The 70576-nt window shown below is 42.6% G+C and overlaps 5 protein-coding genes across 11 annotated transcripts in view; 1 reads left to right on the top strand and 4 right to left on the bottom strand.

The window, feature by feature from the left end:
• Positions 1 to 7170, bottom strand: part of LOC121551003 (choline transporter-like protein 2) — a 22202-nt gene extending 15032 nt beyond the window's left edge. Inside the window, exon 1 of one of the 2 annotated variants that reach the window (XM_041863500.2) lies at positions 6998 to 7170. In XM_041863500.2, the coding sequence (XP_041719434.2) occupies positions 6998 to 7031 (34 nt within the window). In that variant the 5' untranslated portion in view covers positions 7032 to 7170. The remainder of the gene's footprint in view (positions 1 to 6997) is intronic. The other variant, XM_041863501.2, reaches the window with a different exon arrangement.
• Positions 7171 to 10945: 3775 nt separating this feature from the next.
• On the top strand, positions 10946 to 24745 carry LOC121551004 (glutaryl-CoA dehydrogenase, mitochondrial). 3 transcript variants are annotated; one of them, XM_041863503.2, is made up of 12 exons: positions 10946 to 11053; positions 11677 to 11796; positions 11953 to 11988; positions 12111 to 12251; positions 12423 to 12485; positions 18869 to 19039; positions 19146 to 19275; positions 21977 to 22193; positions 22310 to 22413; positions 22566 to 22691; positions 22853 to 23013; positions 23298 to 24745. In XM_041863503.2, the coding sequence occupies exons 2-12, from the start codon at positions 11694 to 11696 to the stop codon at positions 23369 to 23371; spliced, it is 1326 nt and encodes a 441-aa protein (XP_041719437.1). In that variant the 5' UTR covers positions 10946 to 11053; positions 11677 to 11693; the 3' UTR covers positions 23372 to 24745. The 3 variants fall into 3 exon arrangements, with proteins under 3 accessions (XP_041719437.1, XP_041719438.1, XP_041719439.1); XM_041863504.2 differs by having other exon boundaries at positions 10950 to 11042; XM_041863505.2 differs by lacking the exon at positions 10946 to 11053 and adding an exon at positions 11163 to 11305.
• Positions 24746 to 25526: 781 nt separating this feature from the next.
• On the bottom strand, positions 25527 to 27087 carry LOC121551126 (synaptonemal complex central element protein 2). Its single transcript, XM_041863680.1, has 5 exons — positions 26978 to 27087; positions 26581 to 26667; positions 26346 to 26434; positions 26054 to 26270; positions 25527 to 25908 (listed from the first exon to the last, which is right to left on the bottom strand). The coding sequence occupies exons 2-5, from the start codon at positions 26662 to 26664 to the stop codon at positions 25714 to 25716; spliced, it is 585 nt and encodes a 194-aa protein (XP_041719614.1). The 5' UTR covers positions 26665 to 26667; positions 26978 to 27087; the 3' UTR covers positions 25527 to 25713.
• A 7368-nt stretch (positions 27088 to 34455) lies between these two features.
• Positions 34456 to 42330, bottom strand: LOC121551005 (phenylalanine--tRNA ligase alpha subunit). 2 transcript variants are annotated; one of them, XM_041863507.2, is made up of 13 exons: positions 42146 to 42330; positions 41185 to 41322; positions 40898 to 40996; positions 40607 to 40725; positions 39325 to 39417; positions 38598 to 38726; positions 38376 to 38491; positions 38074 to 38158; positions 37883 to 37982; positions 37585 to 37747; positions 36830 to 36907; positions 36551 to 36665; positions 34456 to 35166 (listed from the first exon to the last, which is right to left on the bottom strand). In XM_041863507.2, exons 1-13 carry the CDS (start codon positions 42290 to 42292, stop codon positions 35061 to 35063), a joined length of 1488 nt encoding a protein of 495 aa, XP_041719441.1. In that variant the 5' UTR covers positions 42293 to 42330; the 3' UTR covers positions 34456 to 35060. The 2 variants fall into 2 exon arrangements, with proteins under 2 accessions (XP_041719441.1, XP_041719440.1); XM_041863506.2 differs by having other exon boundaries at positions 37585 to 37753; positions 42146 to 42329.
• Positions 42331 to 48509: 6179 nt separating this feature from the next.
• On the bottom strand, positions 48510 to 67808 carry LOC121551006 (interleukin enhancer-binding factor 3 homolog). 3 transcript variants are annotated; one of them, XM_041863509.2, is made up of 19 exons: positions 67744 to 67808; positions 62230 to 62324; positions 61442 to 61662; positions 61106 to 61286; positions 60696 to 60843; positions 58303 to 58394; positions 55926 to 56021; positions 55589 to 55700; positions 55373 to 55470; positions 55170 to 55281; positions 54974 to 55087; positions 54606 to 54811; positions 54296 to 54469; positions 54031 to 54168; positions 53378 to 53518; positions 53129 to 53252; positions 51605 to 51655; positions 49424 to 49825; positions 48510 to 49330 (listed from the first exon to the last, which is right to left on the bottom strand). In XM_041863509.2, exons 2-19 carry the CDS (start codon positions 62230 to 62232, stop codon positions 49200 to 49202), a joined length of 2544 nt encoding a protein of 847 aa, XP_041719443.1. In that variant the 5' UTR covers positions 62233 to 62324; positions 67744 to 67808; the 3' UTR covers positions 48510 to 49199. The 3 variants fall into 3 exon arrangements, with proteins under 3 accessions (XP_041719443.1, XP_041719444.1, XP_041719445.1); XM_041863510.2 differs by having other exon boundaries at positions 62230 to 62321; XM_041863511.2 differs by lacking the exons at positions 48510 to 49330; positions 49424 to 49825 and adding an exon at positions 49972 to 50842.
• Positions 67809 to 70576: the final 2768 nt, after the last annotated feature.

The raw sequence follows: 70576 nt of genomic DNA, 5'->3' as shown, positions 1-70576 counted from the left end.
CCCATGTATTATATAGTATCTCCTGCCATTGTGGCTTTGAGCAAGGCACTCAACCCCCCCACAAAGTAAAATACTGCACTGATAGGCTGCTGTATAAAACACATGTGGTCCGTCAACCCTCCATCTGGAGAGCTACTGGGTGGCAGGCTTTGATCCAACCCTTCTCAAACACACCACTCAGCTTATCAAGGTCCTGTTGAGCAGCTGATTTTTTACAATGTGGTGTGTCGAGCAGGGCTGGAGCAAAAGCCTGCACACCCAGTAGCTCTCCTGGAATCTCCTGGAGGATGGTTGGCCACCCTGCCACATTACAATTACAACCAAATTATTTTTATGTCTTTATAAAATAATTCCCTCAGCAAAATAAATAACAATATAGGGATGAGGTAGTTGGGTGGGCTAATTTCAGATGGGCTGTGTACAGGTGCAGTAATCGGTAAGGTGCTCTGACAACTGATGCTTAAAGTTAGTGAGGGAGATAAGAGTCTCCAGCTTCAGAGATTTTTGCAATTCGTTCCAGTCATTGGCAGCAGAGAACTGGAAGGAATGGCGGCCAAAGGAGGTGTTGGCTTTGGGGATGACTAGTGAGATATACCTGCTGGAGCGCAGACTACGGGTGGGTGCTGCTATGGTGACCAATGAGCTAAGATAAGGCGGGGATTTGCCTAGCAGTGATTTATAGATGGCCTGGAGCCAGTGGGTTTGACGACGAACATGTAGTGAGGACCAGCCAACAAGAGCGTACAGGTCACAGTGGTGGGTAGTGTATGGGGCTTTGGAGACAAAACGGATGGCACTGTGATAGACTACATCCAATTTGCTGAGTAGAGTGTTGGAGGCTATTTTGTAAATGACATCGCCGAAGTCAAGGATCGGTAGGATAGTCAGTTTTACGAGGGCATGTTTGGCAGCATGAGTGAAGGAGTCTTTGTTGCGAAATAGGAAGCCGATTCTAGATTTAACTTTGGATTGGAGATTCTTAATGTGAGTCTGGAAGGAGAGTTTACAGTCTAACCAGACACCTAGGTATTTGTAGTTGTCCACATACTCTAGGTCAGACCCGTCGAGAGTAGTGATTCTAGTCGGGTGGGCGGGTGCCAGCAGCGTTCGATTGAAGAGCATGCATTTAGTTTTACTAGTGTTTAAGAGCAGTTTGGAGGTTTCTTAACACAGTGTCCAAAGAAGGGCCAGATGTATACAAAATGGTGTCGTCTGCGTAGAGGTGGATCTGAGAGTCACCAGCAGCAAGAGCGACATCATTGATATACACAGAGAAAATAGTCGGCCCAAGAATTGAACCCTGTGGCACCCCCATAGAGACTGCCATAGGTCCAGACAACAGGCCCTCCGATTTGACACATTGAACTCTATCTGAGAAGTAGTTGGTGAACCAGGCGAGGCAGTCATTTGAGAAACCAAGGCTATTTAGTCTGCCAATAAGAATGCGGTGGTTGACAGACGTGAATGCCTTGGCCAGGTCGATGAAGACGGCTGCACAGTACTGTCTATTATCGATCGCGGTTATAATATCGTTTAGGACCTTGAGCGTGGCTGAAGTGCACTCATGACCAGCTCGGAAACCGGATTGCATAGCGGAGAAGGTAAGGTGGGATGCTGATGATACAGACAGATTATGGTGAGCTGTGAGCTGTGTTTGGGAAATGGGTATTGATGAGAAGCTTCTGTTGGAATCCCCCCATACTCTTTCCAGGCAGTATTGTTACTTGTTTTGGCCAATGGGGTAGCCTATGTCATTCTGGTAATTGGCCAATTTTCCATTCATTACAAGTTAGTGAGAGAAAGCAAAGGATCCCTCTGTCTTCATTTTCTGTAAAACCCTACTGGCCCCATTATTACAAGCACAGTAGCAGACTGTTTACAAGCTACAAGCACAAAATAGCAAATCAGCAACAGTCTCAATATCTCGATGGGCTATGCACAGGGAGGATATTTCACCCTGCAAGAGTTGGATCTCCACTGAATACATTATAGGGGTATGACATAAATTCCCACATTTCAGTGTCACATTTTCTCTACAACAACTTTAAAGCTTGAGAAAAGATATACAAAAAACTACAGTACATTAGGAACAAGAGCACAACGTGGTATGCTGTTGGGGAAGCAAGGTGAGTGGGAGTGTGCTGTCATAGGCCCAGTCAGCTTTAATCCATTAATGCGTCCTTTCTTAAAGGGGTGCCTATGACCTCAGCTTCACTACATTCACTATCAGGACAAATGTTATTTGCTACATCAGTTGTTGTAATAACTTTATTAGGGTACACTACTGTAGCTAGATGTTTCCCAATAATCTGCACAAAGAAATAGATGTATCACTGTTTCTCTTGTGGAAAGAAAGCTAATTGTATAGTGTACTACACAAGGTCCAAGGCAGTTTTGCTTCTGGTTTTCCTGACCTTCAGGTATTTGCTTTGGAACATTTCTAGAGTTTCCTGAGTCGAGTTTCCTCTCATTAGTATCCGTCTTCCCTAGCCTCTCCTCCTCTCATAGTGAAAACGTCCATAAATAAAGTCAACCTTCCATGACATTCTTTATCTGTCCACCATGCCTGTATTACAGAATATAAAGTACTGTTGCTCATTTATGCAATAGATTATGACTATCATGCTGAATGTGTGTATGCACATATCCGGAGAGAACAGAAATAATGTATTTTGTTTGGGACTGGTGAACAGCACTGCACTTAAACAGTATGCACTTATCCAATGTGCACTTCTCCTGAGTCGACTACCATATACCCCTGAGAAAAGAGAAGCATGATGTCCTATCAACACAGTAGGCTATAGTAGCAGCTTCCCCTCCTCAGTCTGTCTCTCATTACAGTAAGTGCAGTAGTAGAGTGTTGATGGGTGCAGTATTTGTGACCGTTTCCCTCATAGAGAGTTTTCAACACCAAGATTAGACTGACATAACCAACAGTGTTGACTGCAGCAGATAACATAACTACTTCTGAGATTTCGAAACTAGAAATGGAGCCTTGTTGGTGGTTAGGGTAGGGAAGTGTGCCCTCTCTCCAAATATCTCTGCTGGTACAAACAGCATCCTCTTTATGGTCTGGATCAGGGTTGGAATTACAGAGCTGCCAGGTGGTGCTGGGCACACTCATAACAAACCAGGACACCCCCATAAACGTTACAAATATTAATGTTGTTCCAGTCTACTATTTTTTAGCGGATCCCCAAGAGTCAATATGTAATTCCAACCCTGCTCTGGACTATCATGCTAAACAAAACTCTGCTGTAACAATGAATATCTCTGAATATAAGATGCTCCTGAGTCCTAACCATCTCCTCTTGTTCAGTTTCCACTGTCTGAAGCCTGCTTGATAAACAGGCCCATCTTCCTGAGGAGAGAGAGTCACCTCTACGGTCTGTCTCCCTAATTGACTCCAGTGAGAGACTCTCTCAGAGACAACAGACAGCCCTTCACTGAAACAGACGCCCATGTCTTGTCTATGTTGTTTTCTCCATTGTGCTCATAGCAGAGATAGATAGGCCAGAGCCTCAGCACCAACCCATTAGACAACATCAATTAGATTACTTGGCTACGTTTTGATAACATTGACAAAGGAATCACGATTACATTCTCAAAAAGTCTGCTAAATGAATCTAATTTTCCAAAATAGTGCTCTATTTTTGTAACCCTTACTCATTGCTCTGGCTCAGCTACGGAAATCTACAAAACAATGCAGAATTCCAAAGAGTATAGGGTTTTTTCACCTTCCAAACATCCAGAAGTGACAGACCAGACAGGCTGTGGGAGGGCAGCCAAGTCCAACAGCCATGACTAGCAGTCTGAAAGAGGAAGGGCATGGCACACAAATAGACGGGGGTTCCTGATGGTCCCAGCAAGGGTGGTCCTATAACTTCTCTTCTCCTCTCTTCATTTCTCCTTCCCTAGGGGCATGCCACTAGGCACGGACGTCAATTCAACGTCTATTCCATGTTGATTCAACATAATTTCATTTAAATGACATGGAAATAACGTTGATTCAACTAGTGTGTGCCCAGTGGGATGCCTGTTCATTCAATACAGTTGTTGAGTAAAGTGACAATGTGGGAAGTGGTAACACTATGACAGCTGTTGTAATAGAAAACAGCTGGACTGGGCCTCAAATTTAAATGTTCATGAATAGCACAAAACTACATTATTGCTACACTCTTAGAAAAAAAGGTGCCATTTAGAACCTAAAATGGTTATTTGGCTGTCCCCATACTAGAACCCTTTTTGGTCCAAGGTAGAACCCTTTTGGTTCCAGGTAGAACCCTTTGAGTTCCATGTAGAACCCTTTACACAGAGGGTTCTACATGGAACCCAAAATAATTCTACCTGGAACCAGAAAGGGTTCTCCTATGGGGACAGCCAAAGAACCCTTTCGGAACCCTTTTTTCTAAGAGTGTAGCTAGACCTTGCCAGAGCTTGAAATAAAGATCAGAGAGACTCTGGATCAAGTTTCAAACCACTCTCCTAAATATATCTTATAATTACACATAATCTAAGACTGCACAGGGCTGTAGGATGTATCTGATCCTGTCAGTGTTCCTGTTATTGAGGTTTCCTGATATACGTTGGCCTGAAATTACTCCATGATGTAAAATGGGCATGGCTATGTTAGATCGCAGCCTAAATCCCACTGTGTATTTCTGAGGCAGTCCTATTGTACCATGAAAACCTGAATTAGAACCGTATGAATGCATCTACAACATTCGCACATGGGAGTCAGGGTCAAAGGAATGTTGAGCAATGCTGGAGGAGATATTGAAAACAATTTCTTCATAAAAACAAAAACGATACAATCTAAAACCAAGTGAGGGCTGTTCCTTTCTGCACTGTGGTAGCCTGTGTCAAACTCCCCAGAGTTACGTTTTTTGGCCTTCGCCTTCTTATGTGAAACCCTGACAGATTTCCATGAAATGCAGAAAGACTTCATTCGACTGCAAAACACACGCACAAGGAGCTTACAATGAAGAAGAAAAATAAAGGGCCTCTATAAGTCCTCTGTCTACCAATCATCACACTCTTTATAACCACACAAACACATCATTCCTGATTATCATTAAATATGCTTCCTACTGCTCAGATTCCAATACATCTGCACCTCCATCATTGTTTTCATTTAAGAGTACTACACCAAATTTGACAGTCATTTGGGAGAGTCATTTGAGTCACAATATAGTGCTAGAGGTCACTAACCCTACAGCTTTTCACAGAATGTCTTCAACTGTATTTCCTGCCAAGTCATAGCTTACTATACCCACAATGCAGTTTGTTGCTCAACTGTCTTTTCTTCCCATCAAAATCTTGCTCTCTTGTTGACCTGACTGCTTGTTTGTATGAGGGTTATAACACATTCCTAAATCCTGTATAGAGGGAAGAGGCAAACTGTGCTGTATACAAATAGTAGCCTATACTGAAGGTTGTAAAATGAGTATGCATTGTGCCAGGAAGAGTGGGAAAAGTCTCAGATAATGAAAGAGGGTTTTAAATAATAAATGAGTCATCATAAGACAGGCAGGGGAAGAAAAGGCTGTGTGCGGAAGAAAGAAGAAAAACAGCTTTCATATGGCTGGAGAGGGGAGACAGCTAACAAGTCAGCCATCAAACTCGCCTTATCCCTCCTCCATGTTTTTCACAGGGCCCAGCAAACCCCACATAAAACCAAAAAACGAGAGAACCTGTCAGTGTTTCTACATCTTGTGGACAGAGTTGACCCTGGAAACAATATTTTAGCTCACAACAAAGGGTTCCAGATGTTGGTGATGCTGCAGGGAAGTCTCAATTTGGAGTGAATCTCATCATTTCTTTCTTCTACTGGTTTTCACCATGCTATGCTGTACTAGAATTTCAATGCTATAGCTGCAGGTGGCAGTAGCATACCCCGCCATATGACTGGGTGTGCCACTACTAACACATTTTGGAGGTATATATTTTAAGTCCAAATTACAACTGTGGAGTCAGACTCTATCATTTTGACAGAGGTTGGCCTACTCCAGCAGAGATTCTTGCTCTTTTTAGGCAGCATAAATTAACTAAAGTATTATGAGAACATATCTTCAATGAAAACCCTTTCCCTTACATGAACAACAATTGTTTGGATCCATTAACATACCAATACCTTTTATATTGCAGGGAATAGCAGGTTTTTGTTGACAATAGCTGAAACAATACACACCGTATCTTCTCTAAATTCAGATTCAGACCTACCATGAGGCATTTATTTATTAACTAATCTATATTTGGAAAGCTGGTAAGTCATTCTCTAGAGAGCCATACCAGGCTGAGGAATGTAGCAACTGGACATGCAAAGGCTGAGTAGGGACACTAATATTTTCAGTTAATCAGTAGTAAACATGTAGTTTACTATTGTTAGGGTTAAACTGTAAAGTCTAAATCTGAGAATTTAAAGAATTTTAAAAGGTCACAGTCTATTTGAGAATCATATTGTATGATAATTTGAGATAGGCTACCGTATTTTCATTTGCATACAAGTGTGCATTTATTGTATGGAATGTTGTAGGCCCTTATACCACTAATTTCTCAGCAGTCTCATTGTTTGGCACAAGGATGAGACCTGGGCGGGGGCGTGTGAGAGGCAACAACAACATAGGCTAATCAAATGCAATCTGTAGGCTAGCCCAAAACAGAAGCGGACCAAGAGTCCCTATTATGCATGGGAATTATGGCTCAAATGGTGAGAGTCAATTTCCATTCGTCTATTCTCTGAAAAGGAGACAGGCAAAAAGTTGATTGAGTTAGGCTACTTCAACGGGGTAAATCAAATATGTAGTAGCCAAATGCTGAGTTTAATTGTTACATGCATCCAGCACACACCAATAAAATGTTGCACTCCACGATCCAGTCTTCTTGATATATGAAAACGAAACTATATGGGGCTGGTCAGCTTGCTATCCCAGGACAGTGAAAGCGCTGTTAAAGAGATATGGTAGCCTATTAAAAACTAAACAAGCTAACAACTTACCATACTTCGGTTTCTCACCCTCCAGTTCCATCATGAATTAGTGAGTCCACTTGTAAACTAAAATTGTAAGACTACATATATCATAATTTCCAGTCCAAATGGATAGCCTACGGATAAGGTTACTGCGCTGAAGTCCACTCCAAATCTGAACCGAACTCATAATATTTAGTGAGACGTTCCTTGGTTGAAAAAGTTCACCAACGAATGGCAACAAAACTTTGAATGACGGGCAAATGGACGAATCACTGGACGTGGGTGGGAGCACGATGACACACTGCTATTATAACGGTAAATCAACGTGACCATATCACATAGAGTATAGCCTATCTATTTATTTTCATATGCAGATCACAGGGACATGTTTTATACAGTATGAAACAGTGTGTCAAGAACAGAAAATATTTCCTACAATACTAAATAATCTGTGTCAGGACTTTAGTGGAAAAGCCGCTGTGAAAAGGGACTATGAGTACGATAAAGGTTAAGCCTTCTTGCTCAGTAATTTGTTTTATAATTTATCCGATGAATTGAGCTACACAAAAAATTTGTAAGAACTGTGTTGGAGGTGCAGTCAAGCTAAAATATTATTTTCAAAAGAGAGAAGAATGCTGGGATTGGTGCCTATCTATCCAACTCAGATGATTGGCAAACAATTACATTTTCATGACACTTTTGGGGGGCATCACATTGGCACCATATCAACGTGGCTATTGTTCAAACTCAATGTGTGACTGGCCTGGTAAAAATTCAAGAGACTATTGATTATAGATTCTATTCATTCATTCATAATTCAGCCTGGCAGCAGGCTACAACACACCATATCTTTTTTTTCTGTGTCAGCATGGCTGGTACCTTGAAGGTCTTAACTAAATGGGCATCTCACTGCAGGATTTCTTAGGGCCTTTCAACAGCACACTGCTTCTGCCAAGTATCACATAGGATTTAAGTGATTTTTTTCAATTATTAATTTAGTTAATTCTCATAGAGTTATAGACTGTTTTCTAAATGTGGGATGGGGAGGTGCATGTCTGGAATCAACATCTCTTTGCACATTTAATTAACAACAATCAGAAACAAACCTTCAATGAGCTTTGTAGAGTATTATAGCTCTATTATACTCTTATCATATTAGTGCATGTTACATTGTGCTCATTACACAAATGCCAATGTGCTGCACTCTGCTGGCATCTTAGAATAATATGAAAAATAGTCTCCTTTTGTGCTCCGGAGAAAAGGGCAAAGTCATGAAAGTGGTTGCTCAAGTAATCAGACTCTCGTGACTCAATGTTTCAATTGTTATCTACAGGCAACATCCCAAGTCATAGTCAAGTTAATGTATGCTATGATAAATGACAAAAGTTTTTATCAGCTTGATGGTAAAAAATTGAAGTGTGGAAAATGCATGGAGCCACAGGTCCATATGCAGTGGTGTAAAGTACATACAGTGGGAAAAAAAGTATTTAGTCAGCCACCAATTGTGCAAGTTCTCCCACTTAAAAAGATGAGAGAGGCCTGTAATTTTCATCATAGGTACACGACAACTATGACAGACAAAATGAGAAAAGAAAATCCAGAAAATCACATTGTAGGATTTTTTATGAATTTATTTGCAAATTATGGTGGAAAATAAGTATTTGGTCACCTACAAACAAGCAAGATTTCTGGCTCTCACAGACCTGTAACTTCTTCTTTAAGAGGCTCCTCTGTCCTCCACTCGTTACCTGTATTAATGGCACCTGTTTGAACTTGTTATTAGTATAAAAGACACCTGTCCACAACCTCAAACAGTCACACTCCAAACTCTACTATGGCCAAGACCAAAGAGCTGTCAAAGGACACCAGAAACAAAATTGTAGACCTGCACCAGGCTGGGAAGACTGAATATGCAATAGGTAAGCAGCTTGGTTTGAAGAAATCAACTGTGGGAGCAATTATTAGGAAATGGAAGACATACAAGACCACTGATAATCTCCCTCGATCTGGGGCTCCATGCAAGATCTCACCCCGTGGGGTCAAAATGATCACAAGAACGGTGAGCAAAAATCCCAGAACCACACGGGGGGACCTAGTGAATGACCTGCAGAGAGCTGGGACCAAAGTAACAAAGCCTACCATCAGTAACACACTACGCCGCCAGGGACTCAAATCCTGCAGTGCCAGACGTGTCCCCCTGCTTAAGCCAGTACATGTCCAGGCCCGTCTGAAGTTTGCTAGAGTGCGTTTGGATGATCCAGAAGAGGATTGGGAGAATGTCATGTGGTCAGATGAAACCAAAATATAACTTTTTGGTAAAAACTCAACTCGTCGTGTTTGGAGGACAAAGAATGCTGAGTTGCATCCAAAGAACACCATACCTACTGTGAAGCATGGGGGTGGAAACATCATGCTTTGGGGCTGTTTTTCTGCAAAGGGACCAGGACGACTGATCCGTGTAAAGGAAAGAATGAATGGGGCCATGTATCGTGAGATTTTGAGTGAAACCCTCCTTCCATCAGCAAGGGCATTGAAGATGAAACGTGGCTGGGTCTTTCAGCATGACAATGATCCCAAACACACCGCCCGGGCAACGAAGGAGTGGCTTCGTAAGAAGCATTTCAAGGTCCTGGAGTGGCCTAGCCAGTCTCCAGATCTCAACCCCATAGAAAATCTTTGGAGGGAGTTGAAAGTCCGTGTTGCCCAGCGACAGCCCCAAAACATCACTGCTCTAGAGGAGCTCTGCATGGAGGAATGGGCCAAAATACCAGCAACAGTGTGTGAAAACCTTGTGAAGACTTACAGAAAACGTTTGACCTGTGTCATTGCCAACAAAGGGTATATAACAAAGTATTGAGAAACTTTTGTTATTGACCAAATACTTATTTTCCACCATAATTTGCAAATAAATTCATTAAAAATTCTACAATGTGATTTTCTGGATGTTTTTTCTCATTTTGTCTGTCATAGTTGACGTGTACGTATGATGAAAATTACAGGCCTCTCTCATCTTTTTAAGTGGGAGAACTTGCACAATTGGTGGCTGACTAACTACTTTTTTTCCCCACTGTAAGTAAAAATACTTTAAAGGACTACTTAAGTAGTATCTTTACTTGACTTTACTATTCATATTTTTACTTTTACTTCAATACATTCCTAAAGAAAATAATATATTTTTTACTCCATACATTTTCCCTGACACCCAAAAGTACTCTTTAAATTTTGAATGCTTAGCAGGACAGGAAAATTGTCCAATTCACGCACTGATCAAGAGAACATACCTGGTCATCCCTACTGCCTCTGATCTGGGGGACTCACTAAACACAAATGCTTCCTTTGTAAATCATTTCTGAGTGTTTGAGTGTGCCCCTGGCTATCTGCCAATAAAATAAAATAAGAACATTGTGCCATCTGGTTTGCTTAATATAAGGAATTTGAAATTATTTATACTTTTACTTTTGATACTTAAGTATATTTTAGCAATTACATTTACTTTTGATACTTAAGTATATTTAAAACCAAATATTTTTTACTCAAGTAGTATTTTACTGGGTTACTTTCACTTTTACTTGAGTCATTTTCTATTAAGGTATCTTTACATTTACTCAAGTATGAAATTGGGTACTTTTTCCACCACTGTCAATATGTTCTGAAAATAGCTATGAACATGAGGTCAATGCATGAATAAAACCCTCTCATAGCCACGCCTTGAATCTGCACGCCCCCGCTAATAAACCAATCAGAGAATAGTCAAAAAATACGCGACAGCATGGAGAGACACTAGAAAGCAGCCATAGTGAGTGATGAAAAGAGAAACACAAAACTAACAGTAATTTACTTCCCACTATCAGTTCATAGTAATTTACTTCCCACTATCAGTTACATTTGGTTTCAGACATTCCATGAAAATGTTATTTTGTCATTCTAGCCTCCATTTGCCACACTCAAAATGGCGACAGAACCTAATCATTCCTGACCTAATTTACGCAGGCGCTTGTGTTGACGTTTGTCCTCCTTAACTTTGTCAATCTGGGAAGGACTACGGAGCCCTGGGTCACGGATCTCCAGCACTGTAAATTACAGGTCAATCTATGTATTGAAATTAGCCAACATCTTTGGGACATTGATGAAACAGTAAACCTGGGCTCGTGTCCAGTCTGTAAACAAACTCGATACTATGCTTTTACAGCTTGATAGTCGAGCAAGACTGACTATCAAGCTAGCTAATAGTATTAATGTATATGCATGTAGCAACTAGCTAAATAGCTAGCTATCTCTTTTAGCTATCGCAACTAACATTTTAACCTCAACTAACGTGGCCAACACACACACACAGTGAGTTGAGTTAATAGCTGTCATTTCAGTTGCCTGCAGATCGACATTTAGCTAGCTATAAAGAGTTAGCATAGCTACTAGCTAGTGCTAATGTTATCTTGTGTAACAACTTGTCTGCCAACAACCACATCGTTCTTTCAACATTTTCGAAACTAATCATGACTTATTTCACCTCTCAAACTATCCTATACAGCTACATGAGATCAAATTGCTAGTTGCTTTCTCTGGTTGAGCCACCTTCTCTCTCAAATGACATGGTTGTTGAAAGTTATAACCTATCATGTCTTTGAAATGACAACTATTTGGGTTTGTTGCATTGTTTTATGGATTATTTGCTCCTAAATGTTTTCCTCCTTGTTTTTCTCTCATAGAAATCTAGCTACCCATCATGGCACTGAGAAGCGCTGTGTGCCGTCTGCTGGTCAACCCCCAGAGATGTGCCATCATTTTAGCATCAAGATCACAGGGATCAGCAGCACCTGCACAAAAGGGTATAACATTACTCAATAATGACCTTGCCATCATGAGAACACAATGGTAGCAGTTTTACAAAGCCATTATTACAGTCATCATGCCTCTATTTGTCAGGGGAAGTACTCAATCTGTCCTTCAAGTGTATCTTATGAAGACAAACCTTGTTTCCACAGATGCAGAGAAAGCTAGTGAGAAGAAGACTAAAGCACGTATGTCGATATCAACTCCATTTCAGATCAGTCATACATATATTGCCCTTCTATTATTTTGGGGGTCTGATGACTATTCAATTGTGCTTCTCTGCTCTATGATCCCTTTACTGAACCACCAGCCAAGGTTCAGTTTAACTGGCGGGATGGCCTGGAGCTGGAGGGTCAGCTGACTGAGGAAGAGATCATGATCCGAGACTCGTTCCGTGACTACTGTCAGGAAAAACTCATGCCCCGCATTCTGATGGCCAACAGAAACGAAGGTGGGTCTGACTCTTGAGACGCACCATCACCCAGGCAGGGCCCATTGGGCTATTTATGCCAGTAACCTAGGAAGGAACACTTAAGGATCAGTTTTGCCTGTTAATATTATGAATTTTGGCAGTTATGCAAACCGTGTCAACATAACATGCTGCCTGTTTTATCTCTCTTAGTGTTCCATCGGGACATTGTGTCAGAGATGGGGGAGCTGGGTGTCCTGGGCCCAACCATTAAAGGTGAGTCAATACCTTTGCGATCTGGAGGGCGGCCTTGCCGATATCATGGACGTTAATGGTTTGAGAACATTCCAAGATTTGAAAGACATACACATTACCAGGCAAATCCATTTTTCTATATTTACAACTTAGGTCAGCTATGCTGGCCTATGGAGTCCCGTGGGAAACCCAACTACCTAACCATCCAATGATGGGATTTATAAATAAATTATCTGGGCTCCCGAAAGGACTGATCTCTATAATATATAAACAACTTTTGGAAAGCTCATATTCTGAGCTAGCTATTAAAAAAGTTTGGTTCAAAGATCTTGTTGAATCTGAACAACCCTTTAACTGGAACATATGGCATCCCGTAATCCGAACCATCAATTTATACATTTTAAATTTGTTCACAGACTGCATTTAACACCAAGGAAACGTTTTACGATGAAATTGGCCCCAACTCCATATGCTGTGAGAGTGCCCTGCAGTTACAGTGAGGGAAAAAAGTATTTGATCCCCTGCTGATGTTATACATTTGCCCACTGACAAAGAAATGATCAATCTATAATTTTAATGGTAGGTTTATTTGAACAGTGAGAGACAGAATAACAACAACAAAATCCAGAAAAACGCATGTCAAAAATGTTATAAATTGATTTGCATTTTAATGAGGGAAATAAGTATTTGACCCCCTCTCAATCAGAAAGATTTCTGGCTCCCATGTGTCTTTTATACAGGTAACGAGCTGAGACCCCCAAGCCATAAGACTCCTGAACAGCTAATCATGGCTACCCGGACTATTTGCACTGCCCCCCCACCCCATCCTTTTTACGCTGCTGCTACTCATTTACATTTACATTTTACTACTCTGTTAATTATTTATGCATAGTCACTTTAACTCTACCCACATGTACATATTACCTCAACTACCTCAACTAGCCGGTGCCCCCGCACATTGACTCTGCAACGGTACCCCCCTGTATATATAGCCTCCCTAATGTCACTTTATTTTACTTCTGCTCTTTTTTTCTCAACACTTTTTTTGTTGTTGTTTTATTTTTACTTTTTTTTGTTAAAAATAAATGCACTGTTGGTTAAGGGCTGTAAGTAAGCATTTCACTGTAATGTCTGCACCTGTTGTATTCGGCGCATGTGACCAATAACATTTAATTTTATTTTATTTTATTTGATTAGGAGCACACTCTTAAAGGGAGTGCTCCTAATCTCAGCTTGTTACCTGTATAAAAGACACCTGTCCACAGAAGAAATCAATCAATCAGATTCCAAACTCTCCACCATGGCCAAGACCAAAGAGCTCTCCAAGGATGTCAGGGACAAGTTTTGGTGCGATTATTCGCAAATGGAAGAAACACAAAAGAACTGTCACTCTCCCTCAGCCTGGGGCTCCATGCAAGATCTCACCTCGTGGAGTTGCAATGATCATGAGAACAGTGAGGAATCAGCCCAGAACTACACGGGAGGATCTTGTCAATGATCTCAAGGCAGCTGGGACCATAGTCACCAAGAAAACAATTGGTAACACACTACGCCGTGAAGGACTGTAATCCTGCAGCGCCCGCAAGGTCCCCCGGCTCAAGAAAGCACAAATACAGGCCCGTCTGAAGTTTGCCAATGAACATCTGAATGATTCAGAGGAGAACTGGGTGAAAGTGTTGTGGTCAGATGTTTGGAGGAGGAGGAATGCTGCCTATGACCCCAAGAACACCATCCCCACAATCAAACATGGAGGTGGAAACATTATGCTTTGGGGGTGTTTTTCTGCTAAGGGGACAAGACAACTTCACCACATCAAAGGGACGATGGACGGGGCCATGTATCGTAAAATCTTGGGTGAGAACCTCCTTCCCTCAGCCAAGGCATTGAAAATGGGTTGCGGATGAGTATTCCAGCATGACAATGACCCAAAACACACGGCCAAGGCAACAAAGGAGTGGCTCAAGAAGAAGCACATTGAGGTCCTGGAGTGGCCTAGCCAGTCTCCAGACCTTAATCCCATAGAAAATCTGTGGAGGGAGCTGAAGGTTCGAGTTGCCAAACGTCAGGCTCGAAACCTTAATGACTTAGAGAAGATCTGCAAAGAGGAGTGGGACAAAATCCCTCCTGAGATGTGTGCAAACCTGGTGGCCAACTACAAGAAACGTCTGACCTCTGTGATTGCCAACAAGGGTTTTGCCACCAAGTACTAAGTCATGTTTTGCAAAGGGGTCAAATACTTATTTTCCTCATTAAAATGCAAATCAATTTATAACATTTTTGACATGCTTTTTTGGACATGTTGGCGAAATGGGGTTGGGAGGTTGGGGGGTGGACATGTTGGCGGAATGGGGTGGGAGGTTGGGGGGTGGACATGTTGGGGGAATGGGGTGGACATGTTGGGGGAATGGGGTGGTAGGTTGGGGGGTGGACATGTTGGCGGAATGGGGTGGGAGGTTGGGGGGTGGACATGTTGGGGGAATGGGGTGGACATGTTGGGGGAATGGGGTGGTAGGTTGGGGGGTGGACATGTTGGCGGAATGGGGTGGGAGGTTGGGGGGTGGACATGTTGGCGGAATGGGGTGGGAGGTTGGGGGGTGGACATGTTGGCGGAATGGGGTGGGAGGTTGGGGGGTGGACATGTTGGCGGAATGGGGTGGGAGGTTGGGGGTGGAGGCCCCTTCCTTTTTGTTTTATTTTCTTTTCATGTTTATTCTGAATTTATTATTACTTAAACTCAATGTATTTCTTACTGTTTAAAATTTTATTTTGAGTGGCAGCCTACAGGTACATGTTTTATAAACGTATGATTTGAAATGGATAAGGTACCTGTTATTCTATTCCTCCTCTGTTCCTCTGGTGATGTAGAGGTTAACCCAGACCCTGTAGCCCCCAGTATCACTCCTACTCCCCAGGCGTTATCATTTGTTGACTTCTGTAACCGTAAAAGCCTTGGTTTCTTGCATGTTAACATCAGAAGCCTCCTCCCTAAGTTTGAGTTATTCACTGCGTTAGCACACTCCGCCAACCCTGATGTTCTAGCAGTGTTTGGATCCTGGCTTAGGAAGGCCACCAACTACAACATTTTCCGTCTAGATAGAACTGCCAAAGGGGTTGGAGTTGCAATCTACTGTAGAGATAGCCTGCAGAGCTCTATTATACTATCCAGGTCTGTGCCCAAACAGTTTGAGCTTCTACTTCTAAAAATCCACCTTTCCAGAAATAAGTCTCTCACTGTTGCCGCTTGCTACAGATCCCCCTCAGCCCCCAGCTGTGCCCTGGACACCATATGTGAATTGATTGCCCCCCATCTATCCTCAGAGTTCGTACTGCTTGGTGACCTAAACTGGGATATGCTTAACACCCCGGCCATCCTACAATCTAAACTAGATGCCCTCAATCTCACACAAATTATCAAGGAACCTACCAGGTACAACCCTAAATCCGTAAACATGGGCACCCTCATAGATATCATCCTGACTAATTTACCCTCTAAATACACCTCCGCTGTCTTCAACCAGGATCTCAGCGATCACTGCCTCATTGCCTGCTTCCGTAATGGGTCCGCGGTCAAACGACCACCCCTCATCACTGTCAAACACTCCCTAAAACACTTTAGCGAGCAGGCCTTTCTAATTGACCTGGCCCGGGTATCCTGGATGGATATTGACCTCATTCCGTCAGTAGAGGATGCCTGGTTGTTCTTTAAAAGTGCTTTCCTCTCCATCTTAAATAAGCATGCCCCATTCAAAAAATGCAGAACTAAGAACAGATATAGCCCCTGGTTCACCCCAGACTTGACTGCCCTTGACCAGCACAAAAACATCCTGTGGCGTACTGCATTAGCATCGAACAGCCCCCGCGATATGCAACTTTTCAGGGAAGTCAGGAACCAATATACACAATCAGTTAGGAAAGCAAAGGCTAGCTTTTTCAAACAGAAATTTGCATCCTGTAGCACTAACTCCAAAAAGTTTTGGGACACTGTAAAGTCCATGGAGAATAAGAGCACCTCCTTCCAGCTGCCCACTGCACTGAGGCTAGGAAACACTGTCACCACTGATAAATCTACGATAATCGAGAATTTCAACAAGCATTTTGCTACGGCTGGCCATGCTTTCCACCTGGCTACCCCTACCCACGGCCACCAGCTCTGCACCCTCCGCTGCAACTTGCCCATGCCCCCCCAGCTTCTCCTTCACCCAAATTCAGACAGCTGATGTTCTGAAAGAGCTGCAAAATCTGGACCCCTACAAATCAGCTGGGCTAGACAATCTGGACCCTTTCTTTCTAAAATTAGCCGCCAAAATTGTCGCAACCCCTATTACTAGCCTGTTCAACCTCTCTTTCGTATCGTCTGAGATCCCCAGAGATTGGAAAGCTGCCGCGGTCATCCCCCTCTTCAAAGGGGGTGACACTCTAGATTCAAAATGTTACAGACCTATATCCATCCTGCCCTGCCTTTCAAAAGTATTTGAAAGCCAAGTTAACAAACAGATCACCGACCATTTCGAATCCCACCGTACCTTCTCCGCTATGCAATCTGGTTTCCGAGCTGGTCATGGGTGCACCTCAGCCACGCTCAAGGTCCTAAACGATATTATAACCGCGATCGATAAAAGACAGTACTGTGCAGCCGTCTTCATCGACCTGGCCAAGGCTTTTGACTCTGTCAATCACCGCATTCTTATTGGCAGACTAAATAGCCTTGGTTTCTCAAATGACTGCCTCGCCTGGTTCACCAACTACTTCTCAGATAGAGTTCAATGTGTCAAATCGGAGGGCCTGTTGTCTGGACCTCTGGCAGTCTCTATGGGGGTGCCACAGGGTTCAATTCTCTGGCCGACTCTATTCTCTGTGTATATCAATGATGTCGCTCTTGCTGCTGGTGACTCTCAGATCCACCTCTACACAGACGACACCATTTTATATACATATGGCCCTTCATTGGACACTGTGTTAACAACTGTGTTAACAAACCTCCAAACGAGCTTCAATGCCATACAACACTCCTTCCGTAGCCTCCAACTGCTCTTAAACACTAGTAAAACTAAATGCCTGCTCTTCAATCGAACGCTGCTTGCACCTACCCACCCGACTAGAATCACTACTCTCGGCGGGTCTGACTTAGAATATGTGAACAACTACAAATACCTAGGTGTCTGGTTAGACCGTAAACTCTCCTTCCAGACTCACATTAAGCATCTCCAATCCAAAGTTAAATCTAGAATCGGCTTCCTATTTCACAACAAAGCCTGCTTCACTCATGCTGCCAAACATGCCCTCGTAAAACTGACTATCCTACCGATCCTTGACTTCGGTGATGTAATTTACAAAATAGCCTCCAACACTCTACTCAGCAAATTGGATGTAGTCTATCACAGTGCCATCCGTTTTGTCACCAAAGCCCCATATACTACCCACCATTGTGACCTGTACACTCTCGTTGGCTGGCCCTCACTGCATATTCGTCACCAAACCCACTGGCTCCAGGTCATCTATATATCACTGCTAGGCAAATCCCCGCCTTATCTTAGCTCATTGGTCACCATAGCAACACCCAGGTATTGCGCTCCAGCAGGTATATCTCACTGGTCATCCCCAAAGCCAACACCTCCTTTGGCCGCCATTCCTTCCAGTTCTCTGCTGCCAATGACTGGAACGAACTGCAAAAATCTCTGAAGCTGGAGACTCTTATCTCCCTCACTAACTTTAAGCATCAGTTGTCAGAGCAGCTTACCGATCACTGCACCTGTACACAGCCCATCTGTAATTAGCCTACCCAACTACCTCATCCCCATATTGTTATTTATTTTGCTCATTTTCACCCCAGTATTTCTATTTGCACATAATCTCTTGCACATCTATCATTCCATTAATACTAATTGTAATTATTTTGCACTATAGCCTATTTATTGCCTTACCTCCATAACTTGCTACATTTGCACACACTGTATATATATTTTCTGTTGTATTTTTTGACTTTGTTTTGTTTTACCCCATATGTAACTCTGTGTTGTTGTTTTTATCGCACTGCTTTGCTTTATCTTGGCCAGGTCGCAGTTGTAAATGAGAACTTGTTCTCAACTGGCTTACCTGGTTAAATAAAGGTTAAATAAAAAACATTTAAAAAATAAAGCCCCCCAGGGGTTATATCATTCTCTGAAAGCTTTCTAAGAGTGATTTTGTTTTCTGTGAAATGGACTTTGATCATTTTGATCACAGACAGTTAAAGACTATTAGTTTTTCAGAATCAACTATATGTGTGATGCCAGAAGCACTCAAATATAGATAATGTAAATTAGATAACTGGATAGATAATGTAAATTCCCTTTTAATATAGGCCTACTGTTTGTTTGGAGGTTATTGCCTATGATGTGACCTCTCTCCCTCCACACTTTGACCAGGCTATGGCTGTGCTGGGACGAGCTATGTGGCCTACGGTTTGATCGCAAGGGAAGTGGAGAGGGTGGACAGCGGCTACCGCTCTGTCATGAGTGTGCAGTCCTCCCTGGTCATGCACCCTATCTACGCATATGGTACCGAAGAGCAGAAGGAGAAGTGGCTGCCCAGGCTGGGTAAGGAGGAGGGGACATCCACATCCCCTAGGCCTCATCTTAAATTAAGCACAATCCTGTTTATATCTGGGTGTATTTGTCCTGTAATGCGTCCTCTACCTCCCAGCTCGTGGAGAGATCCTGGGCTGTTTTGGGTTGACTGAGCCCAACCACGGCAGTGACCCCGGTGGAATGGAGACCCGGGCCAAGTTCAACCCCTCCAGCCGCACCTTCACCCTCACCGGCTCCAAGACCTGGTGAGTAGGACTGGGAGACTGTACTTCACTACATAGTAGTGATGGGGGAAGAAATCGATACAGTTACATATCGCAATATTATTTTGGACGATATCTTTATATATATATATTTTTTTTTTTGCTAGATAGTGTTAGTCAGCTGTACCTGCACCAAAACTCTGGTATTTCTCATCCTATAGCTTGTTCTCCATCTTCTTTTTAAATAGTGAGCCAACATATTTTTTGCACTTTTATTTCCATGACTGATCAAAACTCATTTTCTCATCCTCTCTCTAGTCTCTGCAGCAGACATATAGTGAGCAATATGTTTGGAATATAAAATCGCAATAAAATCGCAGTATTGAATTACAATACATATAGAATCATGAGAATTGCAATACATATCGTATCGGCACCTAAGTATCGTGGTAATAGCGTAGCGGGAGGTCCCTGGCAATTCACTGCCCTACTACATAGTGAAGGAAACAGTTCATCACCCAATGAGCATGAGGACTTCAGGACTGACTGGACAGTGCTGTGTGTAGCTGGATAGCAGGCATTAGGGGAACCTCAATGTACACTACCGGTCAAAAGTTTTAGAACACCTACTCATTCAACGGTTTTTCTTTATTTTTACTATTTTCTACATTGTAGAATAATATTGAAGACATCAAAACAATGAAATGACACATATGGAATCATGTAGTAACCAAAAGTGTGTTAAACAAATCAAAATATATTTTATATTTGAGATTCTTCAAATAGCCACCCGTTGCCTTGATGACAGCTTTGCACACTCTTGGCATTCTCTCAACCAGCTTCACCTGGAATGCTTTTCCAACAGTCTTGAAGGAGTTCCCACATATACTGAGCACTTGTTGGCTGCTTTTCCTTCACTCTGCGGTCCGACTCATCCCAAACCATCTCAATTTGGTTGAGGTCAGGGGATTGTGGAGGCCAGGTCATCTGATGCAGCACTCCATCACTCTCCTTCTTGGTAAAATAGCCCTTACACAGCCTGGAGGTGTGTTGGGTCATTGTCCTGTTGAAAAACAAATGATAGTCCCACTAAGCCCAAACCAGATGGGATGGCGTATCGCTGCAGAATGCTGTGGTAGCCATGCTGGTTAAGTGTGCCTTGAATTCTAAATAAATCACAGACAGTGTCACCAGCGAAGCACCTCCACACCATAACACCTCCTCCTCCATGCTTTACGGTGGGAAATACACATGCAGATATCATCCGTTCACCCACACCGCGTCTCAAAAAGACACGGCGGCTGGAACCAAAAATCCAGTTTCATCATAGCGCTTGATGGTTTTTGCGACTGCACTTGAAGAAACGTTCAAAGTTCTTGATATTGTCCGTATTGACTGACCTTCATGTCTTAAAGTAATGATGGACTGTCGTTTCTCTTTGCATATTTGAGCTGTTCTTGCCATAATATGGACTTGTTTTTTTACCAGATAGGGCTATCTTCTGTATACCCCCCCACCCACCTTGTCACAACACAACTGATTGATTCAAATGCATTAAGAAGGAAAGAAATTCCACAAATTAACTTTTAAGAAAGCACACCTGTTAATTGAAATGCATTCCAGGTGACTACCTCATGAAGCTGGTTGAGAGAATGCCAAGAATGTGCAAAGCTGTCATCAAGGCAAAGGGTGGCTATTTGAAGAATATAAAATATAAAATATATTTTGATTTGTTTAACACTTTTTTTGGTTACTACATGATTCCATATGTGTTATTTCATAATTTTGATGTATTCACTATTATTCTACAATGTAGAAAATAGTACAAATAAAGAAAAACCCTTGAATGAGTAGGTGTCCTAAAACTTTTGACCGGTAGTGTATGTACTGTGATGTAGTCAGTGTTTTGGTTTTGAGTTTGAGCCCATGCGAAGAACTTTAGAATTGCTTCCTATAAATAGCCAATGGATCATATAACAGAACAAACAGCTACAGACCACATACATTGATGAATGCTACCTTTGTCTCAACACCTTGGAATGCATTCCTCTGCTGATTGAAAAGGCAACCTATTCATGAAATGTCAAGAATAGGCTACTTCCAAAAATTCTGAAGAATAGGAATATATGCTTTCTATTATACATACATTTTCATTAGAGTTTTTGTATTCATTAGAGCATTTTTTTATGTGTCTTGTTCAAATAATGAACCCAAGATCAAGCGGTTTGGCTCTTGTCTAAATTGTAAACAACATTTCACAGGGTGGTGCTGTTCACAAATATATTAATGCTAGGTGCATGAATATTAGGTTCCCCTCAGTTGCCATTTACTCAGGTTTCACAGAGTGTTATGATTCTGAACTGAGAGACGTCAGCAGTGACTGAGCACTGAACTGGACTTTGGTTGTATTCTTAACCATTGAGTGCATTGGCCCTCACATTGCGTAAGCTTAACACTGAATAAATAAATAAATGTTAATTGGTAACTTGGGCCTGTAGTTCAGGTTTTATATATTTGATGTAACACTGTTTTCTCTGGGGGAATGCAGCTTCCACAACTTCAACCAAATGCTTAGTTTGACATTGAGTACGTGGTTCTGCTCAATTCTACCATCATGTCTTGTGAAACTTTTGGGAAACTGTCCTCATATAGCCCTAGAAACCAGGCTCACTATGTAGCAGACTGATAAAATGGCTCCTCCTTAAATTGCAATGCCTTCCCTCATCTCCTTCACCTTCGTCAGGATCACCAACTCCCCTGTGGCGGACATCGCTGTGGTATGGGCCAAGTGTGACGATGGGAAGGTGCGTGGCTTCATCCTGGAGCGCGGTATGAAGGGCTTCACCACACCCAAGATCGAGGGCAAGTTCTCCCTGAGGGCATCTGCTACCGGCATGATCATCATGGACGAGGTGGAGGTTCCTGAGGAGAACCTGCTGCCCAAAGTCTCTGGCCTGGGGGTGAGTAGAGGCCAGGATACCACTGTCATGTACTGACTTTTATGTGGATGGCCAGACCTCCTTATGTTGTTTAATCCTGTTGGTATAAATGTTTTGTCTGTTCTCTTTGGCTCTAGGGTCCCTTTGGTTGCCTTAACAATGCCCGGTATGGCATCGCCTGGGGTTCACTAGGTGCTGCAGAGTTCTGCTTCCACACGGCCCGTCAGTACACACTAGACAGGTGAGGATTCTGCAGCTACTATTGGTATGATATGTTGTTTTTGATGAGATGGACCGAGCAAAAGTCTGTAGCTCTTCAATCTTATTTTGTCTTCTCAGCTTTTCTGAGTGAACTTAAGATATTCTGCTACTCATGATATTTGTTCATCTCAGAATCCAGTTTGGAGTGCCCCTGGCCAGAAACCAGCTGATGCAGAAAAAGATGGCCGACATGTTGACAGAGATCACCATTGGCCTGCAGGCCTGTCTACAGCTGGGGAGACTCATCGACGCCAAGAAGTAAGCGGGAACTGGAAATGATGTGACATAATCGTCTTGTAGTGTGACAATCCATTTTTTAACAAAGAACCACACACCATAGGGGAACTACAATTTCTGGTTGTGACTAGAACCTGAGGAGGAGACTTATCTCATATTTGTCGTCTTCTCTCCTCCCTCAGGGCAGCCCCTGAGATGATCTCTATGCTGAAGAGGAACAGCTGTGGGAAGTCCCTGGACATTGCCCGGCAGGCCAGAGACATGCTGGGAGGAAACGGCATCTCTGACGAGTACCACATCATCCGCCATGTTATGAACCTAGAGGCCGTCAACACATACGAAGGTGAGGAGAAAGAAGGCCATAACCAGGTCTAAGATGATATGGATGTGGAAGCAAAACTTTTTTTATCATGGTATATTTCCTCACCAGTAGAGGTCAGTAAATGTAATTTACAATAAATAAATAAATAAATAAGTAAATAAATAGGGCTGCTTGGTCATATGGGGAAACAATTTAATTTTCCAAGATTTTTTCAAAGGAAAAAAACTGTATTTTATATATTTACTCACCTTTAGCATCAGCACTGTTCCACATGGTTCCTTATACTGTTTTTTTGTGTGTTCCAGGTACCCATGACATCCATGCCCTGATTCTGGGAAAAGCCATCACTGGACTACAGTCTTTCACTGTTAATAACTAACAGCCTGCTGCTAGTGCTCAAACAGACCACTAACAGAAACCTCAAGTAAATCTGTTCCTTAAGCAAAGGACAAGTAGTTCTACACTGCTTTGATGGCTTGTCATCTACAGTAACGCTAATGTTTCCTGTCTCTTGAGAATATGTACATTGGGTGCCGGTTTCCCGGACACAGATTAAGCTTAGTCCTAGACTAAAAAGCATGCTCAATGGAGAATCTCGATTGAAATAGCTTTTTAGACCAGAATTAGGCTTAATCTGTGTCCGGCAAAACAGTATTTTATGCGAAAGACCAGGTCGGGTTTTAAAGCCAAGTCTATCATTGGTCTCATGGACAATTCATGAGTGTAATTATTTCAACTTATAAAAACAAAGCTATTTTTCTACTCTGTCATAAAACCCTAGTGCTTACTGGTTTGTTTGCACAATTTCGAACTACAATGTGTTTGTAATAGTTTACTATATGGTGGAAGTTAAGATGGTTCAGAATGAATAGCTTGTTTCCTCACAGAAATTGTAGTAAAATGGTTGTCGGACAAACATTTTAAAATGAGGTCAAGGTCAGTATGTCCTGAGTTTTTAGAACTGTGATGGTACTAATGACCAATTATTGGTCATTGAATGCCAAATAATGTATACTGCATTTACTGTTAGAGTTTAAAAAAAGAGTTAAATCAATTGATGAAGTCTCAAATTTAAGTAAATAAGTTAAATTAAAGCAGTTTAAATAATCATGCCATTGCTTTTTTAGTAATTGGAAAGTTGTATTTGTGACTTACCATTTAGGCAGATCAGAGAGATTTTTATTTTGGGGTACAGGACAATGAATGCGGTTTGCACTTTATTAAGTTTGTTCTCCTCAGAACTCAACCAGATATAAATGTTATGCATGGTTTTAATTGCATTGTCAAAGGTCAAGGTTAATTCAAGCTTTTCATAAATAATGCTTATTGCAGTACTTTCATGGTTGTTGCAATTTCCTTTTGCTAGCAAAGTAATAATGCTCACTATTATCTAATGCTAAATTAGGTCTCTTGTTTATAAATTAAAATACTTGTAATCAACAGGTGGTCCATTTAATCCAGGGTGGTTGGGGGATTTTTGGATTACTCATCCCTCATTTCATTGTGGTCTTTTGAACGTTCCTTTTTTAAGTAACATGGAGTGTTATAAAGTGAATCAAAAAAGAAGATGGTGGGGGGTTATTCCACAGTGTCTTTTGGGTCCCTTTTACATTTTAAATAGAAATTGTGAACCAATTTTGAATTTTAAAAGCCTGTTACATGAAATGAAGTGCCCTTTAATATAGACCGCATGGAGAATTCAGTAAATCGGATTTGTATTATGAATAAAGACTTGATAAATAGCCTAAATTCAGCATGTCCCTCTGTGCACTCTCTGTGACTTCTGGAAGATTTTAACCCACTTAACCCGAAAATGTCTCCCAAGTTTTCACCATCATTGTAAAGCCCTAGTTATTTTGTTGCTTTGACAAAGTCATTCCCGAAGATTATTATTTATTTTATGTGATTAGTGATTAATTTATATTTGTACATTTTACAGTCAACCCTGTTATGTGAACTGAACTCGTTTTATATATTTTTTCTAAACATTGGACATCCAATAGTCAAATAGTGTAAAAGCAGGTGAGTAGGTTCTACTCTTTTTGGACATTTTCTGGTGTTTTGTGATGGAAAACTGAGTGGGTCGAGCATAACACGTCAACCGTGTTACCTACCATGGATAGACAGGCTAGAAATGTTTTAACAATTTTAATTTGTTGGGTGAAGCTTGCATTCATTTTCCACTCTGTTGCACACAACAAGCTTCCATTCCACGTCACAAGGGAATTTATGGCTGATCCACCCTGTTACTTTATTTGGCACTTAATATGCACTTACTATAGTATTTTTATTTATTTGAAAAACTTTTTTTTATTAAGTTCTCTGTGCTCTTTATGACAATGTTAAACTTTTTTTTAAATACCAAGTACTACTTCTCCAAGGGCACCAAATTGGTGAAACGACCCATAGGCATTAAGGTGAATGTTTTGGATTCTAAACTGGGCACAAGCGAATTTTCTGGCCCATTAAATATGATGTTCTATAATGCTATTTGGTCACATGGTAATAGGTATGAACAAAAATATCCACACTAGTTATGTAATAAATAATTTATAAACAAAAGCTTCTTCCAACACCTGCTCAGTTTACAACCACTGTTTTATGTTCTATTTGACATATACCACAGTCAAACAAACACAAGGCATTGCTTTAATTATGCTAGACCTCCCAGAAGTGGGGATGCTATAAGGCAGTTAAAATAAATTAATGGCTGGGTAGATGTCAGTGCTCAGCTGTCTGCTGCAGGCTGTTGTTGATGGCTGATAAGGTCTGACTGGCTCCCTGCAGCTCCATACTGAGCTGACTGCTCCTCTCCAGCACCTCAGACAGCTCCTGCAGATTGGCCTCCATCCCATGGCCATGCTCCTCATAGCTGCTGAACATCTGCTCCTTCACCTGCTGGCACACCTCACTCACCTGGGGAGGGACACAAACACGCAAATACACATTAGTCACAGTCACACTCCTCCACATAAACATTAGACTCAATCTCAATGCATTCTTTTTTAACTACAGAAAATTATGACCATGTGCTTTTTACTCAACAGTAGAACAGTGATACCTTATTAATTAACTTGTTCTCGAAGGTGGTCATGATTTCCTGGTCCATGGCTCTGCTCTGGTTGATTCTCTCTATCAGATCCTGGGCCTTCTTGCCTATCTCCTCTATCGTTGAACTGAGAACATTTGTTGTCTCCTCACCTGGGAGCTCGCTGGAAGTACTGTTGTGTACATCACCTCTATCGGAGATGTTTGAAATGTTGATGCCGGAGTCCTCACTTCCATGAAAAAAAAAAGTTAAATACTGAACAGAACACATAATGAATAATACTTCAAACCCAGTAACTCCATACCTTTGCTGTCCATGGCTATTGTCCAGTGTCACAAACGAAAATGTCTCACCAGGGATGTCCTGGTCTGGCCCATGTCCTTTATCAGGGTCCTAAGGATACAGGGAGAAATGTCAATCAAACCATAATATTTTCTGAAAGCATACAGTTGTCAACAATAAGTAGCAAAGGATTCACAGGTGCAAGATATCAGTCATTCAGAGTTGAGCTGGACAGTCTCATATTTTCATTCATTTACCATGGGTGATGAGGGATGATGATGACCGGGTTTTGGTGTAGACTGAGAGGTAGGGGCTGGCTTTCCAAAGAAGAGCTGGGACATTTTCTATGAGCAAAATGGTGCATAGGAAAAATAAAAGCAACCGATATGGAAGTTAGCTAATTCTGTAACAACTCAACCAAAACCACTTTCTCTAACCTTCTCTGACTCAACTAACGTTAAATTAGGCTATGCTAGCCAGCTAGCCTAGCTAGGCATAAAGCTAACCTCAATCTGATCTGATCATGACAAAACCAAATAGGTATCCAGTTTCCACAGAGTTGTGTCAAGGGTAACTCGTGGTGGTAACCAAAATATTAGGAATATTTAGCGAAACTCCATTGGAAACAATAAAATACTGTTGCTGGCTACTTACCCCAAAAAATAACTATTATTCAGTTGCACTGTCTCATTAAAGTTTTCGTCAGAACTGTCTGGCCAACTCGAAAAATGCGCGCGAAAATGCGCTCTGGAGGACAAGTGCTGTGAACTGGTCAGCTGTTCAACTAGTGTCAATGTCGACTCAAAACAATACTGCATCAAGCACCCGCACGCATTCTGAATGATTGAATGCATATTCTTTCAAATAATTCTCAAACAAACAAATGTATCATCAAACATATGACATATTAAAATGAATTGTAAACTGTGAGGCTGGGGTCCGGTTAAGACAGTGGGGGAAAACATTTAGAGAGAGCACGAGAGCACTAGAGATGGGGTATTTTCAGGATGAACTTTGTGTGATCAAACAAACTTTAAAGTGCATCCAATCTGAGCTCAGACATTGTGAAAAGGTTTTGATATCTGGGGATTAGGCCTACTAAGGTAATGCCAGTGGGATTTAAACAGAAGTTTAAAAAAATACAGAAAAAGAGAGGGGGAGACAGGAAGAAGTTAAAACAAAGTCAAACCAAGGGCTGAATTTCATGTAAGGCAGTTCCTAAAATAGACAAAACACCTAGCACCAGAAGGGTGAACAGTATGATGCAGAGGAGATGGTGTGACAGACTGAGGAAGCTTTAGGGTCTTCAGTCTGAGACCTGAACTGAGACCTGAACTCCCGAAGTGTTATGCACTCTAGGGGCGTTTTCCCCCCTTCCCGACAGTCAATAGAACTATCATGCTTCACATGAGCAGTGGCCTAATCTTTGACGCAGTGTCTGGGTCAAACTGATATATAAGTGGTGTTGTATTGCAATAATTCCATAGCAAACACTGGGAAAAGGGTATTTGGCAGGGTCATCTGCACAGTGATTTGTCCTGGCAGGGGCTCAGAGGTAATTTAACCCATGCAGTGTCATTTCAGTTCCATTCTCAGTAAAGCAGATGCTGAAAAATGATTTTTGCCAGTGCTACAGACAGCTATGTCGGTCCGCTAATGCAGGACTAGTAAAGGCCCAGTGCACTACTTTTATGCTGCAGCACCATCAGCACCCATACTTCCCTTGGCTTTGGGCACGCATGAACGAAAGCAGGTGGCACGTGTATTCACACACACACACACACGTGTACATGAAGCATACACAATGTGAGAAGTCTTCGTTCTGTTGCAATATGTAGATATATTGAACCAACAGAACAAAACGTCCTCAAAGTTCAGGAGATAATCTCTGGAGGTTTTCCAGTGGCTCTAGCAGTTTAAATCCATCAGGAAATGAGGGACATGGGGTGGGCAGATAAAGGCTTGTCTCATAAAGGGAATAAAACCTCTAATCTTTTCAGATTCTGCTTCTTTGCATGTCTACTGCTGCTTTGAAATGGGGAATTATGAAACAGATAAATCCCTATACATGCCCAAGCCTGCTCTCTACATAAGGAAATAGAAGTCAGTCACTGAACATGAACCAACATAGCTCCTATTTTGGTAGAAATTATTAGTTTTAACACGGAGCCAAATAATACTATATTTATTTGATAGGGACAGCCTACATTGAGGCCATGAACTATGTGCTTATTTCCAGTTAGGATTTGGCTCATGAGGATGAGTTTCAAAATCTGTTTACCTTTAGCACTGCTAGTGCAACTAGCAGTTAGTCCGGTCTATGCCCTGAATTATGCCCAGTGGATGGAGAAGTATATTCCCTCTAAAATAATCTAGTGGAGGTGAACAACTACATGTTTCAAAGATGATAGTAGGCTTATATTGAATATGAAGAGCTCTTCAGTATTTCCTAAACAACATGGATTAACCAAATAGACCCACTACATGCGATCGTGTGTCGATTAACTATCTCCTGGAAAGGTTTTAATTCGCATTAGGATCTTCACGCCATGCGTCCTTTTAAGGAGACAAGATTTCTTGGTAATGTAAATCCATCAACTATAGAATTAAGCGCACACCATCAACTACATCTAGCTGATACGAGTTGGCTGTTTAAGTGGAGGCGGGTTAAAGTTTATCCCTTGAGTGTTGAACAGTGGGCGGTCTAGGAATACTACAGTTTACTATTTGAGAGCGTGAAAGTTGGTTGGGTTCACTTAAGCACCAAGGACAGAGACAGAGGGATGACAAAGAAGCGCGTCGAAGGAAAACGCCAAAAGGGATTTGGATTGACTTCTGAACATGGAAATTCATTTCAGATAGACATCAAAAAGTTTTATTTTCTTCAATTTAGTTATTTGTTTTAAATCAAAGCAAAGCCAGTTTGTTTCATCAAAACAACAGTCGACCAAAATCAAGGTATGCGGCTAACGCTTGTACTGTCAAAATGGTTTTGAAATTGTTTGGAAGTAATATCTCCATAAAAGTAATTATATTTGGTGGAGTTGTGTTCACCTCCAACTCCACTGAGACATTAACATATATACATGTTTCATGCTTTTCAATCTCCTTTAGGATCATTCGAACGGAGACGTCAATGAATTTGAGACTTGAGTGTTGCACGGATACAAGAATCACCACCAATCAAGTCCTGGTCTTGGTGTTGGGGGGGAAAATTTTCCTCATCTCCGGACATCTGCGCGTTTATCATCATTAGAGCTATATCGCTTAGGCTACTTTTCCATAATGAATGGCCTCAATTTCACCAGTTTTAATTTCAGTGATGAGGCACATGCTTCCCCACTAGTCTCCAAATTCGACGTACTAGTCACGACGGAAGACCCACTGTACAAGGAGTATAAGCCGGCGGTCCGGGACCTCATTCCGTTGCCAAAGGCAGTGGTGTACCTGCTGATTGCAGCACTGGTAGTGGTAGGAGTCGCCTATGCTATTGTTGGTCATCTGATCAAGGACCTTGCCCTTGATATAACAGGTAGGAACTTAAAATGTTCTAAAATCAGGTGGAAATGTAACTAATCTATGTAGTTGTTAGGCTGTTCCATCGCAATGTATAAGTGTACCAGATAACTTGTGACAAATAGGCGTAGGCCTAAACTTTTCTGTGCAAAATGGCAACATGACTAGCTAACACAGAGATGATCAGGGGCACCAGTCATGAAGCAAAAGTGCTTATCTCCCCTGTGTCCCCTCTGTTTAACCCCTTTCATCAGAATGTATTCTTGGCCCTACTGAGGAGGACCTGGAGAAGAACAGAAACCCGCAGTGCTTCATTCCCAGACACCCTCCCATAGTCCTGACCCACAATGCCTTCCACGTGTGGGACACAGATGATGTGGGCTTCCCCATGCCCCTGGATGAGAGCCCACCGGGCAGCCCTTTGCTGTTTCCTTTAATCCCCTACATCCCCTTCTTCCCCACCCATGGCACTGGCAACAACAACAGCCCTGCTGCCCTGGCCATAGACAGCAACCCTGGGCCTGGGCACTCTAACTCCCTCCCCAGGGAGATCTGAAAGGAGCCAGCACCACCTCCTTCCAGCCCTGTGGTCACTGGTTGGTTCTGATTACACCAAGCACGTCACAGGACTCAACAGACCTACTTAAGGTTATTAACAAGACAACTAAATAAGTTGTTATGTTAACACCACACAGCAACCAAAGCTTGACAAAGGAGAGTTTGAAGATAACTTTCATGCTGGTGCTATACAGTATCATCCTGTATTGACACTGAGATTTGTCTACTGCAGGGTTTCTTAATTAAACTATGGGTTGGGACTCTGAGTGGGCCCTGGGTATGTGAAAGGTGGGTCACAAGTTATGAGAATACATCTACAATCACACACTATTTATTCTTAATTTGGGTCGTTGGAGGACGATTTGGGTCATGGGAGGACGGTCAATTTCTCATTTGGGTCTCGAGCTGAAAAAGTTTAAGAACCCATGGTCTACTGAATGGACCATGTGCAGGAGAGGGGTTAATCAGTGGCTATTGCCATGAGAAGATGATTTAAAGACTGCAACACATTCAAAATGATCCACACTGATCCCATGGAAAAGGACTTGCCATGTCTCATCCGAAACCTATCACAATCACCTGCCTGCACCAGCCCCCTTTCTTATATAACATTTAAATACTGCTTCAGTATCCATCAAAACATGAAGAGATTTGGGGGCCTCTAAAAACTGCTATTCCTCTGTAATATAAATCTTGAGCTGCTTCATTTCAAGATCAAAGGGGAATAATGAGACCAATAGGGTGAAGGCTAAACAAGGGAACTGCTTATTACTAAATCTGAACTAAACTACCTTAAATAAAGCTTTCAGAAAGTCTCTCATGACTTGGTAGATCATCTTTTGATGAACTCCTAAATGTATTAATCATTGACTTGACAAAATGTCTGATTTTCTGATCAATGCAAAGCATTGCATGCATGGTGATATATGTGGAACTGTATGCAAAATGACTCCCAGATGTGGCTTTGTAGTTGAAATGAGAGTATGAGGGTGAACAAGATTAAGGAACAGCTAATCAAATCAAATCAAAATGTATTGGTCACATGCGCCGAATACAACAGGTGCAGACATTACAGTGAAATGCTTACTTACAGCCCTTAACCAACAGTGCATTTATTTTTAACAAAAAAAAAGTAAAAATAAAACAACAACAAAAAAAGTGTTGAGAAAAAAAAGAGCAGAAGTAAAATAAAGTAACAGTAGGGAGGCTATATATACAGGGGGGTACCGTTGCAGAGTCAATGTGCGGGGGCACCGGCTAGTTGAGGTAGTTGAAGTAATATGTACATGTGGGTAGAGTTAAAGTGACTATGCATAAATAATTAACAGAGTAGCAGCAGCGTAAAAAGGATGGGGTGGGGGGCAGTGCAAATAGTCCGGGTAGCCATGATTAGCTGTTCAGGAGTCTTATGGCTTGGGGGTAGAAGCTGTTGAGAAGTCTTTGGACCTAGACTTGGCACTCCGGTACCGCTTGCCGTGCGGTAGCAGAGAGAACAGTCTATGACTAGGGTGGCTGGAGTCTTTGACAATTTTGAGGGCCTTCCTCTGACACCGCCTGGTATAGAGGTCCTGGATGGCAGGAAGCTTGGCCCCAGTGATGTACTGGGCCGTACGCACTACCCTCTGTAGTGCCTTGCGGTCGGAGGCCAAGCAGTTGCCATACCAGGCGGTGATGCAACCAGTCAGGATGCTCTCGATGGTGCAGCTGTATAATTTTTTGAGGATCTGAGGACCCATGCCAAATCTTTTCAGTCTCCTGAGGGGGAATAGGCTTTGTCGTTCCCTCTTCACGATTGTCTTGGTGTGTTTGGACCATGATAGTTCGTTGGTGATGTGGACACCAAGGAACTTGAAGCTCTCAACCTGTTCCACTACAGCCCCGTCAATGAGAATGGGGGCGTGCTCAGTCCTCTTTTTTTTTCTTCCTGTAGTCCACAATCATCTCCTTTGTCTTGGTCACGTTGAGGGAGAGGTTGTTATCCTGGCACCACACGGCCAGGTCTCTGACCTCCTCCCTATAGGCTGTCTCATCGTTGTCGGTGATCAGGCCTACCACTGTTGTGTCGTCGGCAAACTTAATGATGGTGTTTGAGTCGGTGCCTGGCCATGCAGTCATGGGTGAACAGAGAGTACAGGAGGGGACTGAGGACGCACCCCTGAGGGGCCCCGTGTTGAGGATCAGTGTGGCAGATGTGTTGTTACCTACCCTTACCACCTGGGGGCGGCCCGTCAGGAAGTCCAGGATCCAGTTGCAGAGGGAGGTGTTTAGTCCCAGGATCCTTAGCTTAGTGATGAGCTTAGAGGGCACTATGCTCATCACTAAGCTAAGGATCCTGGGACTAAACACCTCCCTCTGCAACTGGATCCTGGACTTCCTGACGGGCCGCCCCCAGGTGGTAAGGGTAGGTAACAACACATCTGCCACACTGATCCTCAACACGGGGGCCCCTCAGGGGTGCGTGCTCAGTCCCCTCCTGTACTCTCTGTTCACCCATGACTGCATGGCCAGGCACGACTCCAACACCATCATCAGCTAATGGGTTTGTCCACTGGTTGTGCCAACTGAGGAATTTGACTTTACTGTCTGTATCTACATAATATGAAAAGGGACTACAATTATACAGTACCACATCAAAGCTGAGATGTTCATTGTCGTAGTAAATATTTGTACCGAGTTCAAACTAATGGCTATTACATCGGTTGTTATTATTTATTTGGGTATGTAGTGTACCTTCTGGAAGTTAGAAACTGCAAACATGATATGATGCAGGTGAACACACAGAATCAGATTGCACTGGATTAAAAATATATATAAATTGAAATATGCATATAAAACTGGATTCAAATACCTATGAAGCATTTTTATATCCAAGTGCTTGTGAAGACAGTTAGGATAGTTAGGACCTGGTAGGAAAAAATTGCATCCAAAAGTATGTTCCAACTAGAATTAGAGGTTCTACAGAGAAAGTTGGTTGATCTGTTCTGTATATAGATTGTTTTGTTCTGGGGAACCATTAGCTGGACTCCCAGACTCTGGTTTAAAATGTTATTTCCAGACGTTGAAGCCAAACAGAAAGACTTAAGGAGTTCCTGCAATTGATTAAGGAAACAACACTTAATCCCGTCTGTCCATTATTGCAGCCGACACAGGATTTCCCAGTCTTGGCAGAGCACGCAACAACATTCTCTTTATCACAAACTTTCAACAGCATCTATTCTGGCCATTCAAGTCAGCTTCAATAACATGCAAGGTTTTTTTTAAAGACTCCCGAATTCAGAAATTCAGTTCCATGTAAGTGTCTAAAGACAGCACAGGATGCTCAGGAAGATGTGCATGTACCACGGCATTGCTGTGCCAGGTTCATTGGAGGAAGCACAAGTTTTCAGGAGAAAGAATTCCAGTGAAGGGATTACACATGGCTGAAGTACAACTTCAATATTGCTCCTCAGCAGGATACTGATATGCACTGCAACGTACAGTCTGTGATTCAGACTACGAAACACTTACATAATACATAACAGTAAAGGGTAGAACATCTCATCTTCACAACAGCAAATTTATTCAGAATCTTGCAGGGATTGGGAATGAACTAGGCTACCAGCAAAAAATATATCCAATGTGCCGTTGCCTAAAACAAACTAACAGGAATAGACTTGACTCTTTATTTAGTATCATTGCAAACCATTCAGTACCATAGCAAATTATTTTAGGTTACACTTACAACCAAAGTGCTCTAATGTGTTAACCTTATTATCTCCCGTACACACAGTACACACACAAAGCTAAGAGACTACCCTGTGTACGATGACATGAGACTTAGAGGCAATGAAGGCGAGTCGTAATCCCACCTTCACTGGAATGACACAAATAACTCCTAAATCCTCTGGGTTAAATCTTGTCACACATCATTCAACACACCAAACCAAGTTACGCACCAGCCACAACAAGGAGAACAAGAATGTTATTCTGACAGGTTAAAACCGGACCTAGCACAGCCAGAGCAGAATAACAAACACTCAGCATTACCAGTGGTGATTACATTAGACTGACAACGTAAATCGTGGTACTTTCAAACATCTTTATTTGACCATTTCTAATTTGTCTCATGAACTGAGTGGACACAGCACAGAGTTTGTTGGTTTTGTATGGAAGGCTAAAGGGCTTCAAGTTAGCATCTTTACTGTACAAGCATTTCATTACATGGGAGCTCAAAGGTAGCCTCTGTGCAGTTTTCTAACATTTAAATTAAAAAACAGACTCACTGGTAAAGTTTCTTATGCTCTGATGTAGTGCACACATCAGCAGAGGAAACAGTACTAGCACTACCCCTCAGCACATGCATAGCTGCTGGTTAGGACTAAAGAGGAGTTATGTTTCATAAAATAGGTTTAAAGTATAACCTGTGTATCACGTGGCTAAACAATGGCAATAATCCAGCTAGAATCCCAGACAAGCTATAAGGAGAAAAGTCAGTCCTCTTTCCCTCCCTCTCAAACAGACAGATCTCTCTCTCTGGCAGTCTCTGGCCAGGGTACATTAAGGGTTCATGGGATTGTTCAGTGTTCATATGGTTACTAGGGAGCAAAGGGGTCCTGATGACACAGGCCTTGGATGGGATGTGTATGGTAATGTGAGCCTGTCCAAGAGGAAGCCTGAACAGAATCTAAGAGTCCAGTCGACACACAGGGCTGTCGTAGACCATCTGTAGGTTGACCTTGTGTCCCACCAGCTCACGGATGTTGTTGATACCATACTTGATCATGGTGGGCCTGAAGGAGACAGAGGAGGGCAGAGGAAAGAGTGTCAGGAAGATGACATAGTACATTATAAAGAGAGGTAGAAGAGAGCAGAGAGAAAGCGGGGACAAACAGGGATAGAGACAAAATAGAGAGAAAAGGTCTGTATGGACAGAGCAGATGGAGGAGAGGGGTTACACAGAGTAGATTATATGGTCCCTCCCAGCTCACTGACTATAGCCATTAGCAGTGGTTGTTCTCATAGATACAACTCCTCAGTGTCACCAGGGATCAAGCACCCGCAGTAGAGCACAAATATATCTAAATGGTCAGTTCTGACCTGCATCTGAAGAAACCATTATTCTAGGCTCATTAGGCAATATGGTGTTTTATGCTCATTGCTCAGATATAACAATCCAGAAGTAAACATGTCAACATGTGGGCCAACAGACTGGTGGCGTGTGCTAGAAGCATGGCTGCACATCTGGGGACATGATGTCAGATACAGAATGGTTTTGCTACTCTAGGTAGTGTTAGCTAGCACTAGTCGGCTGTACCTGCCTATAGCTTGTTCTCCATCTTTTTAAATCGTGAGGCAAAAAAAATTCAGCACTTTTATTTCCCTGACTAATTTTCTCATGCTCTCTCTTGTCTCTCTGCAGCAGACATACACAGAGTACAACAAACATTAAGAACACCTTCCTAATATTGAGTTGCACCCCCCCTTTTGCCATCAGAACAGCCTCAATTCTTCGGGGCACGGACTGTACAAGGTGTCAAAAGCGTTCCACAGGGATGCTGGCCCATGTTGACTTTAAATGCTTTCCACAGTTGTGTCAAGTTGGCTGGATGTCCTTTCGGTGGTGGACCATTCTTGATACACACCGGTGCGCCTGGCATACCCCATTCAAAGGCACTTAAATCTTTTGTCTTGCCCATTCACCCTCTGAATGGCACACATACACAATCCATGTCTCAATTGTCTCAAGGCTTAAAAATCCTTTAACCTGTCTCCTCCCCTTCATTTACACTGATTGAAGTGACATCAATAAGGGATCATAGCTTTCACCTGGATTCACATGGTCAGTCTATGTCATGGAAAGAGCAGGTGTTCCTAATGTTTTGTACACAGTGTATGTTTGGAACATAAAATCGCAGTATCGAATTGCAATAGATATAGAATTGTGAAAATGGTGAGAATCGCAATACATATCATATCGGCACCTAAGTATCGTGATAATATTGTATCGTGAGGTCCCTGGCACTTCCCAGCGCTAGAGACAGGGGTCAGAGAGAGTGGAAGTGGGGTAGGCCAGGCAGAAGGGGTTGTGTATTGCAGCTCTTGTATTAGACAAATGTTGGTCAGTCAATTCCATTACATCACCAGGAGCAGTGTGTTTCTTTGTCATTGACTCACCTCTCCAGAGACAGCCCCCAGGCAATGACCGTCACCCCCTCAGGGAGCCCCATAGGCAGCAGCATCTCTGGCCTGAACACCCCAGAGTTCCCCAGCTCCACCCACTTCTTCAGCCCTGGAGAGAGCAGGAATGGACAAATTAAGATGGATTCAGTGTGGATAGGACTACATCATCTATGGGCTTTAGGGTTTGAGAGTGAGACAAAAGCCCAAGGCTTATACACACATCACTCAAATGTGACAAATGCCAGGGTTTGAGGATATTCACAAGAACTGTACCTTCATGATAGCTGAACACTTCCATGCTCGGCTCGGTGTATGGATTGTAGGCAGGTTTGAAGCGTAATTTGGTGATTCCTGGAGAAAATTGAAAATATATTTACTTTCTCAGAAATACTATAACTGACAGACAGAGAAACAAGCTCATGTTGGACTACAGGCATTCAGGCCACTTCAGTACAGACAACTGAACCCACTGTAAAATAAATACATAATAATAATAATCAAATAAGAAGTGAGGTACTGGTAGGAGGGTGGGGGTCAATTCCAATTTCATTTGAAATTCCAATTCAATTCTTGAATTCACTCATTCATGAGAATGTACGTTGAATTACATTCGAATTTTAAAAAATCTTCAAGTTATGGAATTGGATTGAAATTGTAAAAACATTTCATCTTTGGAATTGAATTTCAATATTTTCCAGTTAATGGAATTAATGCATATAATATAAAACACTTACTGTAGGATTTGTTTTGAATCACTTCCATTTGTATTCTGATATTTCCACTATAGCTAGGCTGTCTGAACAGGGAAATGATCATCCTGAACGCCTGAAGGAATTGAATTTCGAATTTGAGGAATTGTTGGGGATAATAGTGAATTTGGAATTGAATTATTGTAATTAAGAGGAATTGAATTTTCTCTTAATTCAAAAACTTAAATGGAATTGGAATTGAATTACATTTCCTGGGAGATAATTGCATTAGAATTGAATTTGTGGAATTGCCCCAACCCTGACTGGTAGAGCCCTCACCTAGTTTATTGAAGAACTGATGAAGGATGCCCATGAGGTCACCCAGGGTAAGGCCATAATCGGCCACCACTCCCTCAATCTGGTGAAACTCTGCCAAGTGGGTGGCGTCCAGAGTTTCATTACGGAACACTCTGTCGATGGAGAAGTACTTGACAGGGGTGAACTTTTCCTGGTAGAGAGAAAGGTACATTTGAAATAGTTACAGAGGAAAGTTGCTCAATTGCTGCACTGTTAGAATGTAACATCACCCTCATGCAATTGCTTTCTAATTCATGAACAAATGTATATAGTGGGTTACCTGCTGAGCGAGTTTGTACAGCATGCGAGCGCTGACTGCTGTGGTGTGAGTACGGAGGATGTTCTTCTGAGCCTCCTCAATCTTCCAGTCATACTTGTACCTGTCAAACACAGACAGCGTTAAAAACAGAACAGATTGTGGTCATGGTGAGTGTGCGTGTAAATGCATGCGTATGGAAGATTAACTCTCACCCCTGTGATCCAAAGCCTCCCTCTGAATGGACCTTCCTCACTCTCTCCAGGTAGTCCTGGGGAAACTCATGGGCCTGAGCTGGGTCTGAGAAATATAATAGGAGGGGCCGCGGGTACCGGTAAGTTAAATGGAAATAATACTGATGGTATATGATGAAAACAGGTGAGTTATATCTAATGTAAATCTAGAGTCTGTTTTAGCTAGGGAAATCACATTTCCCTTTCAGCGTATCATCAATAATGCACCATTGTATCTTATCTAGGCATCAAGTCCAGACACATAGAGAAACCCAGTCGCTCACCAGACAGGAAGAAGGTGTCGTGTTGGTCTCTGGCCGGGTGCTGCTGGGGCTGGAACAGGGAGTCAAAGTTCCAGAAGGAGCTCTCAATGAAGTTGTTGGTGGGCATCTCAGTGAAGCTGAAGAAGACAGGAAGAGTGAGTACACACAGGTCTTAGATATAGGGTACTGTGTGTATATACTGATGGTGTCCTGCAAGGGCAGAATAGAGGATAGGAGACTCACCCCATCTCCAGGAAGATCTGTCTGAACTGCGTGCGGACCTTCATGAGCGGATGCAGGTGGCCACAGTCTGGGGCCACACCCATGGCCTCAAAGTTATAAGGCTTGAACTTCTTCTCCTTCCAGCTCCCACTGTCACAGACCAGAGAAAGGTCAATTTGGAGTAGAACATATAATATGTTCTAGAGAACATCAAATGAATGAGTGTATATGCCAAACACAAGCAAAGTCTGTGTGCAGATAAAACGTGGAGGCAAATAAACAAAAACACATTTAATTTTTGGGACACCTGAATACAGTTCTGTGACAAATCCCCTCATGTGATATTGCAGACCAGGAGATGGTGCATTTTCATTAAGCTGTTTTGGGGTATGAGAACTAACAAACTGTTTCAGACAATTACATGAAAAGCAGGCTTGGTCAAGAGATCAGCTGAATTTTGAGAGAGACTGCAGTTTCCAGGTAAATCAAAACTAATTGGATCATGTGCGGTACCTGATGAAAACACTGCCAATTTCACTAGAACAGGCAGTGATATGAATAGAAATGACACAGACGTCACTGTAAGTGAATTAACCACTTTAGGCTAACATACATTTGCCTTAGGACAGGGTCCTTAGCAGCAGCATCCAGGTTAGAGATACAGAATGAGGAATCCCCGGTCCATCTAAGCAATCATAGAGCGACCATGACAAACTTGACAGGTAAGGCAAAGCAGAGCAGGACTCACCTAGCGATCATCTCTGGGGTGAGCTCTGTCTCCTGCTTGGTGATGGTGGTGCTGAAACAGCTGCCCTTAGTGATCCAGTACGACTTGACCGTCCTAAAATTCACAGAAATAAATACTAAATACAATCATTCTCATTCAAACTTCATAAATGTGGTCATTTGAATGTGTTATATCAGATGAGTCACAAAAGGCCACAAGAGGTCTTATCTTGGGGAACATTGGGGATTGGGACACTATTAAGCAAATAGGATGTAGACAATCAACAATCTGTTGCTCAGTGTGTCTAAACTCTGGACACAGGGAACATTGCAGGGTTGAGTTCTCATACTGCTGTCCATTTGTGATATTAAAACCGAACAAAGCTTGGCACTGGAAGCATGCCATTTAGGGCACAGATATACAGAGAGCAAACGAGAGAGAGACCGAGAGAGATCTACCTCGGGGAACAATAGCCTGAGCTAGTGACGGAGCCAACATTAGTCTCACCAGGTACAGTATAAACCTCACCACTGGGATCATGACTGACTGGACCCAGAAAAGTGCTTGTGGTCTTTTAGCTGGTTCATTTACATTTAAGTCATTTAGCAGACGCTCTTATCCAGAGCGACTTACAGGAGCAATTAGGGTTAAGTGCCTTGCTCAAGGGCACATCGACAGATTTTTCACCTAGTCAGCTCGGGGATTAGAACCAGCGACCTTTCGGTTACTGGCACTACGCTCTTAACCACTAAGCTACCTGCCGCCCAATAAATAAAATTAATTTAGTGGACATTTTCATGTAGTCTGTTTGGGTGAACTCAATATTGTATATAAACACAGGGTTAGGGTACCGTATATATATATATATCATTGGGTGAACTAGACATCGCGACTCAGACAAGACGACAATATTGACTCACATCTGATCTGTGAATATTATTTAAGTAGGATGTAACTATGATATAAGATAGAATTTATATTCTAATCCAAATCTTATGTATTTCATATAATTTCTCAGCTGTTATTCAACTAAAGACTTAGGGGTCAACAAGTCAGAGAACATCATCAGCATGATTAATAAGCTCAAATAGGAGTGTGTATGAAGTTCCAGCTGGACTATGCTGAGGCTAGTTGTGACTGGGGCATCCTGAACATGCCTGGATGCCAGATGAGTGAACACAGTGTTGTACTGTGCTGAATGCCATCTATTGCCATCTACTGGTAGATATCAGTTAGGCCTATACTTAACATTTCACAGACGTTTTCACAGTAGTCAAATATTATCAACAGGTCTGATTCTTACACTTCAGAGAGCAGTTTGCGTTTCTTCAGCTCATTCTTCTCCTTCTCCTCCAGTTGAGACGCCTGGCCTTTCTGTACCAGGAGCAACTTGTCCCTCACCAAGTCCTCTAAGCTCTCCACCTGGGTACACACACACACACACACACACACACACACACAAACACACACACACACACACACACACACACACACACACACACGCGATTGATGTTTGTGTGTGTCATACTTATTTTCTCCATTATAAAAGCAACACTCAATCACAAAGCACACCAAGTCAGATAGATAAACTCACAGTCTTGAAGATCCTGGGTCCGCCCTCGTGGCCCTTGTCCAGACGGATCCACTTGTTGGACATGGCCTTGCTGAAACCCACCTTCCCAAAGGCTAATTTCTACACAGACAGAGACAAAATAATCCGTAAACACTGCCCCAATGCTCCATGTAGAGAGCATATACTGTATTGCTATGACCCAAAATCACAATGTAAAGCTCAACTTTTATTACATTATGTTTTTCATCCAAATAAACATCACAACATCATGGTACATATTTATCCAGGCACCCTGCAGGTCTTCTCACCATGAGCTGGCTCTGAGGCATCCCTTCCTCTGGGATGGAGCTGACGACTCGGGCCTCATGGCTGCCCTGCTCGGCTATCTCACAGCCTTCCCCAGTCAGCTCCCAGTGCTTCGAGGAGCGCTGCTCAGCTGAGATAACCTGCGCAGGGAAACAAACAACCATGATCAAAATCATAATGGAGCCTTGAAGCAGAGGACCACGCATTTGTCATCTTCTCAAGGTCTGACTGGTGTACACATCATGAATTAGCTATCACTGCATATTATACGTTTACCATGGACTCATTTCTACATCCAGTGACAATAACAGCTCCCAATTTATTAGTTCAGTCGAATTTCTCAATGTTGACATTCAATTACCATCCTATACAAGTAGTAGCCAACTAGGCGTATCAGACGTTGGTAGATAGCTTTTATTGAATCATCTTTAAGGCAAATGTCTTCATATTGAAGATGTCTAACAGTTTTTGGTCAAGTTTGCTGACTAGCAGTGCAGTGGAAAAGTCAGACTGAACAGTCACCACTGCATTGGATTGTAGTCACCATTGCATTGGATTGCCCTGTGTGTCTTGACAGGGACGCAAGTCTGTAATAGCATTGTGACTGTATTCAATAAGGGTAGCTAAATGTTGTATATATTCATGATCTACAATTATTTATTCTTCACAATAGAAGGTTGCTAACTAGCTGGCTAACATGATCCCGTTTATGTCCCTATTGCATCACTTTCCTATCCAATCGCCCATCATCATCGAATGAACATGAAAAGGCTATATGGACACGCTTGACGTCCAAACCGATATTTAATTAAAGATTTAAAATGAGGTTGGGGTTAAGGTTTTGGTTGAGGTAAGGGTGAGTTTTAGGTTTTTGTTAGTCGGTTTAAGCGTCAACTGTGTCCTATAGTCTCTGCCGAATGAACAGTCAGTGGACGGTCTCTTAACTTCCGCAGGTAAACTCACATCACCAAGTGCCTGTAGGCTCTTCACAGCCCCGACGATGGCTTGGTGGTCCACCCCAAGACTGGTCGCAACATCCTGACTGTCGACACCACCGTCCACCTTTTCCACCCGCCGAAGAAGTGTTTCTACAAGACCAGTGTCAGCCATGCTTGTCACAGCGAAGCCGAAAAGAGACCGGTAGTGAGCTCATTATTGGATATGTCGAAAGTACTGGAATACAAGAGCCAGTATTTTCAAATACCGTAAACCCATCAGAACAAGCGAAAAGTATTACCTGAATTGACATGTTGAAGAATTAAAAAAAATCCACTACACACTTGATTTATCCCATGCATTGCATGCAATGTACTGTCAGTGACTGAATTGCGACTGAGGATGAGAATGATTAGCACTTCACATGAATGGATATAGTTGAATGACTGATCTGATGTATCTTGGAAATATTGTGCTTGCTGTAGATAGGTGAAGTTTAAATGGAAGTAGGATCATACATAATTGTCCCACAAAAGGAGGCTATAACGTGTTTGCCTGGAATTGGAACGAATATTTAAATAGAAACATAATACAATTTTACTTAAACCAAAAACAATTTACTGCACATCTTCCTTGTTGAGAGATTCAAAAACGACAAATGTAAACGGACACGGAAATCCAGATGGATAGCTGTACCAAAGATGGAAGTATTCTGAACAAAAATATAAACGCAACATGTAAAGTGTTGGTCCCATGTTTCATGAGCTGAAATAAAAGATCCCAGAAATGTTCCATACACAGAAAAAGCTTATTTATCTCAAATTTAGTGCACAAACTTGTTTGCATCCCTGTTAGTGAGCATTTCTCCTTTGCCAAGATAATCCATCCACCTGACAGGTGTGGCATATCAAGAAGCTGATTAAACAGCATGATCATTACACAGGTGCACCTTGTGCTGGGGACAATAAAAGGACACTCTAAAATGTGCAGTTTTGTCACACAACACAATGCCACGGATGTCTCAAGTTGAGGGAGCGTGCAATTGGCATGCTGAGTGCAGGAATGTCCACCAGAGCTGTTAGAGAATTGGATGTTAATTTCTCTACCATAAGCAGCTTCCAACGCCGTTTTAGAGAATTTGGCAGTATGTCCAACCAGCAACACAACTGCAGCCCAACACCTCAACATCCGACAGCGTGTTCCCGTTCCCGCAAATATCCAGCAATTTCGCACAGCCATTCAAGAGGAGTGGGACAACATTCCACAGGCCTGATCAACTCTATGCAAAGGAGATGTGTCGTGCTGCATGAGGCAAATGGTGGTCACACCAGATACAGACTGGTTTTTTGATCCACGCCCCTATTTATTTTTTTAAGGCATCTGTGACCAACAGATGCATATCTGTATTCCCAGTCATGTGAAATCTATAGATTAGGGCATAATGCATTTATTTCAATTGACTGATTTCCTAATATGAACTGTAACGTAGTAAAATCTTTGAAATTGTTGCATGTTGCGTTTCTATTTTTGTTCAGTGTAAATTTGGCTCAATTGACTAATACACCTGTGCAGAAAGAAAGCTGTGCATTCATCACTCAAAGCAGTATATACAGTGCATTCTGAAAGTATTCAGACCCCTTGACTTTTTCCATAGTTTGTTGTTAGAGCCTTATTCTAAAATTGATTAAATTGTAATTTTTTCCTCATCAATCTACACACAATACCCCATAATGACAAAGCAAAAACAGGTTTTTAGAGATTTTTGCACATTTATTAAAAATCAAAAACTTAAATATCACAGTATTCAGACCCTTTACTCAGTACTTTGTTGAAGCACCTTTGGCAGCGATTACAGCCTTGAGTATGAAGCTACAACCTTGGCACACCTGTATTCTTCTCTGCAGATCCTCTCAAGCTCTGTCAGCTTGGATGGGGAGCGTCACTGCACAGCTATTTTCAGGTCTCGCCAGAGGTGTTCGATCGGGCTCAAGTCCGGGCTCTGGCTGGGCCACTCAAGGACATTTAGAGACTTGTCCCGAAGCCAATCCTGCGTTGTCTTGGCTTTGTGCTTAGGGTCGTTGTCCCCAGTCTGAGGTCCTGAGCAGGTTTTCATCAAGGATCTCTCTGTACTTTGCGCCGTTCATCTTTCCCTCGATCCTGACTAGTCTCCCAGTCCCTGCCGCTGAAAAACATCCCCACAGCATGATTCTGCCACCACCATGCTTCACCGTAGGGATGGTGCCAGGTTTCCTCCAGACGTGACGCTTGGCATTCAGGCCAATCTTGGTTTAATCAGACCAGAAAATCTTGTTTCTCATGGTCTGAGAGTCCTTTAGGTGCCTTTTGGCAAACTCCAAGCGGGCTGTCATTTTCGCCTTACAGATGGTTACTTACTGTAAGGCGAACGTCTAGCAACCGAAAGGTTCCAAGTTAGATTCTCATCACGGACAACTTCAGCATTTTAGCTAATTAGCAACTTTTCAACTACTTTTTAGCTATTTAGCAACTATTTAGCATGTTAGCTAACCCTTCCCCTAACCTTAACCTAACTCCTAAACTTAACATCTAGCAACCCAAAGGTTCCGAGTTCGAATTACATCACAGACAACTTTAGCATTTTAGCTCATTAGCAGCTTTTCGACTATTTACTACTTTGTAACTACTTAGCATGTTAGCTAACCCTTCCCCTAACCTTGACCATTTAACCTAACTCCTAAACTTAACCCTAACCCAGCAAGCTAACATTCTTTTTATTTATTTTATTTCACCTTTATTTAACCAGGTAAGCCAGTTGAGAACAAGTTCTCATTTACAACTGCGACCTGGCCAAGATAAAGCAAAGCAGTGCGATAAAAACAACAACACAGAGTTACATATGGGGTAAAACAAAACAAAGTCAGAAAATACAACAGAAAATATATTTACAGTGTGTGCAAATGTAGCAAGTTATGGAGGTAAGGCAATAAATAGGCTATAGTGAAAAATAATTACAATTAGTATTAACACTGGAATGATAGATGTGCAAGAGATTATGTGCAAATAGAGATACTGGGGTGAAAATGAGCAAAATAAATAACAATATAGGGATGAGGTAGTTGGGTGGGCTAATTTCAGATGGGCTGTGTACAGGTGCAGTGATCGGTAAGGTGCTCTGACAACTGATGCTTAAAGTTAGTGAGGGAGATGTGTCACCAGCTTCAGAGATTTTTGCAATTCGTTCCAGTCATTGGCAGCAGAGAACTGGAAGGAATGGCGGCCAAAGGAGATGTTGGCTTTGGGGATGACCAGTGAGATATACCTGCTGGAGCGCATACTACGGGTGGGTGTTGCTATGGTGACCAATGAGCTAAGATAAGGCGGGGATTTGCCTAGCAGTGATTTATAGATGGCCTGGAGCCAGTGGGTTTGACGACGAACATGTAATGAGGACCAGCCAACAAGAGCGTACAGGTCACAGTGGTGGGTAGTGTATGGGGCTTTGGAGACAAAACGGATGGCACTGTGATAGACTACATCCAATTTGCTGAGTAGAGTGTTGGAGGCTATTTTGTAAATGACATCGCCGAAGTCAAGGATCGGTAGGATAGTCAGTTTTACGAGGGCATGTTTGGCAGCATGAGTGAAGGAGGCTTTGTTGCGAAATAGGAAGCAGATTCTGGATTTAACTTTGGATTGGAGATTCTTAATGTGAGTCTGGAAGGAGAGTTCACAGTCTAACCAGACACCTAGGTATTTGTAGTTGTCCACATACTCTAAGTCAGACCCGTCGAGAGTAGTGATTCTAGTCGGGTGGGCGGGTGCCAGCAGCGTTCGATTGAAGAGCATGCATTTAGTTTTACTACTGTTTAAAAGCAGTTGGAGGCTACTGAAGGAGTGTTGTATGGCATTGAAGCTCGTTTGGAGGTTTGTTAACACAGTGTCCAATGATAATATAATAATATAATATGCCATTTAGCAGACGCTTTTATCCAAAGCGACTTACAGTCATGCGTGCATACATTTTTGTGTATGGGTGGTCCCGGGGATCGAACCCACTACCTTGGCGTTACAAGCGCCGTGCTCTACCAGCTGAGCTACAGAGGACCACTTGAAGGGCCAGATGTATACAAAATGGTGTCGTCTGCGTAGAGGTGGATCTGAGTCACCAGCAGCAAGAGCGACATCATTGATATACACAGAGAAAAGAGTCGGCCCAAGAATTGAACCCTGTGGCACCCCCATAGAGACTGCCATAGGTCCAGACAACAGGCCCTCCGATTTGACACATTGAACTCTATCTGAGAAGTAGTTGGTGAACCAGGCGAGGCAGTCATTTGAGAAACCAAGGCTATTTAGTCTGCCAATAAGAATGCGGTGGTTGACAGAGTCGAAAGCCTTGGCCAGGTCGATGAAGACGGCTGCACAGTACTGTCTATTATCGATCACGGTTATATCGTTTAGGACCTTGAGCGTGGCTGAAGTGCACCCATGACCAGCTCGGAAACCGGATTGCATAGCAGAGAAGGTACGGTGGGATTCGAAATGGTCGGTGATCTGTTTGTTAACTTGGCTTTCAAAAATGTTCGAAAGGGAGGGCAGGATGGATATAGGTCTGTAACAGTTTGGATCTAGAGTGTCACCCCCTTTGAAGAGGGGGATGACCGCGGCAGCTTTCCAATCTCTGGGGATCTCAGACGTTACGAAAGAGAGGTTGAACAGGCTAGTAATAGGGGTTGCGACAATTACGGCGGCTAGTTTTAGAAAGAAAGGGTCCAGATTGTCTAGCCCAGCTAATTTGTAGGGGTCCAGATTGTGCAGCTCTTTCAGAACATCAGCTGTCTGAATTTGTGTGAAGGAGAAGCGGGGGGGGCATGGGTGGTGGTTAACATGATCACGCTTCCTCCGACTCCATCGAAAGACATCAAGACTGAGCAGGTAATTCCTGATGTGGTGATGGTACCAGAGCCCGTCTCCACTCCATCTGTAGGTACAAACACCTAGCTGGCATCCCACCGTAGCTCCTCGAGACTGACAGTCAGTGCTGAAGCAGAGAGGGGCAGAGGGAGACATCCAGATCAGCTCAAAATAGGGTAAGCAGAGTATGCTGACCACAAATGGAAAGGCCTTTTGGTTAGACTGTAAATGGTATTAATCGAATCAAACATTTTGGAATGTAATGCCATTGCTTTTCTGCTTTCAGTGGGCTGTGGCACAAACAATTACCACAGACAACTGATGAGGAAATCAGTTGATACCCAACCAAGTACTACTTAGTAAACTGTCTTTCCTTTTTGTATCAATACACATTTTAACACTTCAAGTACCCGATTCCTAGATTCCTCGATTCCTCCAATCAGTTTGACACTTAATGTCATGTAATTTGTAGGAGTTGGTCGCAAACCAAAGAGCTGGATCAGATGCCCCAGCATTGTAAGGGAATAGGCTGTCATGACACTTCATCACAATCCACCACGTTCACCTCATTCAGGCTACAGCTGAACATGATCAACATATTACAGAATAACTAAAAACATGTTTAGACAATCAATAAAACTTGCGTAGGCAGCGGAGTGAAAACGGAGAAAAACTAAATTTCCGAAGGACCCATTATCCTCACTTCCTCCTCTGTATCCGCTGCTAAAGCCACTTCACTCAATTTCAAGCTTCTGCCTTTAACACCTCCGCGGACAACTTTGTCAACCACTTTGAAAAGGAGGTTGACAACTTCCACTACTCAGTCACTCAACGTACTGAGTCCACTGGACCCACACAGAGCTACCGTACGCCATGACCTTTCTCTCCAGATGAAATGCTGCTACTAGTGATATCCGGCAGCCTGACAACCTGCCCACTCGACCCTATCCCGTCCTCCAGACCTCCCATTCCTCAACTCACCCCTGACTGCATCCACCCCCCAGACTTCAAAATGGCCAGTCTCTCCCCTCTTCAAGAAACCAATACTTAACCCTTCTGACGTCAAACTACAGACCGGTATCCCTCCTTTTTGAAACACTGAGCGTGCAGTCTCTGACCAACTCGCTCATCTCAGAGCAATCTTCTTGTCCCTAATGAGCCAGGCTTCAAGAAGGGTCATCAACTGAGACTGCTCTCCTCTGCACGGAGGCTGTCAGCACTGCCAACGCTGACTCGTGAAATAACACCTGCCCTTTACTTTTCCCTACTAGCACCGACTTTGCTGATAGCTATTTTGAGGAAAAATGTACTTTGACAGATGCAGTTGTCCCACCTAGCCATCTTAAATAAGTCACTCTGGATAGCAGCGTCTCCAAATGGACAATTTCATTGCACAATGTTGGCTTCAAATGAATTTTTCTGATATCTGGGAGGGAACGTAAGGTTAGTAGAGACCATCTTTCATGAAGTGAAATGCTTGGTCAACACACAAACAATGTACTTTCCTCCAAAATAAAAGTCCTTTATTGATACAAACACCACACATTCTTATTCAGGGTTATGAGAAAAAATAAAATAATCCCACCCACCCCAAATCTACTTTGACCAGAAATGTGATTGACATTTAAAAATGTCTTTCTAGTAATTTCCTAAATTATTTGTTAAAATTAAAACTACAGAAATACGTCAAGTAAAACATTGAAAAATAAATGTCTAAAATTACAAGCAAATACTTCAACAACCAAGCAGTGCTCCAGGCCCATTGTATTGTAAAATGAAAATTTTAACAAATCCTCAGCCAAAAAAACAACTAGTTGTCAACATAGTTAACGGTTTGCGTATGGACAGATAAAATCATAACTGGGGACAAAAACAAAAAAAATGATTTGTGGCATTCCCTCTTTTTGGGTGGTGGTGATTGTGGGGGGAATTGGTGGAGTGCATACAAATAAAATAAAATACAAGATTTAACACTGGCAAAACTGATGAAATAGACCATTTGATTCAGCCGTGAGGAGCTGCCAACTAATAAATCCAGTTTATTACTTTAAAGTAAAAAAAATAACCAAACGCACGCAGACATGGAAAAACCATGGATCACAGGACGCTTCTTTGGCGAAGGCTTGTGACAGGGTTGTGGGGTGGTACTGTGGGGCTCAGATGGGGGTATGCCGAGGGCGGATTCAGTCTATCTGTACTGGTAGTTCATGGTGGGGTCTCCCCTGCCGTATCCTACTGGGTTGTGGTATGGAGCTGGATTTGCACCATAGCTCTGGTTGGCTCCTGCCTGTGCGTTGTAATTTGACTGATTTCCGTAACCTATGGAAAAGAGGAAGTTGATTAGTGAAACTGTCGATAAAACAGCTTAGGTTACGGTGTACTTGTGTTCCCGTTGCCGAGAATCCATCTAACCTTCGTAACTGTAGTCTTGGCTGGCAACAGCACCACTGCCCGTCACCTGGCTGGGGTAGGCAGTGCTGTAAGGATAAACCCCTGCTCCTGCCTGGTTTTGATTGAAGGTCTTATTGCCTTGCCCATAGCCCTGGCCATACTGGTTATAGGCACTCTGGCCAGGGGTGGTCTGGTAGGCCCCTTGGGCCCCCCCACCAACTCCTGGCGGTCCAGGGAAGGGTGACTTGGCCTCCTTTTTGACAGGTGCTTTGGGGGCTGGAGGAGGGGTGGAGTAGCCTCCATCGTTCTGGTAGTATGAACCGTAGGTTCCTGCAGCTGCCACGCCTGTAGTGCTGGCCGCAGGGCCTTCAGTAACGGTGCCAGCAGCCGCAGCTCCACCATTTGCTCCACTATTGTAGTAATCTAAAAGCAAGAGGCATTAGATTAAGAGGGGGTTTTGTAGACATTTCTACTGCTGTCACACCCATGCTTGTAAAGGCACTAAGATGAATACATTGCATTTTCAAGAAAGTGATATGTTTCACTAAAATTGTAGTACCACATTCTTGTATGGGATATCACATTTATTTATTTTTAAAAAAACATACAAGACTTTATATTTTTTCATTCACAATCATAATGCAGAATGTCAAAGTCAGTCTTGTGCAGGTATCAACAACACTGTGGTTCTTTCATGCCTAAAAGGTGCCTCACGTGAGGTAAATGAGGGGCATTGTGAACATTGTCATTTTCAAGGTAAGACTAGCATGTAACCATCATGCATCAAGACATGATTTAGCAATTCTGCCTTTAGAATAAAAAAAAACTGCACATATTCAAAGCAGCCTTATGATCCCATAACAAAATGCTAAATAAAAAAACAGCCTGACAATGAGGTGATTGATAATACATTTTCAGACAACAAAATGAAATAAAAGACCGTTTACATCATAAGAAATTTAACTTTTTTGTGAGTAGACATTCGAGACAGAACTCTGTGGATGGCCACATTGGGATCAATCTCCCTAGTCTGACCCACTCCAATGTGCATGACATCATGGTGGGCCATTATCCATCAGACAACCACAGTTCTCCATAATGCTCTGGTCTCAATTCCACTAAGGAAGGCAGTCTATTGGGAAAGTGTGCCTGTGGCTTTTGGCATATCCGGTTGTCCAGGTACGTCCCAGGGTTGGCAGAGGGGATGGAAGGTGACCAATGGCAACATGCACTCACTGGCCTCCCATCTCTCTAGGCGTTGGGACATGAGTCGTAGGGGGTAAGCAAAGGGGACCGTTTTTTCCGGGGGTGTGATTGGAGTTCATGTTGCGGGAACACTATAGTTTGCTCCTCTTTCTCTACATTTTGTTTTGATTTAAAAGATTGGGATGATCTATGTCGCAAACTCGTGGTAGCCATAGCAGTCTGAGACAAAGTCACCTAAAGAATGAGACAGAGCAGAGAAGGAAAAATAAAATTAGATTGGTTTGTTTTTTGCCATAAAAAGTGGCATGTGTCAATGACTTGGTCAAATTGTTTTAAAACAGCTTTTTTGTTTGTTGGACTTTTAGATTTCTCTGCTCCTGTCACGCTCAAGAAGGTGTTTCCTCAGAACAGGCTGCTGGTAGGAGGGGGTCTCTCATGGGGGGGGGGCAAAAAGTGATTGATTGAGTCCTGTGGCTTAACAAAGCAGAGAAATGTAAAATCATAATTGAACCAGGGATAAGAGCACTCAGGTTCTTTCTTAGGTAGTTTGTTTAGATGACATTCAATGGCATACACTCTCCAAAACACAAATAATATACTTTTGAGTATAGATACAAAAATATTTAAAAAATATTTTTTCCAGGTCTTGTATTGTTGGGAACCTCCAGATCCTTCCCACGGGGGGCCAGTATGAGAAAAATAAATAAAAATAAAAGAATGTATGCACTAACTGTAAGTCACTCTGGATAAGAGCGTCTGCTAAATGACTAAAATGTAAAATGTATGCCACTAACTCTCCTCCAAGATGGCTGAGCCTGTTGTGCTCTGATCAAACCACACTGAACTTCTGCTAATATTACAACGCGAGTAGAGTGAGAACCCCTCTTGTAGTGTCCTCATTATAAAGGTGGACATATCAAATAAAAACCAAAGACTAGGAGTCGCAAGACTATTCCATGGATTGGAAGATAAGTATAAGGGAAAATCAATACTCACTATAGCCTCCAGAGTTTCCATTGTTCCCATATCCATAACTTCCATAGCCACCTGAGGAGTTAAACAAACCAACCATTACATCTCAGCTCCATTTAATATGTTGAAGAACAGCATTTACAGGTATTTCAAGTAAATTCAGGGACAGAATACACATTAATAAACTATAATGGCATGTACAGTGCCTTCAGAAAGTATTCATACCCCATGACTTAGTCCACATTTTCTTGTATTAGAGACTGAATTCAAACTGGATTAAATGTATTTGTTTTCCTGACAGTCTACACACAATAACCCATAATGAAGAGAAAACATGTTTATGCCCATAACAACCTCATTTACATAAGTATTCACACCCGAGTCAATACATGTTAGAATCACCTTTGGCAGCGATTACAGCTGTGAGTCTTTCTGGGTAAGTCTAAGAGCTTTGCACACCTGGATTGTACAATATTTACATTCTTTTAAATTATTCAAGCTCTCAAGTTGGTTGTTGGTCATTTGTTAGTCATTGCTAGACAGACACTTTCAAGTCTTGCCATAGATTTTCAAGCCGATTTAAGTCAAATCTGTAACTAGGCAACTCAGGAACATTCAATGTCTTCTTGGTAAGCAACTCCAGTGTATATCTGGCCTTGTGTTTTAGGTTATTGTCCTGCTATTGTCTCCCAGTGTCTGTGGAAAGCAGACAACCAGGTTTTCCTCTAGGATTTTGTCAGTGCTTCACTCCACTCAGTTTCTTTTTTAACCTGAAAAACTCCCCAGTCCTTAACGATTACAAGAATATCCATAACATGATGCAGCCACCACTATGCTTGAAAATATGGAGTGGTACTCCGTGTTGTATTTGTCCCAAACATAACACTTTGTAGTCAGGACAAAAAGTGAATTGCTTTGTCACACTTTTTTGCAGTATTAGTTTAGTGCCTTGCTGCAAACAGGATGCATGCTTTGGAATATTTGTATATTCTTTTCACTGTCAATTAGGTTAGTGTTGTGGAGTAACTACAATGTTGTTGATCCATCCTCAGTTTTCTCCTATCAGTCATTAAGCTGTAACTGTTTTAAAGTCACCATTGGCCACATGGTGAAATCCCTGAGCGGTTTCCTTCCTCTCTGGCAACCGAGTTCAGAAGGACGCCTGTATGTTTGTAGTGACTGGGTGTATTGATACACCATCCAAAGTGTAATTAATAACTTCACCATGCTCAAAGGAATATTAAAGGTCTGCTTTTTATTTTATTTGAACCCATCTACCAATAGGTGCCATTCTCTGCGAGACATTGGAAAACCTCCCTGGTCTTTGTGGTTGAATCGGTGTTTGAAATTCACTGCTCGACTGAGGAACCTAACAAATAATTGTATGTGTGGGGTAGTCATTCAAACATTTGACATTATGGGGTATTGTGTGTAGGCCAGTGACAAAATATAAATTGAATCCATTTTCAATTCAGACTGTAACAACAAAATGTTGAAAAAGTGTGAATCTTTTCTGAAGGCACTGTAGGTAGCATTTAGCTGTTTTACCTTGACCATAGCCGCCACCATTGTTGAACCCTCGGCCCCTCCCCCTGCCACGCCCTCCTCTACCTCTGCCCCTGGGAGTGGCTGCCGGGTCACCAGTCGGGTCACCCATCATGCCAAACCCATGCTGTTGGAGAAAACACGAGAAGACTAAATGGACCGACTGGTCAGCAGCAAACCATCATTACTCAGTTAATATATTTGACAAACAATTACAAGCAAAGATTTACAGTAAGGCATAGGCAATCTTACCATTGGGAGTTTCTTCTTCTTGGCTGCCTCAGTCACAGAGCCCTCTGGGAAGAGTTTGTCCAGGGCTGCCAAGGCAGCGTAGGCCTTGGCCACCTTCTTATTGGAGCCTGTCCCTTGGAACTTCTGTTCGTCTATCTCCACCTGGAACAGGGGACAAGACAGGTCAATACACAGACTCAGAAAATAACAGGATAAAGCATGGGACCAAGAATTTGTGTCAAAGCCAAGCTCATTTTGTTGTCGACAATTTAAAAAAAGGAGAAGTTCACTTTATTTGAATTTATTTTAAATTGCATGTTATAGTGTCCATACAATTTTTTAGCGATTTCACTTTGTTTTGAGAAACGTACCCCACCAATAGACTTCCTTGTTGCTCGTTCTGCAGTATGGGGGCCACAGATCAACACCCTAATGTATTTTTAGAAACGACAAAGCTCTCAGTATAGTGATGCAGGTGTACGTTTCTCAAAACCAAGTGAAATCGCAACAACAACAAAAAAGTATCTGGACACCTCTATAAAATGTACATACAATTTAGATTTCGTGCATATAAAGTGAACTTCTCCGTTCATTGAAGCAGCTGGATAGATCCTAAAAGGCATCAGTCTGGTTGCAGGGTGGATGGGCACTTCTTCCACTCCTGAGACACTTACCTCCATGACGAAGCGTTTATCGTGGCTGCCTCCGGTCTCTGAGATGAGCTCATACTTGAGGCCGCGTCGCTTCTCATTCAGCTCCATCACAGGGTTCTTCCCATGTTTTGTCAGGATTGGTCCCTGTTGACGAGCACTCTAAGACAAAGAGAGACAGACATTTTAATTTCTCTGCAAACAAGACCAAAACAAGAAACTAGAATCAAAACCGAGCCTCATGTCCAAAAACATTGTGTTGAGTTCTACTCAAAGTGAGGACCCATACATCTGCACCGTCTGTGGCCTCTACGCTGTCTGCCCCTGTGGCTGCGGTGTCCATCGCGATGGGAGTGATGCAGGGTTTCACGTCCTCCACAATGGCCTTTGCCACCTCCTCAGTCTTCACTGGCTCAGCAGTCTTCAGCTCCACACCTGTTGGGAGGCCCATGTCCTGGAGGACCTATGATTGGGCCAGGCAGAAGATTGGAAAGGAAAATATGTGAAGCGCAGCAGACAATAGTTTAAATCTTCCAATTTCATGACAAAACACCAAACGCTTAGAACATCTATACCATTTACCCTATACACCCACTCACCTTGACAGCAACGTGAAGCTTAGCAGTGCGTTTGGATGGGCCTGAGGCTTCAAAGCTCTTGCCGTCCACCTCCACAGCCATGGTGAAGACTGGTACGTGCACCGGGCCAGTCTGGGAGAGGAGTTTATACTGCAGGCCAGGCTTCAGCTGGTTCAGCCGCATCAGAGCATTCATGGCCTGGGGAGGCTCCGACTTCTCATCTGGGGCTGGGGGGAGTGAATATTAGGATTAAAAACACTGGCACTTACTAAATGTTTTAATAAATTGTTTTGATCAAGCCAAGGGGGAAATTAAACAGAGTAGTCGAATTTGCATGCCAACACTGAAGAACTGTGCTGAACAGGAAGAACTTAGTCAGCAACACCTACATTTCTTTTGTAGCTTCTTTTTCTTCTTGTTTGGGCTTTTGTCATCCCCTCCTTCCTCCTCCTCGATGGGCCTCTTCATTGGTGGGGCGTAGGTTGTACTGGGGGGGATTTGGACTGCAACAAAAACACAGGGACTGCTTAGCCTCTCCAAAATATGGACACTAAATGGTATGCACATGTCTGCAGCCTGGCCTACCTGTGTAGTCAATGGGGGTCTCGCTCCTGGGTTTCCGGGGCATTTTGGAGGGAAGGGGGTCCATCCCTAGCACTTTGTGAAGCTGTCCAAAGGCAGACAGCCTTAAGGCATGCTGAAAACAGAAACAGGTGGTGATTTTTTCCATTCACTGCTGCGAACAGCCACCATATTCACACCCTGTCGTGGGTGTAGACGTGACTCACCTGTGCACTCTGTGTGAGGTCCTCCCTCTGCTGGAGGTCCAGGTGGCCAATAGCATCGGTCAGCTCCTTCTCACATGGATCACAGATCCCAGCACCATCTAAAAACAAACAGGCAAATGATGACATCTTTTGGCTTGTGATGTGGAAATACTACTATATTAAGCAGAGGGACAAAGGTGGAAGGGCATGTCGTCTCTGCTCTTTGAGACTACTCACCAGCCATCAGGATTCCAGAAGCCAGACACTCCAAAACTCTTCGCAGAGCCTCTCCTGCCCCCATTGGCCGGTTCCCTGTGCCAATTGCCTTCTCACACAGCAGCTCTATTGGCTATAAAGGGTGAAGGGAAGAAATGTTAATGGTTTAATTTTGTCCGGATGTTTGGCAAATTGGATAAAAAGGCTAAAACGAGCTGTAATTAAGAAATCGATGCAGTTTGATGTACAAAGCCCCTTAAATAAATTCCTATCTTACGATGACATTTCTCAAACCAATCGTCAGGAGTCAGGGGGCGATAGAAGAACCAGCTGGCAGACAATGCTGCTGGTGACTCACCCATCCATGCAGTGGGGCCCAAGTGGGGACGCGGGAGCACAGGTCCCTCAGGATGCGGATGACGATGACGCAGGACCTCAGCCCATTGGCCCTGGCCTGGAGACACAAGCAGGGAGGGGGAGGAGGGAGAGGGAGCCTTAGTCAAACAAGAACTCACGAAAACACAAAGAAGCAGCTACATCAAAAAGCCACACAGACTAACGGCTCTGCTTTGTCATTATTGTGGTACAGTATGGGAAGAGTGCAGCATGAATCTGATATTTGTTCTGTCTGCAGATGTGGTTATTGAATTTAATATACAACTCCATTTGTGTGAAGTAGAAAGCAGATTTGATCAGTGGTACAGTAATAGGCATAACAGATGTCAGAGTGGTGATTGTTGAGCAATTGTGCTTCTTGCAGCTCCGTATCAAATGTCTCAACTTGTGATTCTGATAAATGATTAGAGGGAGAAGGGGAGTCAATGTAAAGCCAAATGCTGAAATGGAAAAATGTAGGACAAGGACAGTTTTGACTATCTGTTTAGTTTAATGAGTGGTGATACCTTACAGCAGCTCTAAGGGTTATTGTATGGGGTACACCAGGGGCCTCATTTATAACCGTTGCGTAAATGTAACACTAAATATCTGCACCATTTCTGAAAAGACTGCGCACGCACAAAAATATTGATTTGTACAAACTTGCCGCACACCAAAACATATGCATTTTCCCCGTTATAAATCACACCGGTCATAAAAAAAAGTGTGTGCGTTAACCGGCGTGAACAAGCAGTATAACTCCACCTGAAAAACGCCCGACAATAACGCCCTTATTTGCTGTATACTAGTATTGGAATTAGGCCAAGACAGTATCTAAAGGGAATAGCAATAGCGAACTTGATCAAATGTCTTTGGTGTTGGCAGAATGTTTTCTTTTGCAGGGACATTTGCTGTATCTGACCGTTTCTGAAAGTCAAAAACAATTGCAAATTGTTGTGGACCTGTAAACAGATAGTTTGAATGCAATAATGTTTTGCATTGACTTTTTCCAAACCTAAATATGTAGCACTGCCCGCGAATTCTGAAACAATGTCGACTCTGGAAAAAATTTAAACAGGCCTACTTATAGTGGTAGCCTACAAACTTCAATGCAAAAGATCAACTGTCTGTTCACCTGTTAAATTCTCCTGTTGGATGTGTAGAGCAAAAACTTGACATAATAGCCCATCTAATAGGCCCAATTAAATGAGAGATGTGGCATGGTAATTTGTTGTATGGCTACTTCAGGAATATGAACTCAACCATCTTAACATGGCCAGAAACGTTGAGAAACGTATAATGCAATGGTTATGATATATGTATTATGCTTCTAAATGAAATATAACAATATTCAGACGTAAGCATACAAACGTCAATGAAAAGGTGAAGAGTCTGTTCTACAGTTAAACTGCGCTTTGGAATGGCTCACAGAGCAAATACTTGAAATAGCTTATCTATTTACTACTGTGACGTAAGTCCAATTAAATGAGAGATGGGAAGAATGGTAGCCTATACTAACTTGTTGTAGGCCTATAGGCTATTTCGCGAGTAGCCTATGAAATCACGACTGTCAGAAAAAGTGAATTTATTCTGCAATGATCGTGTAAATGAAATAGGAAATATGCCCATTCTCACACAGAGTTCCGTTTTTATAAATGCCAACTTTGGCGCGAAAACTGGCGCACGCATGTTTTGGGGCATATTTTGTGCGTAAGCAATGTTTATAAATGAGGCCCCAGAAGACTGACTAGTGAATGTAAATTTCTAACTAAGGTGCAATATTCCTTTTTTGTGGCACACAGAAAGCTGAAACAGCCAGAGCATGGGGGATTGGAGGCTACACACTCTACAAGAACAGGCTGCAGAGATGGAGCGCTTACAGTTAAGAGCGAGAGACAGTTCACTATGATGACTAAGAATCAACGTAGTCCACAACGAGGAATCAACCTCAACACAATATGATGGTACAGAAAAGGGTTGTCGATTGATAGATTGACTGATAATATTTGAGAAATATTGCACCCGAGTGTAGCCAGTTAGTTCCACATCTGTGATCAAAATTAAGACAATGGTTGCTTTGAGGGGATTGTTGAACGTCCTTTCTAAAAGCAGCATTGAACATTTTCAATGACACTGCAATCAAACCTGTTAAGTCAGCAGAGCAGCTCTACAAGGTAATGACAAAGGTTTCCTTGGAAACGCTATAAAAACCACAAAGTAAGAAGTCTACTACAGGTGATAGATACACTTCGAAAGGACATTTAAAAATAAAATAAAAACACAGAAAACGACCAAAGAAAGAAACTGCGTCAAATGAAAAAACTCAACTACTTTAAGACAAATAAAGACAAGATGCAAACCTGGAACCACTTGGCGTGGCGAAGAGACGCCAAGGCAGTAAGGCATTTCTGCCTGTCCAGAACATCCGGGGGATCGTTGACTGATAGCGTTTCTATTGGCGGGTGGAATAAGAAGACAAGGTACAGTTTGACCAAGGGGGGTTCTGTCACACGGCCAGGGGGAGCAGGCAGCTTTCCCCAAACCACAGGCAGGACGGGGAAGGGGAGGGGGACCCCCCCACCTGGAGAACTAATGGTCTGAACCTCCCAGTGAAACTGCAATTACACTAAAGACATGTAACTTCAACCCACTTCAGAAACTGCTGTTAAGTGGGTGATTTCTTAAGATCACTCCCGGTAGGACTATATGGAGAAAAATGTGTATGATGTAAGATTACAGTGGGAGTAAATTATCAAAAGGGAGGTTGTCTCCATTATGTTAACTCAATGTCAACTCGTATGCCTCAGTCCAGTTATGAAGTCTGAGTGCTTTGCTATCACAATGAGAGGTAGAGCCCTCCCTTCACCCCTTTACTGGGTGTACTGCTTAGCCCCTTCCGAGACAGAGAGCGTCCAGTTGGTCAAAGGTCCAGCGTCCCTAAAAATTGACAAACTAGAAGGCTTGACAGAGAGAATCAGATGCACAAAATTATCAAAACAAGTCCACACTGCAGCAAAACTGATGGCCTTCAATGTTGACACAGTTATAGATAAGGCTAGGTTGATGCCTGGTGGGTACATCCAACTCCCTGTTTAGAACGTCTGAGAGGAACATGGGCCGCCACTGACTATTACCCTTTCCCATAATATATAGTGCCCTCCGTAATTATTGGGAAAGTGAAGCATTTTGTCTCCTTTTGGCTCTACACTCCAAAAGTTTGGATTTGAAATCAAACAATGACTATGAGGTTAAAGTGCAGCTTTAATTTGAGGGTATTTTCATCTATATCAGGCGAACCGTTTAGAAATTACAGCACTTTTTGTACATAGTCCCTCCATTTTAGCGGAGCGAAAGTATTGGGACAAATTCACTTACAGTGTATATGTATATTAAAGCAGTCAAAAGTTTAGTATTTGGTCCCATATTCATAGCATGCAATGACTACATCAAGCTTGTGACTCTACAAATTTGTTGGATGCATTTGCTGTTTGTTTTGGTTGTGTTTCAGATTATTTTGTGCCCAATAGAAATTATTTGTAAATAATGTAGTGTGTCATTTTGGAGTAACCTTTATTGTAAATAATAGAATACGTTTCTAAACACTTCTACATTTATGTGGATGCTACCATGATTACGGATTATCCTGAATGAATCGTGAATAATGATGAGTGAGAAAGTTGGGAATATGATATATACGCATCTAAGACATGCTAACCTCTTACAATAACAGGGGAGGTTAGCATTTTTGGGGTGGTATGATATGTGAGTAACTTCTCAAATAATTATTCACGATTCATTCAGGACTATCCGTAATCACGGTAGCATCCACATTAATGTAGAAGTCACAAGCTTGATGTAGTCATTGCGTGCTAGGAATATGGGACCAAATACTAAACTTTTGACTGCTTTAATACACAAGTGAATTTCTCCCAATACTTTTGGTCCCCTAAAATGTGTGTGTGTGTGGGGGGGAGGACTATGTACAAAAAGTGATGTACTTTTAATGGTTCACCGATATGGATGAAAATATCCTCAAATTAAAGCTGACAGTCTGCACTTTTACCTCACGGTCATTGATTTCAAATCCAAACTTCTGAAGTATAGAGCCAAAAGAAGAAAATGCTTCACTGTGCCAATAATTACAGAAGGCACTGTAGGCATTTCTTGCATTTATTATTGAACTGACGACTCCCTCTGCTTCGGACAAACCAAAGAGCAACCCCCATGGATTGGATTTACGAAGACTGCGATCACAGTTGTCCCCTGATTTTGACTGTGACTGGGTGAAGTGACATTCAGCCATGCAGAGTCAAAAAGCCCCTGGCGTTATCTGTAACCCGTGTCCTCCCTGCTGATGAACATCAGTCAATAGCACACTGCTGGGTCTAGTAACCAGAACAGTTGACAACACTTTGCAACTCATTTTTGCTGCAATGCAAACCGTTCATCATTGTTCAGTAGAAAACATGCAAACAAAGTGGTGTTTGTTTTTTGTTATTCTCAGTAAGCCTTCATATAGTTCATGTCTGGACTCCATAGGGAATAGAAAACCTTTCTATACTGTGTATTGGGCCATCAAAAATGTACATCACATTACATGGAACTACGAGAGTCTTACATGACAGTTCCCTCACATCCCCTAGCTCCATTGAAGGCCCAATAAACAATATCTGTCTAGACTGGCTGCCTGCCTATTTAGTCTCCCTGCCTAAGGGGGCGCTAGTGAACCTTCTGCCCCTGTGTGGCAGCCTACCTCCGGCAGCCTGTTTCTCCACCTCCTCGCGGACCAGGGGGGACGTCATGTTGATAGTCAGGGTCAGGGGAGGCTCCTTGGTGCTCTTGATCACGATGGTGGCTTCACGGATGACCTGAGTGACCTCATACTTGTCCTCTGTGATGGTCTGCCAGGTAGAACAGGAGGGATTGTTAATACAATAGCCATGTTGTGGCTATCCCGCCAAGCAGACAAGGTCATGTACACCCAAGTATAAAAAAATAACTATTTGCCACTGAATTCAGTTGTGACTATTCCTCCCAAACTCATTAATCACCCCACAACATAAATGATGCAGGATAATATAATATTAAAATAATCAATTCAACTTCACAAAGCCAACTCTGAATATTAATACACAGAAAACACCAGTAGGTGAATGGACTCACCTTGAGTTGCACAGCCAGGTTGTCTGCCACGTTCTTCAGCAGGGCGATGGTGGGCTTGTCCTTACACAGAAGCACCAGCTCCAGGTCCAGGTCCCCCTTCAGCAGCAGGCCCTTGGCCACCAGGCCAACCCTCATCACCCCACGCAGGGACCGTGTGGCCTGCTCCGACGCCTTGGGCTCACTGACAAAGGAGAGGAGACATGGGTACTCAGGTCAATTACTTTTGAAACTCAAAGCTGAAAGTGATGCTGCCTTCAACTACACCCCAGCCATGATGGTGCAACTGACATTTTGTACACCATGCACCATTTGGAATACAATTTCCCCCTCCATTACCTTTCTTTATCGGACTCTGTTCCGTCTGGCTCAGACTTGACCACCTTCTCCTGCTCGTCCAGCCAGTCGGAGACAGCCTTGAGGGCGCGCTCCGTGTGGGACACCATGTTCTGCACACCCTCCAACTCCTCCTGTGTGGGGTACACAGCGGAGTGCTTGGCCATCACGTGGCGGTCGTCGTTCATGAAGATACGCATGGAGCGGTGGCGCAGGGGAGGAGGCTGGACGGGAACAGAGGAGAGTTATTTTAAGGAATTGACTTCAGCAGGTCACAATTATAGTCAGTAAGAGGCTTTGATAGGAAGAAACAGTCATAATGTGATAACCTTCACCCCACTGTAATTCTCAAAACACAGTAATGACTAACAAGGATTATTTCCCTTAGTCAGCTTTCACTGTCCTTACATAAGTATCTGGGGACTACTGCTGGGTGAGAGCTGTGCCCAATTAGAGGAGCGCAATCAAGTGTAAGCAGGAGCATGTGTTCCAAATACCCAAGGCAGTTCTGTCTGGCAGCAACCTGAATTACCCTTACAATTTTTTTTTTAGGTCTACTTGTATGGCGCTACAGCTTTGCAATTATTTAATGCCGCCGTGTCCTTGTTAACTTATAATTGATTTAGAAGATTATTTGTGTCAGACAAATACAGCTGATTGTTTGCAGAGGCAAATGATTATAGTGGTGAAGCTAGTAAAATTAAAGTGCTCCATGTTCACTACCAAATAGAAACTGATTGCACAAAACAGCCTAAACGTTCCTAAAAATGAGTGTATAAGAAAAGAGTTACCATAGTTGCTTTGGAGTCTTCGATCTTGTGTATATGGCAGTGATACAAGGACAGGTCTTCCTGAGACAGAACACCAACACTGCTGCTTGGTTCTGCTGAGAACAAAGGGACACGTTTAAAGTGAGCAAAGCAATAAAATGCCAGATTTCCCTGGAACAGCAGACGTGATTTTGATAATATAAAAACATGGTAATTAAGGGTAACAGAACATTGGTCTGTTCAAAGAAATACCTAAGGATGCTCCTTACTAAAGTGAAGGGTGGCTTTGCATGACAAGAGGGAAATTCCAAGCTAACGGAATCAAATCAAATTTTATTTGCCACATGCGCCGAATACAACAGGTGTAGACATTACAGTGAAATGCTTACTTACAAGCCCTTAACCAACAATGCAGTTTAAGATTTTTTTTTAATAGCAAATAATTAAAGAGCAGCAGTAAAATAAAATAACAGTAGGGAGGTTATATACAGTGGGTACCGGTACAGAATCAATGTGCGGGGGCACCGGTTAGTCGAGGTAATATGTACACGTGGGTAGACTTAAAGTGACTATGCATAAATAATAAACAGAGTAGCAGCAGCGTAAAAGAGGGGGTTGGGGTGGGGGGGCAATGCAAATAGTCCGGGTAGCCATGATTAGCTATTCAGGAGTCTTATGGCTTGGGGGTAGAAGCTGTTAAGAAGCCTTTTGGACCTAGACTTGGCGCTCTGGTACCGCTTGCCGTGCGGTAGCAGAGAGAACAGTCTATGACTAGGGTGGCTGGAGTCTGACAATTTTTAGGGCCTTCCTCTGACTGTTGGTATAGAGGTCTTCCTCTGGTTTTAGGGCCTTCCTCTGGCCTTCCTCTGACCGCCTGGTATAGAGGTCCTGGATGGCAGGAAGCTTGGCCCCAGTGATGTACTGGGCCGTACGAACTACCCTCTGTAGTGCCTTGTGGTCGGAGGCCGAGCAGTTGCCATACCAGGCGGTGATGCAACCAGTTAGGATGCTCTCGATGGTGCAGCTGTATAACTTTTTGAGGATCTGAGGACCTGTGCCAAATCTTTTCAGTCTCCTGAGGGGGAATAGGCTTTGTCGTGCCCTCTTCACGACTGTCTTGGTGTGTTTGGACCATGATAAGTTTGTTGGTGATGTGGACACCAAGGAACTTGAAGCTCTCAACCTGTTCCACTACAGCCCCGTCGATGATAATGGGGGCGTGCTCAGTCCTCTTTTTTTATCTGTAGTCCACAATCATCTCATTTGTCTTGATCACGTTGAGGGAGAGGTTGTTATCCTGAATCACACGGAGACTGATTTTTCACTTTAAAATGTATACCAAACAAACACCATTGATTTCTAAGTTTTACAAACCAAGTTTTACAAACCAGCCTATGCACAATGACTGCTTTAAACAATTTACACAGTAGGAGTCTCAGCATAACTCCAATACAATGGAATTGCCCATAGGCTGAATGTGCTGATCCAGCAGCAACAAGGTTGTTCTTACTGCAGCCTGTTGCAAACTTGGGTTGTGTTCGGTAGGCTCTAAAAAAAAGAAAAGGGGGGGTATGACAATGAGCATTGTTTTTGGACATGGTTGCGCCTCTGCGTCAAAATCTTTCTCCCATTTTGAGCCTCACTGTATAAAACTCAGCGCCAAAAGTGATCCAATATCAATATTGCTGATTTCAATGGGCAGCTTCATCATTGTCAACTTGTCTCAGTTTGGGACGAAAGTAGGCCTACAGATGATAAGCAGGACACCAGTCACATTCCTCCTCCCAAAAATAAAGATAGGAAAAGTTGGACCAGGGCTGAAGCAGTGCCAGAGCAAGGACACAACTGTAGCACAATCCTTCGGGGCATCAACAAAACCTACTTTCATAACACTGATTCACTCAGTTTGATTATGAATCAGTTCTACAGGAGCAGATGCCAGATATGTTAGTAACTAAAACTTAGCTTTACCAAGGAAGATACATTGGGCTACTGCCCCTGTATACCAGTATGACTCACGGAGAGCAATGCCGACCTAAAAACATGCTTCTTCAGTCAGCCGTGAGTGTGAAATGAACATTTCAGAGCCAGCGTACAGTTCGGAATGATGTGGTAAAGCATATCAGTAACCAGACAGACCTGCTGTACATGCAGTCCCAAAGCCTGAATTGATTTAACACGAATGCCCTGCAGTTAAAATCTAAGAATGGTTCATTGCAGTTGACACTAATTAGAAACTGGCAGTCCACCACGGCTTGACCCGCTCAGTTCTGACAGCAAACCTGGCTGAGAAGTCATCCAATGCACACAACCAAACTGACAATTTCTATCAAGTGTTAAATCCCTCCATTCAGGAAACTAGCCACACATTGTAACGGCGGCGATATGTGAATGCTTCCATACAGCCGTTACACCTTAGCTTGTGAAAAGCGCCAGGAGCAATTTTTCAACTAACCTTTATACTGCGATAACATCCTCAATTCTCAACTTACCATAGTCTTCTCCAAACCCATCTCTAGTTGCAGGAGAAAAATTTGAATTGAGAAAATGTGCCGTTATTAAATGAAGTCAATTTTTGCTCAGTGAGGTAATCCAATAATGTATACGCCGCCACCGTAGACTATTTTTGTCTCATTGTTCAAGACAGGTGGGTGTCCACCAAAAAGTTCTGCACGTCATATGAGCGACTAGGAAATAAAGTGTTGCTTTGAATGACACTCGCCTGCTTTGATCAATGACAGAAGACAAAGATACTCTAAAATGGCGGCGTATACATTATTGGATTATCTCATGGAGCAACAATGGATTTAATTTAAGGAACATTTTCTAAATTCAAACATTCCCCCTACAACTAGCGATGGGAGTAAAGAAGACAACGGTACTGAGAACTTACTGGTTTGGATTTCTCCCTGACCAAAATGGCTGCCATTATCATACTATTCTGGCACTTATTACATTACTAGGGAAGCTATGGCAGAAACAGACTGGGACATTTTGGATTTATTAGAGATCAGAATAAAAACAAAATATAAAATTCTCACAAAAAGGTTGTGATTGTTTTCCATCCTCCCCCGATTCAGCATATACCATTTTCATGGCATGCTTGGTTCAATAGCTATTGATACAGGGTTCGTACAGACAGCGGAAAGTCAAATTCAAGGACTTTCAAGTACTTTTTCAAGCACTAATTTTATTTTCAAGGACCCTCAATCTGTAATAGTTCCTATTATGCAATTGTTTCTTGTCGCCACCAGATTGTAGTATCTCGCCACAACCTCATGAAAAAAACAACTTACTATTCATCACTACCTTACAAGTTCTACTCAATGTTGTTTCACTACATACATGAGTGGTAAGTGAGTACTGAAGTAACTTGAGTAGCGATGAGCAGAGTTTTGGGACATGCCTACTGGTGAACACACATTTCCTATTGGCATAATTTACTACACAATTCCAACTTAATGGCTGTATTGTATTTTCATTGGGCATTTGGGAATCTACTAATTAGAAGCAAGACACTTTTTTGTAGCTATTGACTGGCAGCTTTTGTGTCGTTGGTCAGGAGGGCTGTGTGAGGAAAACGGTATGTGAACGGCCACCAGAATGGTGCCCCGTGAATGAGGCGAGTGTCAAAAAAGCTCTGGAGGTTGCTGCAGAGGGAAAAGTCCACGTAGAACTGGCGCCAGCGCAGGATGCAGCATTGTGTCTTTCTGCCTTCATGTGGCTCTTCAGGAATGATTCCCCCATGCTCACAACGTCAAAGTCTGATGCATTTTATGCACTTTACACAGTATGGGTTGGTTTGGGTCCAGTGATGTAGTGGTAAAAAAAAGGTGGGTAAACTACAATGAACAAAAATATAAAAACGCAACATGTAAAGTGTTGGTCCCATGTTTCATGAACTGAAATAAAAGATCCCAGAAATGTTCCATACGCACAAAAGGCAGGAATGAATCGAAATGTTCCTGCCATTTTGGTTTTTCATAAACATATTTGATAATTTTTTGTTCTCCTCTCATTTTAATTCAAGTACCAACTTGAGAAAATGTCTGATTTTGAAGGTATTGCAGTACTTCAAGTTCAAGTACCTCAAGCACCTTGTGCGAACCCTGTTGACGAGAGCAAACCAAATAACAAATATAAAACTAACCTTACATAGGTGCTGAACATACCATATACCTACAGCTCTCTAAAAAGTTGGGTAAACAATACTTTCCTGTTGATATTGTTTCAAATTTCAAGCAGCTGAAGGACAAAGCACACAGACAAGCGGTAAAGTTTAAATGTAGACTAAATGTACTAAACATTCTGGCTTGTAAGGAACACTTGGTTTTGCACAGAAATGTATCAGGCTGTATATACACCAATTACCTGATTAATCAGACTATTGTCTACCCAGGGCCTAGCCAGTAGATCCGACCCGCTTGCTTACAGTGGCACTAGGGTCGGACAGGCTTCCTGTGTAGATTAAGACACTGCGGGCCCGGCCCGAGATATGGCTTGGGAAAACATACCTCAATCCAGGGATGATAACTCGTTGTACTCCAAATTGTCCCATTATCCCAACTGTTAAACCAAGAAGATTGAATGACTGCTTGATTTTAAGTAAACTGATGTTTGTCCTCATGCTAGCTAGCAGTAGCCATTATGGAATGGTATGTCACGTTGAACAACAAAGGAGCCGATTGGCTGACACTGATATTCCAAAATGGCTGCTGTTGCTTACGCTACCTAGCATGAGGAAGAAAATAATGCGACAATTCGGCATACACATGTCTGATCCCTAGTTTTCCGAGCAATGTTTTGCGCAGGCTCTGTGGTGTCTTAATCTACACTGGAAGGCTGTCTGACCCTAGTGCAGCTGTAACCAAGTGGGTAGGATCTGCTGGCTAAGAGAATCATTTCAGACGCCATTTTAATTTCAAGCCTCAATTCAGTGCGCCAGTATGGAAAATGCCCCCTGCACTACTCACACCACGATTAGACAGTTAACTATATGTGGGTCTAGCTAGACAGTTACATGTAAATGCCATAGGTGATCGCCATGATATTGTGATAAATAGCCAGCTAGATAACGTTTCATGAGATGAACTAACTAGCGTGGCTAGCCAAGATGGTCGTGTCCTCGCATTGTCGCTAACGTTATCTAGCTAACTAAGGTTGACTAGCACTTTCACTGAAGCCATAGGCATAACTACGTAGGCAATCTAAAAACATATGAACGATGGACAAAATCATGCATTTGCTTTTAATTCCTAGCCACGTACCTATATATAAATATTTTTCTCCATAATATAACGTAAGGTAACTAGCATGCTGCCTTGCTTGTGGTTCGAGCTGAGGAAGTCTTCTGTTCTGAACAAAGAGGGCTGCTAGGCTAACGTTAGCTTGTGACACATAATTCGCAAAATGAATGTCACCGGTAATATAGTTGCTAAATTCATGTTCATAGGGACGGTAGTATTAATTTCATAAATCTGAATATAATATGCATCGTTATAAAACACAACATATGAAACCTACTTCTAGACTTACCAATTCAGCAACGCTTCACTCCAACTCTCTCGCCGAGGAGCAGAGATGACTACACACAGCTGAACAGCAAATTCTAAAAGCTAATTGGACGAAAGTAGCATGTGACCAAAGAAGTAGCCAATCCCGTTTCACCTTTCGATGTCCGACTGGTCTGAAATGTAAGTTAATAGCTAGCTAGCTAGTTCATGAGTCAGTACCGGACTGTAGGATAATCAACCGCCACTTTCCCCAAATTACACAGCTACCGTAAATCATTATTTAACAACTCTATACGCCGTGGTCTGTTTATCCAGGATAAAAAAGAGGTATCATTCGATGTCTGCGGATTCCATTAAAGTATGTGAACAAACACACACACAACATACACATTTCAGACAGAAGATGTGGTATATTTAAGCAATAAGGCACGAGGGGGTTTGTGGTATATGGCCAATATAACACGGCTAAGGGCTAATCAAACCCGAGTTGCCTTAATTGCTATTATAAAATTGTTACCAATGTAATTAGGGCAGTAAAAATTAATGTTTTGTCATACCCGTGGTATAGGTCTGTTATAAACTGGGTGGTTCGAGCCCTGAATGCTGATTGGCTGAAAGCCAATACCATGGCGCTTGCCTACGGAGCTGTGAGGGGAACGGCACATCCTTACCTTCAAGCTTTGATCCTACACCCAAACGAGGGCACTACGTTCATCCACCTCTGGCCTGCTAGCTCCCCTACATCTACAGAAGCACTGTTCCCGCTCAGTCCAGTCAAAGCTATTTGCTGCTCTGGCACCCCAATGGTGGAACAAGCTCCCCCACGACGCCAGGACAGCGGAGTCACTGACCACCTTCCGGAGACACTTGAAACCCTACCTCTTTAAGGAATACCTGGAATAGTATAAAGCAATCCTTCTACCCCCCCTTCCCCACCCCCCATAAAAAAGAAGAAGAAAAAAAGTGGTTGTCCCACTTGCTATCATAAGTTGAATGCACCAATTTGTAAGTCGCTCTGGATAAGAGCGTCTGCTAAATGATGTAAATGTAAATGTATATCAGACTGTATAGCATGGGTATGAAAAAACGTTTATTTGTACTGCTCTAATTAGGTTGGTAACCAGTTTATAATAGCAATAAGGCACCTCGGGGGTTTGTGATATATGGCCAATATACCACAGCTAAGGGCTGTGTCCTAGCACTCCGCGTTGCATCGAGCAAAGAACAGCCCTTAGCCGTGGTATATTGGCCATATACCACACCCCCTCTGGCCTTATTGCTTAAATATACCACAGCTTTTAGCCAATCAGCATTCAGAGCTCGAACCACCCAGTTTATAATACCTGTTAAAAATATCAGGCAATGTTTACATGACTCCCTTTCAAACAGCCCTCTTATTTACCACTTTCTTGCAGGCCCCTTTTATACATATCCGTGGGTAACTGGCAAATTGGAGGGGGGGAAGGGGGTTTACAGATATGCATCTGTTGTTCACAGATACCTTTTTTTTTATAGCGTGTGTGGATCAGAAAACCAGTCAGTATCTGGTGTGACCACCAGTTGCCTCGTGCATAAAGTTGATCATGCTGTTGATTGTGGCCTGTGGAATGTTGTCCCACTCCTCTTCAATGGCTGTGAGAAGTTACTGGATATTGGCGGGAACTGGAACACGCTGTCGTACACATCGAGCCAGAGCATCCTTAAACATGCTCAATGTGTGACATGTCTGGTCAGTATGCAGGCCATGGAAGAACTGGGAAATGTTCAGCTTCCAGGAATTGTGTACAGATCCTTGCGACATGGGGCCGTGCATTATCATGTTGAAACATGAGGTGATGGCGGCGGATAAATGGCACGACAATTGGCCTCAGGATCTTGTCACGGTATCTCTGTGCATTCAAATTGCCATTGATAAAATTCTATTGTGTTTGTTGTCCGTAGTTTATGCCTGCCAATACCATAATCCCACCGCCACCATGGGGCACTCTGTTCACAACATTGACATCAGCAAACCGCTCGCCCACACAACGCCATACATGTGGTCTGCGGTTGGACATACAGCCAAATTCTCTAAAACGAAGATGGAGGCGGCTTATGGTAGAGAAATAAACGTGACATTTTCTGGCAACAGCTCTGGTGGACAATCCTGCAGTCAGCATGACAATTGCAAACTCCCTCAACTTGAGACATCTGCGGTATTGTGTTGTGTGACAAAACTGCACATTTTAGAGTGCCCTTTTATTGTCCCCAGCACAAGGTGCACCTGTGTAAATATCATGCTGTTTAATCAGCTTCTTGATATGCCACACCTGTCAGGTGGATGGATTATCTTGGCGAAGGACAAACGCTCACTAACAGAGATGTAAACAAATTTCTGCACAAAATTTGAGAGATATATGCTTTTTGTGCATATGGAACATTTCTGGGATCTTTTATTTCATCTCATGAAACATGGGACCAACACTTTACATGTTGCATTTATATTTTTGTTAATTATATTTCAATTTCAAAAATAGTTACTATTTATGTTTGAATGCAGTGGCTAAGTGTTCTTTATTTTCTTTCATGAAGCATTGTTTGTAATTGTTTTTTGTCCGTAATTGTTTTTTGTCCGTTTTGTGTAACTGTCAGCAACATACAGTGGGGAGAACAAGTATTTGATACACTGCCGATTTGCAGGTTTTCCTACTTACAAAGCATGTAGAGGTCTGTAATTTTTTATCATAGGTACACTTCAACTGTGAGAGACGGAATCTAAAACAAAAATCCAGAAAATCACATTGTATGATTTTTAAGTAATTAATTTACATTTTATTGCATGACATAAGTATTTGATCACCTACCAACCAGTAAGA

This window comes from Coregonus clupeaformis, unplaced genomic scaffold (assembly GCF_020615455.1).
Source record: "Coregonus clupeaformis isolate EN_2021a unplaced genomic scaffold, ASM2061545v1 scaf0010, whole genome shotgun sequence".
NCBI lineage: Eukaryota > Metazoa > Chordata > Actinopteri > Salmoniformes > Salmonidae > Coregonus > Coregonus clupeaformis.
Note: the sequence above shows the minus strand (reverse complement) of the source record. Positions and strands in the feature narration are given on the sequence as shown.

Coding starts and splice junctions, on each gene's coding strand:
- LOC121551005 (XM_041863506.2), bottom strand. CDS start 42,292: ATGGCTGACACTGGTCTTGTAGAAACACTTCTTCGGCGGGTGGAAAAG. Junction 40,997..41,184: donor TGCCTCAGAGCCAGCTCATG/GTGAGAAGACCT, acceptor CTGTCTGTGTAG/AAATTAGCCTTTGGGAAGGT. Junction 38,727..39,324: donor ACCCCAGAGATGATCGCTAG/GTGAGTCCTGCT, acceptor GGTCTGTGACAG/TGGGAGCTGGAAGGAGAAGA.
- LOC121551006 (XM_041863509.2), bottom strand. Junction 54,470..54,605: donor AGCTTCACGTTGCTGTCAAG/GTGAGTGGGTGT, acceptor GCCCAATCATAG/GTCCTCCAGGACATGGGCCT. Junction 54,169..54,295: donor AGGCCACAGACGGTGCAGAT/GTATGGGTCCTC, acceptor TCTTTGTCTTAG/AGTGCTCGTCAACAGGGACC.
- LOC121551004 (XM_041863503.2), top strand. CDS start 11,694: ATGGCACTGAGAAGCGCTGTGTGCCGTCTGCTGGTCAACCCCCAGAGA. Junction 11,989..12,110: donor TGAGAAGAAGACTAAAGCAC/GTATGTCGATAT, acceptor CTGAACCACCAG/CCAAGGTTCAGTTTAACTGG. Junction 22,194..22,309: donor CCAAAGTCTCTGGCCTGGGG/GTGAGTAGAGGC, acceptor CTTTGGCTCTAG/GGTCCCTTTGGTTGCCTTAA.
- LOC121551126 (XM_041863680.1), bottom strand. CDS start 26,664: ATGTCCCAGCTCTTCTTTGGAAAGCCAGCCCCTACCTCTCAGTCTACA. Junction 26,435..26,580: donor ATCATCCCTCATCACCCATG/GTAAATGAATGA, acceptor CTGTATCCTTAG/GACCCTGATAAAGGACATGG. Junction 26,271..26,345: donor AATAGCCATGGACAGCAAAG/GTATGGAGTTAC, acceptor TTTTCATGGAAG/TGAGGACTCCGGCATCAACA.